At 39.4% G+C, this 72,089-nt stretch overlaps 1 protein-coding gene and 1 long non-coding RNA gene across 2 annotated transcripts; both read left to right on the top strand.

The window, feature by feature from the left end:
* Window positions 1-7,898: 7,898 nt before the first annotated feature.
* LOC145431711 (uncharacterized) lies at window positions 7,899-8,741 on the top strand. The gene is made up of 2 exons (XR_013911984.1): window positions 7,899-8,037; window positions 8,167-8,741. It is a non-coding gene; the product is annotated as an uncharacterized LOC145431711 (long non-coding RNA).
* An 11,044-nt stretch (window positions 8,742-19,785) lies between these two features.
* On the top strand, window positions 19,786-52,151 carry tsc22d3 (TSC22 domain family, member 3). The gene is made up of 3 exons (XM_026142935.2): window positions 19,786-20,605; window positions 49,880-49,931; window positions 50,507-52,151. The coding sequence occupies exons 1-3, from the start codon at window positions 20,265-20,267 to the stop codon at window positions 50,777-50,779; spliced, it is 666 nt and encodes a 221-aa protein (XP_025998720.2). The 5' UTR covers window positions 19,786-20,264; the 3' UTR covers window positions 50,780-52,151.
* Window positions 52,152-72,089: the final 19,938 nt, after the last annotated feature.

Below are 72,089 nucleotides of genomic sequence, written 5' to 3'. Positions count from 1 at the left end.
CCGTACAAGTTGCCATGTTAATTAGTTCCTCTGTGAAAAGCTCAGTATTCAATAGAGACAAGAAGGACAACTGATAGGTAGTCTTTGTTTCTCTGTACCTTTCACCCACAAAACGCAAAACTGGCACTGGCCCTCAGCCTGCTGGAGTACATGTGCTGTGTGCTTGTAAGACAGGTTTTAAAAGCAAAGGGGTGCACAGGACCCCTCACACCTTACACATATGCTTATGGATTAAGTTGATAAACTGTAACTCCAGGGCTCATTGGACTGAATATCAAAGCTTGCAGGTGGATATTTGAGCTGGCATGCAGGGCCTGTAAGACTGTTTGTTCTCTTGTGAACATGCTATTACTGTACAGACAGATTCCAGCTGAAAGTATGAGATGTATTAGTACACTGTGATAGACTTTAACATAGCTGTTGCACACATTTAAAACAGATTTAATTTTTCAAGAAATAACATTTTTATTGCCTTTCAGTGTCACCCAGTCTGCAAAGTGCCATTTTCCACATGAGTAAACCTGTCAAAGAAGTATGTTTATCAGTTTAACCTTCTCGAAATGAGGAATAGCTCATTTCAAAGTGAAATGTGGCAGACTTTCACATTTCACTTTGGTCTTTTATGATGAATGTTATCTGGCTCAAACAAATAAGTTTGCTATTTTCCTGTTCTAACATCCCACAGTCCCAAACACAGTCTTATTAGAACTTAGACTTTACACTGCAGTATTTGGCTCATTTTGTATTGTCACTAAAGGCAGGATTTAGAAGTGAAGAATGTCTGTCAATTTCTTCTCTTGCAAGGACTCATCTACTGTGTTAACAGCTTCATCCTACATAAAAAGCAAACTTACAATGACCCAAATCCTCCATTGATATGTTCAAAGCCACCATTTCTTTTGTGATACTAACAATGGGTGCACTGGAACTTATAAACCTACACCTGTGAGCACACAAAACAGATTTTAAAAGCCACCTTGTGGGGTTTGTGGTCATGGTTAGTATTGTTAGTATTATCTTTTTATAAGTGGACATCGTTTTTGTCTGAAATGTGCATGAAGATCAGAGGCAGACTGTGTGACACTACCATCACTGGTCAGAGGAACACAGAACCAATTCTGCAAAGTTAAAAAAAGAAAAACACTGAATGCAGACATCATCTTTGTTTAATGTCCGTGGATAAAATACACATGGCACATTTAGGCAGGGAAGCTTTGCTAAGTATGTCTGCGTGTAAGTACAGTATGTGAGAAAAGACCAACCAGTGCATTGTTTATGGAGAGCAGTACTAGGAATGCGAAAAAGCTCAGCTGAAGTAAAAAAAAACAAAACCTAAATGAAGCTTATTTTTCTTCCATCCATCCATCCATACATACATACATACATATATTTATCCATCCATCCATCCATCCATACATACATACATACATTTATCCATCCATCCATTTTCATTCACTGTTGTTATATTTCCAGGTTTAGTATTTACTGTTTCTGTTCTGTTTCACTTACTGCTTGCTGTGCTTTTGTTTATGTTTGTTAAACTTTTTTGGGTATGTTTTCAATATAATTTCTTAAAACCCAAGCAAATAACAAGGTCAACAACTTAGCTTTAGCAATAAGAGCTACATTAACTGAAATGGTCTGCTTTTATTTGATGAACACTGACATTTTCTTGATCATTTGCCACAGGAGTTAGAAAGAAATAATAAAATATACAACAAAAAAGGTAGAGAGATTCATTGGTGAATCTGGGCCTTCGTTAGAGCTTCACGGTTTGAAATGAAAAAGAAAAATTCTGTCAATACAACATCAGACCTCAGCAATTCTAAACTGTGGACGTCAATAAAAGTATTTAATAACACACTCAGCTGAAGAATTTTGCATTATCTCTAAAAAAATCTCCTCCCTTACAAAGAGATTAACCCAAAACATATTGTTAATCATTACAGGGATTATGAATAGTTAACTGAAAATGGGATAACTGAGGCTGGGGAAAAGTAATAATTAATGAGGCTGGGTACAGATGGGACAGTTTGGGATACTTAATTATGTTTTGACACTAAAAAATGACCCACTTTTCAATTTTTCTGGTCATGAGTTTTCTACACATGAGTTTAAAGGTATAGCAAGTAAGATTTCCATGTTTAAATGTTCCATAAAAATAGACAACGTTACCATTAAAATTTGAAACCCTTCTGACATCACGTCAAAGGCATCTGTGTGTTGTGTTGCAGGGATATCTATTGACGTGAGCATACTAACAGGATAACCTTGGCTCTGTCCTGTCTTGTTATACTGTCATATCTCAAGAGGTGAGAGTGAGTCATTGCAGGTGTCTAGTTTGCATTGTGTCAAATGTGAGAGGAGTAAGTAGTGCCTTGCAAGTAAAGATGGTGCTTTAGTACAAGTGTCATACAGACAATCAAGGGTTAGATGTATTTAATCTGCCATCAGGGGACACTGCTACAGAACAGGGATCATTCAACATCCACCCTGCATGGTGATCTATTAAGAGGATACATATTCACTAATCATGTAGAAGCCTATAGACCTGTGAGTACCAGATATAAAGGTTTCTATGTTGTATATTCATATTTTTATGTATTGTATCTTTAAAATCAACCATAAGAAATCAAATCATATGAAAGTCTCTACTCAAAGTCAGCTTTTGTTAGTTACAAACTAACAAAGAGGATTACAAAAAAAATAATTATGTTTCTATGATTTTTTTTTTTAAATGTGGGAAGTTGTAATTAATAGCTTGAAGTTTTTTTAAATACTAGCTGAAAATAAAACAAAATGAACTACATTATTTATAATTTCTAATCAGTATTGCATGCCCCGAGAAGAAAGTAACAAGAACTTCCAAGGACTGCATAATGCTTATACATTATGTAACTATGCCAGTGACTAAATCTTTGCTCTGCAGTAGTGCATGTAGTTAAAGTTTAAAAAACATTTCTTTCGTTGAGGAGCTCTGAGGATTTGGCTGTTTTGGTGTGTGACTGTGTGGGATTTTAAGGATCCATATAAATGTAAGTAGCTGCCAGCTGCTGTCTTTCAGCTCACTGACCCCTTGGTTCTCTCACACTGCGGCGCAGCCACAAATAAAATCCTGCAATCATAGTGGATTATGAGGGTCTAAACAGCAAGATGTCAGCTTGCAGGTGGTTGCAGGCGGAGCTTTCACTCTGCTAGGTCTGCTTGAGCCGTAATGATGTCTCAGCTGTGCTGAAGAAAAATGAAAAAAAAAATGAAAATGACAAATGCTTTGGTCATCAGTGCATCTCTAACTGTTTGATAAAAATCTGATAAAATGTGTATAAATACATTATTCAAATAAGAAATTCACCATGCTTAAAAATTAATGAAAAATAATACATATTTACATACCGTATAAGGTATTATAGTCATGTGATAACACTTGAAATAACTGTGCTTGGATATGCAGTGGAAAACCAGAGATTATGAAAAAAGAAACCATGGATAAAGTTTCAAAGAATGTCTTTGTTTATGGTTAAAAAACCCTTTAAAGAGCCCATAAAACCACAGATTGCCAGGAAGACAGTATTTTATATTTGTCCATTTTCATTTAAAATCTTGATAGGATTGTATGTTGCACAATGTGTTAACACAAACACTATGAACCCCCAACTAAAGATTTCTTTATCCAACTTGTTATGCTTTGGTTCAATCAATCAATCAATCAGCTATTTGCAATGAATAAATCCGTATCTCTCATGCATCAGAAGATGTTACAGTTGCAGAGTGCAGAAAGAATGTAGTAACAATGTTAACATTACGGGGAAAAACAGCCTTTCAAATGTTCAATGAAAACATGCATGCATAAACCACAAACTTCGCTCTAACAGCGCCAGCAAAAGCTATAATTCTAAATATGTTCTCAAAAACAAAGAAAGCTTCTTAATCCAAAGTCAGAACGTTCCGTGGCTAATATTCTGTTGCAGGATGGAAAAATGCTGCAGCTTTAATCAGCCCACCAGATGGCCTTGCTACTTTCTGAGTGCCCATGCAAGTGCAGGGATGGTTGAAAAACAGTGGAGACAGAGATCTGAGGCAGGATGCTAGTTTGCATTGATGCAATGTGAACGTGTGATGTTTCCAGAGAATACTCTTTGTTATCTTGAGGAAAATATCCTTTTAAAATTATATATTTGTTTATTAATGACAAAGATTAGCCGTGTCAATGATAATATCTGATCAGATTGAGTGATTCAAGGGGTGTACACATGGCAAGTGATGTGATGACCACAGACAATGCAATGTCAACTAAATTTAGTAATTTGTATTGATGATAGGTAAAGCTGTTAATGGTGTAAAGTGGACACAGAATAGAACCAGACAGAAACCTGCGGCAGTGGTCTCATGTCACAGCAGAGTTGAACAGAATATCCAAGCATCTGCTCCCGCCAGCCTAGGAAGCACTGATAGATTAGAAAACCTGGAGGGGTTTCTTATTATCGTGGGGCCTTGTCTATGACAGAATCCTGGTTGGCAGCAGCCCACAAGGTAGTTTTGCCATCCTGAAATTGAATTGGGAAGGATTTAATGGGTTTAAAGGCTTTTGCTCTCAGTGTGATGGAATCAGATAGCGGTGAAAATGCCAGAAAGTTGTGAAAGACAGAAGGTTTGACTGGAGAGAGTGATATGGAAAGAGAAATTGGGCATGGCTGAGGTAAGCTGATGGGAAAAAATACATTTCTTAATTAGCTAATGGTGATATTAGGTATGTATCATTGTGTTGTCTTTATCTAATCTCAAATAAAGATATTATTGCCCTAAAATTGTGCGATGGAGGAGAGGAAGGACAGGGTAAGTCTTTGATACACACATCAAGGTCAATACACAGCATAAGAATGGCTTCCTGTTCCCACTTGCGAACAGGTTCATCTCCCTGTTCTTCCCCAAACGCCGTCTGCTAGTGTGGCAGTAATGCTCAGGCTCACCTCTTACCATTCTTGTGCTGTGATTTGACCTTGATGTATATGCCAAAGACTTACTTCGTGAAAAGCGTGAAAAGTTCACTGTTTAGTTGAGTGTCATGGGAGACATTATGTTTCCTATCAAGCTGCACCCAGTTTGGAGTAGAATGCGTCACACGGCAAAATGGGTAAAGCATTAACACGGAAGCTCAGATCATTGAAATAATGAAATGGTTAGCCCAGAGTCATAAACTGAACCCAAGTCAGAATCACAGGAAAATCACTGGTGACAAAATTATAGCTAATAAACCCTTTACACACTTTGCTGAGCTATGGAAGAGACTGGAAGAGGAGTGGAGTAAATTTAAACTGCAGAATAGTGAGAATAGGTTCTCCTACTTCCTAGTAATTTCTCTGAAAACTGTAAACATAAAAAAAAAAATCTAATTTTGCTCGAAGAGATTGCTGTCTCTGTATTTTCCACAAAATAAAGGCTGCTGTTGAATGGCCATGGTTTTTGAGCACTATTTTGAACAATTAAGGTTCACCAACACTATAGGAAAAATAAATGGTTTATGATTTGTTCTTTATATTGTTATTCATGTGTATATGAATAGAATGAAAGAAAAGGGTGGAGAGTTAAGACATCTTATGTTTCTGCTTTCAGTCTAAAAGTGCATGTTCTTTTTATTTCCACTGAACGATACAGTAGTAGTTATAAGATGTTATTATGATATAATAATGTAATTAATATAATATCATAACATAATATCGAAGTAGTAAGATGCAGTGTGTGCTTATGACTCAAACCGTCACTGCTGCTGCAAATGTTATCTAAGCCAAATGTGTAATAGTCGTGATCAGTTGTTGTCACAGTTTCCAATCACTTTCCCAAACTGCTAGTCCTCTGCCTTTGGCCACAGATTCAGATGGCCTTGGTTATGACTGGAAGACGTGGCTCAGAGGGAGAAATGGAGGACAGAGGGAAGAGAAAATGAAAAGATGAAACATTTAGATATCCTTCATAAAAAGTAATGAAGAGAAGAACTGTAACCCTCTGTTTACATTAGCAAATAACACACTTGTTAAGGTGACATACTAAATTTCTGCCTTAAAAAATGCCTTTAATCTTTTGAAGGTTCATCAAAGGAAAGTTCAGGAAAGGAAATGAGCCATAGAAAAAAAGAGGCATTTGCACATCGAGGTAGATGTGAAGCTTCAGCGGATTACTCATCAGTTTTCAATAAATGAAGGGTGACTTAAATAAGCCTCCTTTCCAAGTGCCAGCACGTATCAAAAACAAAAAGAGCAGAAATTCATTTTTAGCTTCAGTTTGAGTATGATGGAAAATCAGACTGGTGCACTGAAATGTCTTTTGCCATGAAATCATAAGCGCTCCGACAGCTCACAGAAAAAGATCATGCTGTGTTGTTGGACAGACATCAAAGGCAAAGGCCTCAAATAGTTTCTCTGTCACACTGGGTCACCCAGCAGCACTTCTCTTCCTCCATATGTACACAGACAAGTTGATATCCATGAAAACGAGGCACACTCATATGCAAACGCTCTTGCACAAACGCGTGGTTTTTGCAGTCACTCTTCCTTATCCACTACCTGAACAGTCTGATGTCATCCTGCTTTCTAAGAACTCCTTTAGCTGGTTCCGTGGTCAGTTAACGTAGCGCACAGATGCATTATCCCAGTACCACAAGGAACGAGAATTTGTCACAATTGTCCTAACCTTTGATCTCTAAGCCTTTGAAACCTGCTCCCTCTCTCACACCATGAACCCCATTCAAAGCACGCGCGCCATCTGTGAAAAGAACACCAGTGCGTTTGTTTCTAAACTTAGTTTAGCATGGAGTACAAGTCAAGTCACACAAGAAGAAGTGTGAGAATTTTAGGCTTCTGTCTCACAGAACAGGCAGTGATCATCTGACAGTTCTATATCTGACAAATGGAAAAATATGTTTTCCCAGCTGGATGCAGGTGGTTACTAATAGTCGTTGTGAACTCAATCGCTAAAGTCCCATTTACACAGACAGCCAATGAGCACCTGTTAAACACTGGTTGCTCTTCTGCAACCAGTTTGTGAATTGTTGATGGAGTTTGCTGGCTGTCAATGGGTAAAATTGTTTGAAAAGAGGTATAAGGTGCTGCACTGAAAACATCCTTGAGTTTGCTTTGGATTTGGTGTTTCATGCAAACTACTGCTGATGACCAAAGCAATCATAAGGAGGTTTGGAAGGTTGGTGCAGCATCTTCTTTGCAACCAATTTCACCCAGTGATAGCCAACAACCTGCAGAAACCACTCACCAAGTGGTCAGGAAATCGATTATTCTCTTTAACTGGAGGTTGTCAGGGGCTTGCAGACTGTTGTGCTGTGTGACTGAGACCTGAATAACCTTTTAGGCTTACCTTTCAAATGGCATCTTATGTTGTGATAAACTGTTAATGTATTTTAATACAGCATATAGAAATGACAAAAAAGTCCAGTAGTAATCAAATAAATAAACAGCTGGACAGGATCATTTAAAACGACTGAGGTTGATAACAATATGATGTAGCTTAAGTACAGTGTTTAAAATGTCACCACTCGATATGAGTAGATTGCAGTCAATTGAATTGTTTTATTTCCCCTTATAATTCAAGTGTCACGGCTCAACGGCACGAGGGAACAGGGATGGACACAGGCGCAGAAACCAACCCGGAAGCGAGGTGACAGAAAACAAATGATTTATTTCCGCCCACAGGTAAAGGTGAAACACAAAGCGACGCCACCACACTAGTGGCGCGTAGGATTCGTCGGTGATAATGAGGGCGACCTAGACACCTCTAGGAGACGGCTGAACAGCGGGGACAGCGGGGAGGTAGAAACAGGACTAGGTAGGGGCCGGGGGCATTGGTTTCAGATGGAGGGGACAGGTGGAGCGGAAAACCCGGAAGCGGTCGAGGCGTGGGGAGGCAGGCAGGTGAGCGGTGGGCCGGCAGGCCACGTTGTGTAAGCAGCTGGCGGCCCAGGTCCAGGAGGACGGGAGCGAGGGGAACAAGATCTCCACTCCGGGTGCTATCGCTGAGGACAAGAAAAGACAGGTCAGTCATCACACGGCGTTAAGACAAGGTTTAGGATGCTCCACTGAACTAACATGGGAATAGCAGATACTCAGGCGATGAGTGGTTGAGAGCGCAGGTCTGATATACCGCTGGCACGATTGCTCACAGGTGGTCAGCCAGGGAGGGGCAACCGGACTCCGCCTAAAGGAGGAGGAGCCGCTGTCTGAGACCTGCAGGTGCCCAACCAGACCATGACATCAAGTGCATGATCCTGGCTATGGTGCCTGCTGTTCATCTGTAGTCTATGCATGTCTATTTACTTTCATTAAGGCTGTAAAACATTGTAAAAAGGGTTTGGAATAAGTTCATGAGCCAGCGACGCTCATTTCTGTCCAAGGTCAGGAATACTGTTGAGTTGTGAGGATATCCTGAACTTTTCTTTTGGTAAGCACTTCTGTTTTTGCCACTGTTAGCTGCTGTTAGCTGGCATTAGTGAAGCCTTCTTTGAAAGTGGATCTACCTTTGTTGGAAAAGAAAGTCTGATTTGTTTTTAGGATACTTGAGCTCAACATTAGCTGGAATTATGTTAGCTTATAACCAGCTGTTATTTAACTGCCCTGAAGGGTTGTTTGTCTAATCTGCAGAATGTACTTCACTGTAATGCCTAACACGAAAAACCTGCACTAAGATGCTCACAGTCACTTTGATCAAAAGCTTTAATAAATTAATTTCTATCTACTATACAGACTCTACTTTTCCCTCTGGATTTACTTACTGTTTTGTTAAAAGGATACAATTTTCAGTTAATATATTTCATTGCACGAGTCTTTCGAGTAGGTAATTACTTGTAAGCAACATGTGTCTGATGTGTCTTAAAAATTAAAACAAACAAATAAATAAGAAGAAAGTACGATGAAATTATATGATGTAACATTTTTATTCCAGATCCTTCACATTCTGCTGGATGAGAAGTCACCCACACAGTTCAGAATCATATTGTGATTAATGTTGTTCACCGATTACCGTTTAAAATGCAGCAAAATTATATGAAGCACTATTTCAAGCCGCAGGCAGGTTGCCGCTTCTCTTGGATGACCTGAGAATTCATAAGACAACAAAGCGCACGAGGAAAAAATAAGAAATAATCTGACTGTGAAGATTCCTGTGACTGTGCAAGTGGATAGATTTCAGGCCACCTGCAGCTGCCTGTGTGCTTTGTCTAATGATGTTTGTCCGGAAAAAAAGGACCTCTCAACGGAATAAGCAATGGGATTTAATTAGCAGTGAGTGACAGGGCCCAGTAGTTGTGATGCTACCCCCTCCTCTTTTAAAAAAAATCCTTTCATGGAAGATGCAACTCTGCTGCATACTGCAGATTGTTTTGTGGATGTGGGCTTATGGGAATTACTCAAGGCAGTCTTTGGTTTTCTTTAGTAAGTATGCTGATGGAAAACATGGCCTAGTATCAAGCACTGTTAAGTCAAGGAATGTGACCAAGCAGACATATCTGCTAACCTTGGATTATATGTGGTGATGAGTCAGTGGCACCAAATACTTTATGCTTTAATTACTCCTAAATGTTAATGTGTCACCAACATAATGATCTAAATAGTAACTGTGCATTAGCGCATGGATTGAGGGTTATTTCAGCCTTGGCGTGCCGCTGAGGGAACACATTTTTCTCCAAATGACCTAAAAAAAAAAGACTCACTGCAACAACTAACCTCGGGAACAAATGCACATGCATTCATCAGCAGTGTTAATCAGTCTGTGAACTGTCACAACACGGCAGCTTTCAGAGGAATGAACAGCCTTTACACCCCAGCCCAGATTTTTGTTTTTAAATCAATTATGACCCATATCTCCCTCTCACTCATGCAGAAAACAAATGAAAGTTGTAAATGAACAGATCTATTGTTCTAATGCCCTGGTGAGCTCTTTGCTGTAATTAACCAAGAGGTTGTGGACTTTAAAAGCCAGTCAAGGCCAATCAATACTGATTTGCAGGACAGTGAGCACAAACACAGGTCCCCCGAGGCACGTCCATCAAGGAGACAGCTCATGCCATTTCTCATTTCAATAAAGCCTAAGAAAAAAAGGTGGGAGTAGCTTAGAAGACACATTTGACAAATCATCAAAATATATATTTTTTCTGTAAATGGCTGCTTTTTATTTGGTTTCTAAGGGAACAAAGCTAAATAACCTGGATAGTTCACAACATAAAACTGGTCCCGACTCATAATCTTGTCTTTTTCCTCGCCCAAACAACACCCTTTGACTTCTAACCTCTTTGTCTGACTGACCAAAACGGTGTGTTTAATTTATGCTGTTGTCACATAATCCAGTTCAGAGGAAGGCACCATAACACATAAATAATTTATGTCCACATCTGTATTTCAAAAGACACCTTGAGAATGAATATTGAATATGTTCTATGTGCATTGTGTCTAATGATGTGTCCGTGCATGGATAAGCAGAAGATAATAAAGGACATTAAAAGTCTGGCCTCTAAACTGTGTGAGATCAGACAAATCTGAAATGTGGCAGATCTTCCAGTAAATGCTTTTATCTGCAGCTATTTAATTTATTTTACCTCCATTAAAGATAATCAATACTTTATTGATAGCTGTTAACATTTTTGGTCCATTTCAGTAATCCCACTTGCAGCTGTAACTGTCTGCACAGGCACGGCTCAGTGATGTTATATGCATATGTCAATAGAAATGTGGTAAAAATCATTTTCATATTTTTTAACGCTTCAGATTTTATTTTCAGAATTGCCTAAAGCCCTATAATCATGCTTTGCCTCTCCAGCTTTCCTATTCCTAACATGTCTTTCATCCTTGGAATTACATGCAGTTTTAAGCAACGGCGTTACTATAAAAGCGAGAGAAATGCTTGGAGTGTGTTCAGCACTAGCAACAGGATTAATAATGATGCACCAATAGCAAATTTGTTCTTTCCACACATGTTGCAGTTTGTGGAATCCTTATCTTTTTTTCCATCCTAAAAAAAGCATAAATTTGCTGAGGTGAAACTTTAAAAGTAAAAAGAAAAGCTAACATATTTTTCAGAGTCAAGTACATTACCAATTCTCATTACATAGGCAGTAACCTAAATTGATATTTAGTCATAATGTTTCCCAGGAGATAGCAAAACAATAAAAAAAAAAACCCTCATTGCACAGTGGTTTTGTTAGAATAGATATCTGAACTATGCAGTTGAAAGTACATTGCCTGCTAAGCACAAATCTGTCTGAACTTCAAATGAGCTGGAGACAAATGTAGTGGGAAGATCAAGCGTATAAATCTAAGTAGCAGCTCTTCAAACACTAGGGGCGAGTGACTCATGCAGGAGAACAGGGACATACTGATATATATTTCATATGTTTTTATATGGATTGCGTAAGCTTGCAATCATGGCTCATCCATAACAATCATTTAGCTACATTAGCAAGAGTGCGTTTTTCAATAACTTCTTATATGCTGCATCTAATTTAAATGCAAAACCTACTCATATGCTTAAAAGTCTCTTCAGTTTGTCAGTCAGCTACATATAGATGATTGTTTTTTCCTCATGTAGAACTGGTCAAAATGTGCCAGTTATTTTTCTGCTTTTGTCTGTTTAAACAAAAGCAAGTCTAATTATGTACTGGCACACAAAGCCGAACAACTTCTTTTAAAGCAGTTCCTCATTTTTAAAAACACGTCTAAATGAATTTTATCTCACGTGAGACAAAAGTGTTTTAGAAGCATTTAAAAGAAAGGAAACACTGTCAAATACTGACAGTCATTCAATGCAAGTTTATTTAACCAGAAAAAAGGATGAAGCAGAAATATTTCACAGAAAGAAAGTAAAAAACAAAAACATCAAATTAAAGCTGAATAGTGAAAGCATGAGACTGAGCTTTAACAGTTGAGAAGAAGAAAGTTCAGACTTCACTTTCCTGACAACAATAATTACTTCCCTATCCTAACTCATGGCCTGAATCCCCTTCACAGCCGGCTAATGCTCCCCAATTGCGTTAAGTTCTGTGTGTTCCTGTGATGAGATATTCCCTGCAAAGAGTTTGTGCTTTACTTCTCCACAGTCAAAGCCTAACCAGTGGGGCGCATTTCTTAAAGATGACTGGACAGCAAATTTAATCCTCAGAGGGTGAGAGAAGCTTAGGATTATGGTCGATATCTTACCAACCAATGAGGATTTGAGCCTGTCTGGTTCTGAATTCTTGGCCAATCACAGCCTGAGGTAGAACAGAACATCAAATACACACGGAAAAAGCAGCAGTAAAGAAGCGATGCATTATGATAGCAATTGTCTTAAGGAATGGGTCTTTACTATTAGTATTTTATTTAGTTAATTATTTTTTTTGCTACTTTTCCAAGTTGAGTTTTGTTGACTTTAATGAATGTAACTCATACATTTTAATAAAATAATTATATTTTATTGAGAGCCTTTTCTTTCTTCCCTTGTTTTCTTCTGGATTACTTGCCCAGCATGTGACGATCTGCCACAGGCATGAATCTGTAATGGATTTAAAAATATGCGATGCATGTTTATTAACTATGATCCCTGTTCCTACATGGATCTTATTTGCAATGCATTGCGACTCTTAAACTTAGCAGAAATTGTACTGAAGCTGGCGCAATACATTTAAAAAAAATATTGTAAATCTTTGCAGTTAGGGCAACTCTCACCCTTAAAGAAATTGACGTTTGTTGTCTTTGCTTTCACTGCCCTCTAGTGTCAATTAATCGGTAACTGTATAGTATTCATTGTGCATTATAGAGATTTTTCCTGTTAATATATGTATATTCATATATTTTTATGTGTATACGTCATACTTATTATTATGATCCCATTTCATATATCTTTTTATACGTATCACCTCAAATGCACCCTGAATGGTGCACTTTGACCTGCATAGCTGACTATCAGTTATTAAATGATAGCATGCATTAATGCTGTATCACAGGCATACCAAAGTATAACCTAGATAACTGTGCAATTATAATTACACTGAACCTGAAATAACAAAGATAATCAGATCAGTTGTTTGTAATCCCTGTGATAAGATAAGTAATGCAAACAAGCCAAAGTTAATTTCATCCAGAGTTTGAGGATAGTCTGTTTTGTACATCTGAACTGAGGTGAACTTTGTCCTCACGTGTTAGCCAGACCTTCCACAGAGTAAGCGGCAAGAAAAGTGTATATTTTTTGTAGAACATTATCTTTATCAGCAGAAAGTAAGACGTTTAAAGAATGTCCTCTGAAATGAAGTCTTGCCCAAAGATATCAGTATTATGCAATGAAAAGCAAAGCATCTCAAATCCAGTACAATTAGATCTTTTAATAGGTAAAGACATAATGGAAGAAATATATCTTTTAAAAAGACCCTTTGGTCATCTTCCAGATTTACCATCTCTGGTCCATCATATTATGTAAAGAGGATGAAAGCATGAAATGCAAACTGAGTATTTAATGCTGTGCTTACATTTGGTCGATACAACCACTGTTTTCGTCGGAAATGTCAGAATAATTCACATTTTGTTGTTTAGTTGTTTAGCTAACAGGCCCTCAGCAAATTATAAAGTCATATTTGATATTAATTTAATCTAATATTTTTCAAATATTTGTTCTGATGTTATGTAGCGGACATTTAAACACATCAAAACAAATTACCAATTGTATAGAGACTAGTGAAAAGTAGGACAAGGTATGAGATGACTGGCATTAGGCTAAGGATCAACAACTGAATGTACCCTGTAGTAGACAAGGCCAGTCTGAACCAGTTCGGTCTGGCCTTGGTGTTTTCTGAGGGACTCTGCTTGCATAAACTAGGACACAACTTTTTTTTTTCCTGTAAAAATGCTGTTGCAGTTTAGAACTCATTTGTCCCAGAGTGGTTAGAAAATAAAAGATGGTATCTTATTGTGTGCATATACAACATACATGAACACGAGTGAAAAGAATTTATTAAAGCATGCAGAGCCTTCCACCATGTTAACAGTTTGGGACTGGGGAAAAAAACCTGATTTGTTTTGATGTATCTTGGCAGGTTTTAAAAAAAATATTCCAGTAAACAAGCCATAACGAATCTCATTTCTCATAAGTTACTGGGCACTGGGAAATGAATCAAAGACAACACCGCTGCAGTGTGTGAGTTCTCTCCTCTAATGACACTTGGCATGTTTTATACCAACCACACCGACCATGGACCTGTGAGTCATTGCTCATAGTTCCTCAGATCAACCTCTTCTTTCCTCCAGATGCATTTTGGGTATTGGGACTTCCTTCAAGACAACACACAGACTCATTTTGGTATTACAGGTAGGAGGCAAAAGAGAGAAATGAGAAAAGCCCAGTGTCAAATTAGTGTTTTATAATTGATTAAAACACCACTTTGATCAATATTGAGATTCTATTAGCATTTCTGTCAATTTCACTGTAAAAACTTTCAAAATCCCCCAAAACACATTAACCAAAAAAACCAACCAGACAAACAAGCAGATAAGAAATCTTTTTAATGTTAGTGAAGATTAAAAACAACTTTAGTGTGTAAATCACAAATATCTGGTAGAAATTTACATGACAGTACTGCATGTAAATTTTTTTGGAACCCTAGAAGAGCAACAGATACAAATACTGTTGAACTAACTGCTGATAAAATATCTTTGTACATGCACATTGAACATTTAACCTCAGCTGATTGTACTCAAGTGGCTGCGGTGCAGACATAAAAGTTGGTAAAAACGTAATGTTTTTCGAAACTGCACTTACTGTCTCAATCTTTGGACTGCCACAGACTTAAATATCAGAAGAACAAGAAAGATGATGTACAATAAAAAGGTTTAAATGAAATACAGCTTCCTATATCGCCTTTAAAATGGCACAACTGACCTTTTAGACTTCTTAAAAAATTTGCTTGAAAGAAATCGCAATATTAAGATAAAAAATAATTTTGTTTATTATTGACTTTAATCATTGACCTTAAAACTTTTTTGCTATCTAACTACAGATGAGAACAAAATGTGGTCATGTGTCTGGTAAAGTTATTGTTGTTATTTACGTATATAAACAGATTACACAAATGTGCTACTGATAGCAAAAAATTTCCACACACCTGTTTCAATGACAGAGTGTGGGAGTGACTTTCTCTCACTTTAATATTTTATTGTTGGAGTTGGTTTAACGATTATGTATTTGCAAATGCAATTCTAATCTAATCTGAAAATGTAAACAGTAAGATGGCTCAACTTAACTTTTATGGCTTTTTAAAAAATTAAACAGAAAAGGACAGAGTTGAAATTATGTTGGCTACACACTTTCCTGTTACTCATTTTTTTTTTCTGTTTCAAGTGGACCAGCTAATGATCATACTTAAAAAATAATTGCATCCAGTTTCACTATGCTGGGTTGGAATTGATCAGACTCCCAGCACACTGGCTTTGTGCATATGTGGAAGCTGATAAGGTAAGACGATTCTCTCACAATTTATTTATGCTAACCTCAAAAGTCAGCCAACCTGTTAACTGAAAAAAAAATATATTATGGGTTGCTGGTCAGTTGTCTGACCCATAACCTTACTTAACACCAAGATTTGTTGAAACACAACACACAACATTTGAACATATAAACTTTAGAGCTGCAAGTATGTATTATTATTACCTATGAACAAGGCTAGGCTAACGGTTACCCAATTTCCATTTATGCTAAGCTAAACTAACAGAATTTTGGTTCTTGAAGGAAATATGTACTTTTCCTACATTTTATTTTAAATATGTTCATATATTTTCCTTTCTTGTTTCTAAATTCCCATTGTAGCTTTAATATGAAAAAACACCCAGCATGCCCCTGCGGGCGGTTTATCCTTCAAGCTCGGGTCCTCTACCAGAGGCCTGGGAGCTTGAGGGTCCTGCGCAGTATCTTAGCTGTTCCCAGGACGGCGCTCTTCTGGACAGAGATCTCCGATGTTGTTCCCGGGATCTGCTGGAGCCACTCGCCTAGCTTGGGAGTCACCGCACCTAGTGCTCCGATTACCACGGGGACCACCGTTACCTTCACCCTCCACATCCTCTCGAGCTCTTCTCTGAGCCCTTGGTATTTCTCCAGCTTCTCGTGTTCCTTCTTCCTGATATTGCTGTCATTCGGAACCGCTACATCGATCACTACGGCCGTCTTCTTCTGTTTGTCTACCACCACTATGTCCAGTTGGTTAGCCACCACCATTTTGTCCGTCTGTATCTGGAAGTCCCACAGGATCTTAGCTCGGTCATTCTCCACCACCCTTGGGGGCTTCTCCCATTTTGACCTCGGGACTTCCAGGTTATACTCGGCACAGATGTTCCTGTACACTATACCGGTCACTTGGTTATGGCGTTCCATGTATGCCTTGCCTGCTAGCATCTTGCACCCTGCTGTTATGTGCTGGATTGTCTCTGGGGCATCTTTACACAGCCTGCACCTGGGGTCTTGCCTGGTGTGATAGACCCCAGCTTCTATGGATCTTGTGCTCAGAGCTTGTTCTTGTGCTGCCATGATTAGTGCCTCTGTGCTGTCTTTCAGTCCAGCTTTGTCCAGCCACTGATAGGATTTCTGGATATCAGCCACCTCCTCTATCTGCCGGTGATACATACCGTGCAGGGGCCTGTCCTTCCATGATGGTTCCTCGTCTCCCTGCTCTTTCTTGGGTTTCTGCTGCCTGAGGTATTCACTGAGCACTCGGTCAGTTGGGGCCATCTTCCCAATGTATTCTTGGATGTTTGTTGTCTCATCCTGGACTGTGGTGCTGACACTCACCAGTCCCCGGCCCACTTCCTTCCACTTAGCGTTCAGCCTCAGGGTGCTGGACTTGGGGTGAAACCCTCCATGCATGGTAAGGAGCTTTCTTGTCTTTATGTCAGTGGCTTCTATCTCCTCCTTTGGCCAGCCTATTACCTCAGCAGGGTACCTGATCACGGGCAGGGTGTAGGTGTTGATAGTCCGGATCTTGTTCTTACCGTTCAGCTGACTCCTCAGGACTTGCCTGACCCTCTGCAGGTACTTGGTGGTTGCAGCTTTTCTAGCGGCCTCTTCATGGTTCCCATTCACCTGTGGGATCCCCAGGTACTTGTAACTGTCCTCTATGTCTGCAATGTTGCCTTCTGGTAGTTCAATCCCCTCAGTTCTGACTACCTTCCCTCTCTTTGTTACCATCCGACTACACTTCTCCAGTCCGAACGACATTCCAATGTCATTGCTGTATAGCCTGGTAGTGTGGATCAGTGAATCGATGTCTTGTTCACTCTTGGCATACAGCTTGATGTCATCCATGTACAGGAGGTGGCTGACAACTGCTCCATTCCGTAGTCGGTATCCGTAGCCAGTCTTGTTAATGATCTCACTGAGGGGGTCCAGGCCTATGCAGAACAGCAGTGGGGACAGAGCATCTCCTTGGTAGATCCCGCACTTGATGGTGACTTGTGCTATGGGCTTGGAGTTGGCCTCTAGTGTTGTACGCCACATACCCATTGAGTTCCTGATGAAGGCTCTTAGGGTCCCATTGATCTTGTACAATTCTAGGCATTCCAGTATCCAGCTGTGGGGCATTGAGTCATAGGCCTTCTTGTAATCAATCCAGGCAGTGCACAGGTTGGTCAGTCTGGTCTTGCAGTCTCGAGAATATATATATATATATATATATATATATATATATATATATATATATATATATATATATATATATATATATATATATATATATATATATATATATATTAGCACCTTGCTAATACTGGGTTGGACTCTTTTGCCTTCAGAGCTTAACTCTTCATGATATAGATTCAACAAGGTGCCTGAAACGTGTGGAGGCCAAGTTAATACAGTTTTACACTGTATTAACTGTTTTATTCAAGAAAATAATTTGAATTTTGTGACATAGTTCATAATCCTGCTTATACGCCCATCAGAACATGGGTACACTTTATCATGGGATGGACAGTATGGCCACTTTCCTCTGACCTCTCGCACCAGCGAGGCCTAGAGAAGTTCCACACGTTGGATAGTTTCTAAATCAGGAGTTTCTGAAATACGCAGAAAACCCATTTTGAACCAATAACCATGTCACATTATAACTGCCATATCACCTTGCTTTCTCATTCTGATGCTTGATTTAAACTTCAGCAGATCATGACCATGTCTATATACCTACCTGTTGCTGTTGCCATGTGATCAGCTGATTATTCCATTTTATTGAGCAGTAAAACTGGTCAATCGAACAAAGTGGACATGTGGACAATTAGTGTAGAAGATTAACATGAGAGTTTGATACCATGCCTATAAATGGATAATAAACTATGGCTGCAGCTGAAGTCATAAACTCAAAACCCAGGTTTAGTTTATATCATATAATCTAATGGTGTAATTCTGTAATTGTATCATGAATAGTATAATTTATAAAATTCTTCCAGAAAGGTATTCCAGTTAATGTCAGTTAAAATCATTGCCGACCAAAACAATCACTGACTATACTATAGATCTCCACTAGATGGGAGTCTCTACCCACATCAGTTTTCAAACCCGGCGTTTCCTCCACCCAAACAGTAGCAACCCCTCTGCCTGAGGACATCATTACACACTCAATAAAGCAATAGTCAGTCATTTTCTCTGCTTAATTGATCCCTCTGCTACCCAACAATAGGTGCTCTGACATTTTTTAGTGTAGCTGAAATGTCTGCATGCCTCAGAGTAAATGCATTTTTTATAATTATCTTTGTTGTTGTGCTCTTGTGTGACTAGCCATCTGTAGACAACATGCAGTGCACTTGTTGGTCAGCAGCTGAGGTCAGAGCCTCAGCAGTACCATCTTCCCAGAGCGTCTGTTTTGGTTGTAACGACATTGCCCTGGTATTTACCAGGACTTGTGAAACATTAATCACGTGGACGAACACAGCACACGCTTTCCCAATCCAAAGCTGTTTGGGAAACAGAACTGGAAAATGACAAAATGCTATTTAAACATCGGGAGGCCCGATAAGATAATGTTTTTGTTCACTTTGCAAGAAAAAACATGCATTTTGTATTTCATGTGATTTTTTTTTTAATTTTTTTTTTTTATAGTGCATTTATATTCTGGCCATTAGTTTTCACGCTGACCGATGTTGCATAAGGCAGTTCACACAGGGCAGAAGTGAGTCACATCCAAACAACACGTACAATGAATAACATATAGACAACATATACACATTTTGCAGTCACACTTTTACTGAGTAATTTGCAGTTTCTAATTTTTGCTCTGTCTTTATTTGGACTGTGTCCTCTCTGCCTTATTTTTGTGTGTTCTCCACAAGGAAGTCCTGAAATTAGTGAAACTGCTTGAGAAACCTAATTTACAGAGACTTGTATAGTGGATAAAAGCTAATAAACACAGCACAATCAATGACGCATGTATAACACAGTTTTAGCAATTCAATGTCAATGTCTTCTCACATGTTATCATTGCTCTGTGTGTCTTCCTGCAGCCTCTCTCACTCAGCCAGTCCTTCGGCTGTCATAATGGCAGGGTGGAGCCGGTGAAACTGCACATGTCTCAAGCATGCTCTGCGGTGTCACCCCTCTCTGTTTCCCTTTCTTACTGTTGGTGCACGCATGGCTAAACTGAACGAGAAAAGAGGAGGGCCCAATAAATCACCAGCAATGCTTTTTACCAATCACAGGCTTTTCCCCACCCTGTTTGCCTTCATCGCTCCCTCCCTTCCTCCATGCTCCCTCCCTTCCTTCTTACTCCCTCCCTCTGTCTCTAAGCACGCCAACCACAGAAAAAAAAGTCCAGAGAAAAAACTGATAAGCAGCTTCTGGGTTTTGCTTTCAAGCGGACTCCTGCTGAACTGGTGTGAGTGAGTGTGTATGTGTGTGTGGTGCGTTCAGTCTTTTTCCTGCCACAGTAGCAACACATTGCAGCAGCGTCGGCCCCGAACAAAAGGCTAAATGCAGCAGAGCCACAGGAGGGGAACTCAGAGATAGAAGCAGGCAGAGTGGCCCAGCGTGAGTGCACTTCTCAGGGAGCAGCTCAACCTGCCATTTAGCCCTCCTGGCCCTGCAGTGGAGACAGGACGGTACACTAGACTGACCCAGGCTACCTGCCAGTGTCTCTGTCAGAGCTAAGGAACACACCCCTGTTGTGTCTTTCACTTTGTCTACTATTTATAAAGCTCAGTCTCTGTCATTTTCTGCTGAAATTTCTGCACCTGCCCTGGGCGACTTCCCTCTTCATCCAGCTGCACTCCAAGATGTCAGATGACGACTGCCTCTCGCCCATCGGCCTGGACTGTTGCAGTTGCTGTCTGGACCTGGCCAATGGCTGTGATGAATCCATATCCAGCAGCCCAGCTCAGGGCCTTTCTACTACAGGAGGCCTGCCAGCAAGCCCCACAAGCCCCACTGTAAATCACTTCCGCCAGCTCCGCAACCAGCTGATGTACCAGAACCTGAACACGGACAAACTGAACAACATCATGAGACAGGACTCCCTGGAGTCGGTTGTGAGAGACCCCTGTTTCCTGCTCAATGAGGGGATCTGCAACAGCAACATTGACCAGACCATGCTGTCTATATTGCTCTTCTTTCACAGGTAAGCTTGGCTGTCAGACAGGTACATTCTTATCTGGTTACTTCAAAGATCTTTCCTTTGAACTTAAGAATATTTTCATTTCTTTACCTCACTTAAGGTGTATTCAATACAAAGTCGCGATTTCACCTGTTGATCTGCATATTAAATCAAGTGAATCAAATGGTAAATGTAGTGTAATTAGGTTTCTTGGGTCTTCTGCATGTTTACAGTAATAGATTACTTACTGGAACTGGGACAATAATATGTGCACGTCCTCTTCAGCTTTAACACAGTGATGTTAAGGACTGAGGACAATTATTATTTATAGGACATAACTCTTATAAAGAAGTCTTGCAAGATTCATCACAATGGAAAAAAAGCTTTCAACTTCAAAACAACTCAATACTGTGTGGAGGGGAAAAAAGCCAGAGAAAAAAGGTAAACAAAATGTAATCTAAAAAGAATGCCTCGCAAATACACAAGGTTATTCTAAAACAGCAGTTTGTTGTCATATTGATTCAATTAAAATGATCTTTTATTGCTAGAGGTCAATTAAAACTGGCCTCGCTCCTACACTGTCTCTGCCAAATAGTGTTTATAAAACAGCATTTGGCAGCTCACGCCGCACTGTTTGCAAGGAAGAGAATGTCCTGTTACAATGTTGCTGCCAGTTGGATGGTTTGTTTGGCAGCTACTGTCAAATGACTTCAGCCTCAAATTAACAGCTACCATCTTTCCAGTTAGCTACAGTTTTACTGTTGCGGAAATACTGAACCTGAGCCAGCCATATGCGATTAAATACGGTGTATCTGAGTGTCTGATACATAAAATGTGTAGATCTATGGGGATTACCAGTGAAAGCTACAAGAATATGAACGTGTTATCACTTTAAGAGGCACCATTGATGTTCACTAAGTTATGTGAGCTATGTGTTTGTGGCGTATATGTCAGAGACATACCGGTGCACAGATGGAATCTTGATAAAGGTTGGTTCCACTTGTGAGAGTTCCTGTACTTTCTTGAAGTCACTCTTGCAGACTTTTACTTTTTAAAAACTTGCGAAAATGCTTTCTTGTTTGTTTTTTTTTAAACAACAATTATATTAAAAAAACAAAAACAAAAACAAACAAAGTTCCATTAAAACTGGAATTTTTGCAATTTAATAGAAGAAAAGAAGACAGAAAATGTTGCAGCTTCAACTTTCAAACTAAATACGTGAGGTAGAACTTTAAATGAAAATAAACCAATTCGTTTCATTTAAATGGGAAACACAAAAACTGGCATTTTGACTATATATGTAATATGACGGTCCTAATTAAGGTTGGCTGGAGTGATCACATTCAAGGTAATTATTGTTACGTATGCGATTACTTGTAGGTTTTATCTTATCAATAAAGTGTTCTGGCCAAGAAGCATTATCAGTACTTTATCAAATTTATCCAGAAGCTGGACTGGCACACAGTATCGAAATAAGCCTGTCTTTTTTTTTTCTTTCTTGTATGCTGGAAGGCAGTTCTTGTCCAGTGATGATTACAGTACAGACTGGGAGTTCAAAAGAAGTTAAACCATTCACTGTACACTGCAGCTGATCTGATAGCAGTGACGATTAGACATTTACAAGAAATATACAGATTTTGCAGGTGTTGGCTCTAAAAAAATAGAAACGGTAAGGCTGTGTCATGTAATATGAAGTGATTATGCAGCAGAGCAGAAAGTCTTCAGTCACCCTCATTTCTTTGTATCTTGCTTCCAAGGTGCCAGGCTTTGTTATAATATTTTTAAACTGGTCTTGAGTAACAGTTCTCGAGGCTTTCTGAAGGTGTTTCAAAACGTTTCTCTTTTTCGCTTATTTTCAGTAAAGTCCTTATACGTGGCCATTTTAAGCGATTTTTTTCCCCATCTTGTTTGTTAAACCATTTAGCGCGAATCATGAGCTATGAATCATTCGGGCATAAAAAAAGGGATCTCAAGGGATGAATCAGTGTTGTGTCTGTACATAACAGACAACTTAGAAAAGGAACTATTTTTAAAATGTATCTTTAGGCACTTCGTTACAGTCGGCCTGTTGCAAGAACAGACAATTTGTGGCCTTTTTTTAAAGTGATGAAAAATATGGGATCATCTTTACAGAGAACAGAAAGCTTTGAATGGCCTTTAAAAGTATTCCTGAATATTACTTAAAGAAATTGAAGAATAAAAGTAGCCACACCAAATATTCAAGTTTGTTAGAATTGTGCAAACTGTGTCTGCCTTTTGGACTGAACTAGCATGTGTATCAAATATAAACTATTTTGCAAATGTCCACTACGTCCGCTTTGTTTTTAATAACCACTGTGTAAATGCTTATTAATTCTGACACCTTTTTAGGAGACTCTGCTCCTGCTCTCTTTCTGTGGGACTTCTTTATTTATGAGAGCGAGGGTGTGCCATAATGATAGATGGAGACACACTGGTTTAAAGAGTACAGCCACACATGACGGCATTTCTAAAGAAGTTTGTGTTTATTCTATATTATACTTTCAACATTGCCTTAGAATACACTGATAGGTCAGATGAATTATGATTTGAAGCATTCATTGTTTATGAATCACACCTGGAATAATGCCTGCTGGCAGAGGTTTGTTAAAGGTGTTACACACGAGTTTTTTCTGGCTTTGTGTGACAGACTGATACAAAAAGCAACACTTTCACAGTTATACAACTTATTAGAATAACATAACATAAGTGCTGTTATTTATATAGCATTGCAGTATTGAAATCTGCTTATCTGTTTAGTTGTCTACACTTCAGATAAAGATCAACGATTTCTTTTAAGAGAAGATGACTGAGTTACAGGCAGCACTGACTTTCCCTGGTGTGGGGTAAATGTAAGTGCCAACGTTTTTGACATATTTTGGCTGTGAGACAAACTGTTCACCTGTGCCATTTGCCAGAACGACCATATGTCTGCCTGTGCCAGCTGACTGTTTGTCTGACGAACCCTCTTTGGCCTGAACACTTTGTTCCCAAACCCTTCCCTTCTCAAGAGAGAACCACAGACATGGATCATGTGGCTTTCATAGACTTCCTCGCAGGATTAAAACAGTGATTTCAAACCTTTGCAGGTTTTTTCATTCAAAAGGAAATAAGCAGTGTGTCATTCGTACATGTACTTGCTGAGCTGAGGTTTGCAGAAGTTCATGGATTTTTCAAGTATTCGCTTTGGGAAGGACTGGTGTCTGATTAAAGCCTGGCTCGAGTTTAGACGGTGACCTCACACTGGGTGGTCATTCTGCCCAGCAGCTATCATTCTCATTTGTCACTTGTTAACAGAATAAAATGTTCAGCATGGCCCGTGGAAGCACGACAGGACATCTCTTGGAGGCGACAGAAGACGTGTTATGTAAATGATTTAAGGGTTACGGAAATGTCCCGAGAGGAGAATTTTAAGTCACAAGTCTTATTTGGTGTTTGAGGAAGAGCCAGAAAGCCCCAAGGGGGGTGAGGTGGATCTGTGATATCCACAGGATAAAATGAGAGGAAATGCGCTGATTTATTTTAAGGCTTAGTGGGCTACAGTTGGCTGGAACGAGAAAGGCACTGTCGCACACCTTCAGCACTGCCAGTCAGTCAGTATTTAGCAGCTATTAAAAACCACTTGCCAGGGTGAAGGGGGGTGAAGAGCCTGCAGTGATGATACAAACGTTTATCGTAGGACATCAGGTCTGTGACTAGTCAGCTGTTAAGCCGTCAAAACAAGAGGGGGAGGTGAAAAGGGAAAAAAATGTGTCCAGGGAAAAAAATAGCAGGACAAAAGACTCACAGAGTGTCAGATAGTTGATTGTGGCCAAAGTACGGGGCTGACGGGGGGCCGGATTTGAAGACACAGACTATGAAGTGCTTTTATTAGGTAGAGCAAAGTTAGGCTGACTTTCTCAAGCCTTTTAGCTTTAAGGAGCAAAAACTTCTTGGAATCAAGGAGGTGCATGACTGTGTAGGGATGGGACATTCTTCATCTTCTTGTTCATGCCTGTTGACTGAAAAAAAGAGAGGACTTTTCCAGTCTGGTTGGAAAACACTGTGATTGCTTTGTCAGGCTGAAATGACCATCAGTCTTTATGACAGAGTTGTAGGTGAGGTTCACAGATTTTATGCTTGTACATAAAAAGGCAGGAAGATAAGATTACAAGATAAGTTTTACTCTCTGTTCTCGCTTTTCTGTTTATCCTTGAGACATCCTGTTGACCTTGTTATAAGTTTCTGACTTTGGCCTAAGATGACACTGGCAGTTGGCTTAAGTCCAGTTGACTGCTGAACCTAACCTAGCCCTCCTACAATGTGGAGTGGAGACGGCATCCAGCTGTGTCTGACACCCTGCTGATCATGAAAGCTCCAGTCTGTGATTCACATACAAACCACAAAGTAGCTTTGCTACAAGAACTTTTTTCTTTTTGATTTCAGGCCTATATTTACTTCTAAGATTTAATAACCTCAAAACCAAGGCATGCCTGGAGAGGCTTCTGCAGCCAAATAAAGGGTCCCATCACAGTCTGTAAAATTGCTGTTTTTCTACACAACACTGGATCGATTCTTATACATTTCAGCAGAATATGAAAATACATTTTCATTCATTTTAACTCCAAAACTGCATTTCGTCTCAGTGGTTGTTTAGTCTTGCAAGGAAAACAATATGCACTGGGACCATGCTCTGTTTTTATTGTGCTTCTTTAAAGACACGATTGAAATGTGATGTTTATGTCAGATCCATGACATACACATACATGACACAATAACTGTATAGAAACAACATAGGGAGGTGGGAGGAGAGGATGAGGTGCTGAATAACATTTAAACATCAAGACAAGTCAAATTATTTAATACAATTTCATCTGCAGGCTTTACAATAAAAGGATACCTTCTTATTTTAAACCCTGTGTGTTTAATTTTTTTCTGTAGATAATATTGTGGTGATGTAGAACCACACAGCTGAGTTAGCAATGTTGAGGATGTAGAATGGGGTAAAGAAAAAAAGTGTTTCTTCTCTTTTCTCTGTGGTGGTGTAGATAGTGCCATTTACCAGTTCACTATTAAATGGGGGGAAATTTAGAACCTAGAACACATGTTTGTCTTATAAATACTTACAAGCTGTAACAGGCCTCATGATCAGAGTGGAACAAGCTGCTGTAACAGTATTTAAAATCTAATTCTACATTTCTTTCACTGCTACAGAGAAATTCCATGAAGGTGTAGTAGACAGATAGATATGAAGTGTGTAAGGATTCATTGCTCATTTGCTTGAGATAACTGTCCCTGTATTACCCGCATTAAAGATTTGGTAATGACATTTGAAAAAAATCTAAATCTAGAGGTTTTTTCTGTATTTTTGCAACAAACCAAATCAATCACCAATCAAATCTCGAGCGAATGCAGGCTACAGAAGTGATGGCAGGGAGAGCTAAAGGAAAAGAAAGAGTCTGAAGTAGGTTGTCAGACAGGGATCTGGGACTAAGACAAAACATGGTTAGCTAAGAATAGCAGTGCTGTTGACATTTAGTGGATATAAGATATAGGCAGAGTGCAGCTGTCGTAGGAGAGGTAACACTGTTTTTCTATAGCTACAGGAAGTTATTAATAATTGAATGAAGTATAGGGAACTTTAAAAAAAACATGAGCAGTCTTTGTTTTACTATCGTTTTATGGGTTTCCTCTATAACATAGACTTTGACCACTTGTGTCTTGGAAGCAAAAAAGCAATTCTGGGAACATAAGGTGGAGATAGAATATTGGAAACCAGCAGATTTTCTCACACACATTGGTATAGATTTGGCTTGTATAAACCTGTGATTTATTTACTGAGGGACCAGGTTAGAGAGAAATGGACAATAATGGCTTTATAATGTACTTCTCGACCTACTACCTTACTGTGTTGTTACTACATGAATAGGCTGCCTTGGGTACTCTGCCAGAGAACGTCTGGAACCATCACTGAATGGTTTGTTTGCAAGTGTTTGTGCGTGTCTGCCCATATAAAATACATGACAATGCTCTATTACTGGACTAATCTGTCTGTTGTATTAAAAACGATAATCAAATTGCTAATCCTTGTGAAGACTGCACACAGTGAAGTGTGCATGCAATTCCCAAAATAGGCAGGCATACACACACGCGCGCTATAAATTCCATCATTGCCAACACTTTCAGCAGACAGAGATCAGTGTTTGTTAACTCAGAAATCCACAGACAAACCCTGCACCACAGGTTGATGCAACCTCTGCTGCGCGGGCCTTTCTTTACCAACACTGCTGTGGTTTCATTCAGTTGTCCTTAGCAACAATACAAACATAGGATGTGCATCAGATGTTTGTTATGATATCTTTCTGTTCATTGACTTTTGCTTGCTGCAAAAGCTTCTCTTAATGCAAAGAACCTGGAGACTGATATTGGAATAAATAAAAGGCGTTTAGTTTTTGTGTGAATAAATATGCTTCCTGTCAGTGAGGGTTTCTGAAGACTTTTTAACATTTTGCAAACAGGTGTCCTGAGGCTGCTGTCTAACTGATTGCTTCAGATTTTCCAGAGAACTGAGACACAAGGCACTCTAACAACACAAACACACCCACACATAAGCACCCTGGCAATGGAGGGCGCAAAGGTGACCCATAGCATTATCCACGTGCAGAATGCAGCACACTGAGATGACCCATAGCATTATGCTGCTGGGTGACACATCACCACAGCAAAATCCAGCTAAGCTTCTTTGTCCTGTGTGTCACCGAGTGTAGATACAACATGTACCAGATATTGGATTAGAAATCTATAAGTAACGCCTACTGTCATCTGAGACAGATCAGATCAAGATCAGTGACTATACTGAGCAAGTTTCAAGTCTGTGTCAGGCTCTGAGCATTCTGATGTAACACAAATGAAAAGAATGAAAAAGCAATTTTAAAATGACAGCACAAGCTTCATTAGTTATGAAATGCCTGTCAGTGATGTAAGCTGTCACCAGATGTGATTTACTGCGTAAAACCACTGGAATTGTTCTTTGACTTGCTTAGATCATGATCGCAGTGATGTTGCAGTTATAAATCACCAACTATCCAATATCCAAGGACCAAATATATAGACAGTGTTTTGTTTTCATTTAAAAAAATATGTGTAATTAATGCCTGGAAGCTTAGCATCGCCACATTAATATGATTTAAAAACATATTCCTAGGTATTTTGGGGAAGACAGAGAGCAACCACAGGAATCGATGCCCTTTCATAGTGACTATTAACAGGAAGAATTTAAAAACAGTACCACCCATCCATTAAAGTTGTTTCTTCAATCATTCTTGAGTTTGTGCAGCTGTCTTTGTTGATGCCTGTTTTATTTGATGTGTCTCTTCCCTCTTTATTCTTGTTTATTCCCTTTGTCATTTTCTTCATTCTTTCATTCCTCATCTTAGTTACTCCAGATAGCAGTTATAGGAATTACATAAGTGTGCCGGAAGATGGGTGGGGTGTGTGTGGAGTGACCATGGCTTGCACTCCGTGCCTTATCTGCTTGGACCATGACTATGGCGCCTAATTAGATAATAAGGAAGCCTGTCAACACTTGCCATCACACACTCACACACACAAGGTTCTGCACTTAAGTGTGAGTCACAGTATCGCAGACAGTCAATATAATAATTATACAATTTAAGTAGACATTAAACTGTAATATAGCTTGTATAATGATCGATAGCCAGGGTGCACTGTGATTCAAAAACATCTTTTGGTACAGCGAGTTAGTAAAGGAACAGAATATAGATATTAGCAGTGTAATGTAGATAAAGGGAAGCTGAAATGAAGGCGTTGGTAGAGTTGTGCTCTCCACACCATTCAGGCTGAGCGAAACAAGCTGCTGGCTGGGGGGGGGGGGGTGGTAAAATTTTCATTCTGCCCTATTTTCATTAGCATGGGAATCCCAGTCTCTTTCTAATCTCTGCATGAAAAGTGAGACTGTGGGAACCCACCCTGCTTCTGAGGGCCAAGTTTGAAAGAAAGATCAGTAGAAACAAATGGTGTGTCTGAAATTCAAGGGGAACTTGCAGTTTTGCTGTCCTCTGTATTATATGTCTATGTGTGTGTGTGTGTAAAAGGCAAAAGAACATCTTTATGCATCCAAATTGAAAAAAAAAATTGGCCTTTGTAAGTTCTCGTGAAATTTCACATTTTTCACATTTTGGTCTGGAAAAGTTAGAAGGTGTGTAATACGCTGGCTTTAATTGGGATTCATTCAAATGTTACATCGATTGGTTTCTCCATGCATAGCTGTTCCATAATCTTACATGTTTGTATCTAACACTGACGCAGTGTGGGATACCACAACAGTTGGCTACACAATGCAGCCCAACAGTGCTTATCTTATTTTCTCTGGGTACTGTTCACATGCAGGTTGAGTACATGATGTTCCCTGACTGCTTTCACACACACACACACACACACACACACACACACACACACACACACACACACACACACACACACACACACACACACACACACATAGATACATATAGTCACAATTGCACAGGAAAAAGACTGAAAAGCAGTAAAATTAAGAATCACCTAAGACCTTACCTTTTCTGACCTTGAAGGAAACACAACTGTGTACAGCCTAACAAAAACACACATGCACACCCCTAGACACACACTTACACAAGCCTTTTAAAATGTCTTTAAGCCTGCAAGGCATGGAGGTAGCATCAAACAAAGTTAAACAAGGGTGTTGCCACAGCCCAATGCTGAGAACTGTTCTTAAAGACTCTAGGAAAACAGTTTCTTCTCTGAACCTCAGCAGGTCGTAAAGCCCTTCCTTCCAGGACGCAGGAAAGGTTAGAGCACCAAGACCAATCACATGTTCTATTTTTGAAGTAACTGGACATTGGGAGTTTGGCAACAGACGGTGTTTTCCTTTTCTGACTACACTTTGGTGCTCTCTAGTAAACATTTTGGAGTCCTCGGGGTGGAGGTGTAATTTAAAATCCCTGCATTTTCCCAGCATTTCTCCCCCTGTCATGCAAATGGTAAAACAGCAGCGTCTGTGTTATGAAGAAGCATGAAAGAAACTCATTTTGGTCAAAGAACTTACAGCAAACCGTTATGCAACACAAAGTTGAGTAATTATTATGTTGTTTTGCACATTAAAATTTTTTTTAATTGAATATATGTGTGAAATTGGTTTATATGAGCATCTCCAACATCTGCTACCCATCACACCTAAGTGGTGCTTTAACATTTAGTTTAATTAATGCTTTATAAAGTATTTCCCTAATTTTGAGTACATCACCACAACGGCTTTTACCTTATATGTTGGAGCTCATGTCTTACTGTAATTGCATCATTAATTTTAGTCCTGGGCAGCATGGCGGTTGGCACATCACCTCACACCAAGAAGGCCCTGGGTTTGATTACACTGGCTGGCTGGGGGCCTGAGTCAGTTTGGGTATTCTCCAGGTACTCTGGCTTTCTCCCACAGTCCAAACACATCCACATTAAGTTAACCAGTGACTCCAATTGGCTGTAGGTGTGTGAGTGGTTGGCTGTCTCTCTGTGTTAGCTGATATTAGCGCCAGCCCTCCATGACCCTGAATTTGATAAGGAGAAGAAAATAGAAAAATGGAAATTGAGTCTTTGCATGGCAATGAGATGATAACAAAAAAAGCCCTGGACACTTCATATAGCTGTCTACAGCTATCAAGATAGAAACTGAATGGAGAACATGGTGGGCAACATGCACCTGAAGTAGTGCAATACATTTTCTTCAACAAATAACATTCAAGTAATTCAATTCTATAAATGAACCAGAAACAAAAGCATACAGTGGCAGAAAATTCAATTTAATGTAACTGAAACTGATTAAAGTTTAAAGCATACATTCTTAAAACAATGCTGGTGAATTTACATGAAACATCAACTCTGACTGTAATATAATAAATATGGTTTCCTGTTTGTACTGGTGCCTCAAAATTCCCAAAGACTCTTTGACTTCAGGGCTTTTTACATAAGTGAACACGGGCTTTGTGAAAAAGGAAAATCGAGTGGGCAAAAGAAACAAGGAAGCCTGAAGTGAAAAATAGAATTAACCAAACTGGCAAAGAAAAATGATGCACTGGAAACTTTGTAAAGTACCATTTTTTTTTCCTGTGGTGACAGCACACAGGGACTCACAGCCTATGACAAAACAAAGCTGATGAAGTACAACCCAGCCGTGGCTTTTGAAATCTAGTCACTTCTCCTCACTAGAACTTTGACTGGGAAAAAAAGAAAGTTATACTGCACTGAGGATTAGTTTGGGCCTTCTGAAAGACAACATTGGTGGAATAAAAAGAAAAAAAAGTTGGACCTGTTCTGCCAAGCACTTTCTCTCTCTCTCATTGTGCCTTGCTGGCAGTCAAGAGGCTGTGAGTGAGCAAAGAGAAAAAATGAACGTATGTGCCAAGTTTCAGTAAGTCTGTGATTGTTGCTGGCTGCTCCCCAGCAGAGGGAGAAAGAGAAGGAAGCGAGAGAGAGAAAGACTGAGAGTGAGTCCCAAATGAGCTACAGTAACAAGATGCATCCTGTCCAAGACCTCTTTTCTTTTTCTTTGTGCCACGGTGTTTTAAATGAGGCAGTTGTAACATAAGAGCAGTTTAGACCGGTTGTATCTAACTTAGCCTTGTTCCTCCTTCCCCTGTCATATTACTGTGCCATCACAAGGGGCATTTAGCACCAGTGACATTAAATGAACTCCTTCTGCATTCCTTCCAGTATGGAGTCATGGAGACCAGTGAGTCACAGACTCATCATTATGTTTGCATGCTGTGTTGTTTACACAATCTGGGATTAGGCTAAACAGCACATGTTACATGTTTTCAGCTGTTTTCTGGAAAACATGTACTGTAGCTGTCTCGTAAGCAGAGCGATAGAACTGTGACTTAAGAAAAACAGTGTGGGACTGGAAGGAACGTTAATGAATGAAAGAGTTTGTCCTCTCTACCCTTTCTTCATCTCGCCCTTGCAATTATCTCTCATTTTCATGTGCTAGTGCACGCCACACACACTCAGATTCCATCCAGACTGCCATCCGTATCCCTGACGCAAGTCTTTCAGGGGCCTGCAGTGTGTACAAAGACTTATTTATTTCCATCCAGAATGCAAGGTGTCATGTCAGGGGAAGTGGAACCTGCACCGTATTTGATGGAGAGAGAAATACTTAAGGTCACGACCTTACTTGTGAGTCTACGGTGTGGAAGTTGGTGAGGGTCAGGAGGTTTTCTTGTGTGAAAATCAATGTTCTTTGCTGTGAAAATGCTTGAGCCAAACAGGAAAACTGACGGTTTGCTCAATCTTCCTTCTCACGTGTCAAGTCACAGCTGTGTGTTAAGCAAAGCAAGTCTAAAAGGGTCTACAAGTCTACAAGTCCAGTTGCATTTGCAGACGTGGATAACCAGAGGAACTGAAAGCAGCAGCAGCAAAACCCTTGTCTAAACCTTAGCAGGCATCAGTTACAACATGTATGCACTCATTAAGTGACGCATAGCATGAAATGCAGGGTTCCGAAATGGCACCAGGACTGTTCAGCAACTGTGCTCCAAAAAGGCACACAGACATCCCAGCAACCCTCTGATAACCTCTGATGAGGCTAAAGACTAAAGGATCTTGTGTATCCTTTGTTGTATTTTCCAACTGACTGCATAGAATAAACATCAGCTGACATTAAAATGAAGAAAATCAGCAATTTCAACTGAGCGTGACTCAGTGGCCTGCCTGAATAATTGTTATATATATATATATCTAATATATACTGCAGGAGTTGGTTAGAAATGATAGTGTCGTGTGTCTTTTTCCATCTCTCACTTCCACACGTTTGCTCATTCTGACCTTCATGTTTTTATTGATCCATCATCCTTGGCTTGCTTAGCATAGTCTAGCATTTACTTTGCTGCTCGGTACTCACATGCCAGTTCATAGCAGGGACACCATATACATACAAGAAGCTCTTACAAGTCTTTCATTTTTCCGTTGGATGTTTTTTTAGAACTCCTGGTTTAAGTATACCTTTAAAAATAGCTGTTAAATGGAAGCTGTGAGATTTAGTGTGAGCATATTACTATAATACAGCAAATATATTGTGTTGCCTGCAAAGTCCTCCTACATGATTAGTAGTTGAGCTACCAAACTGGCACAAAGGTCTCTTAGTCCCCTGGCAGTTCACATCTATATTATATATTATGATGCCATCATGTTGCCTTGCAATCACCTACCATTGAACTAAAATTGACAATTTGTAGCATTCATGCACCTGCAGCACCTACAAAAATATAATTTTAATTTAATAACAGTACCTTTGCTATGCATAATATATTATGATGTCATCATGTTACCTAGCAAAGTAAGATGCTGAACTGCAGACAGAAATTCTGCAATAAAAGAACAAACAACAGTGTGAAAATGTTGGCCAGCCCATGCATTTTCCATCAATTTGTCACAAGAATCATCAGTTTGTAATTGATCTATTTTTTCCAGATTCATTTAGTAGTTTTAGTGAGTGGTTTTGCTGTACTTCCAGGGGTTTTTTGTTCATGAACCAATGTGCTAGCCCTCTGAAGGGAAAGGATGTTATTGTAGCATGTATCACTGAGAAATTCAGAGAAACACCCTGATAAAACACAAAGCCCCTCACTGTTATTCTTTGACAGCCAGCAAGGGGAGAACATATATATAATAAAAACAAGAACACAACTGAAAGAAAAGAAAGATACTTCCACCTATTCATATTCAAATGTGCTCTGTAGGAGGAGATATCAGATTCAGCTCAGGCAGTGCTTGTCTCTCGAGTGTTTTGTTTTTCTTGCAATATTAAGAGGCAATAATATCTAGGCCGTCACACTGAAAAGTGCCTTAGTAAGCACCTCTCCCGGGGCATGTCTTTTATTTCCCTCTCAAGTTGGCATCTTAACAAGCATTTGCATTTCAGTGAAACAGTTGGGAACAAATCCATTGGTTCAAATTGGATGGTCAACAGGGAACAAGCAATTTGAATTCCTCCCAAGTTCATCTTTTGGGAATCCTCGTTTTAAAATTTGTGTAATAAAATAGCAAACCCCAGTGCCACCACTGAATTGATTTTGCAGTTCACTTAATTATATATTTCTCCACACTCGTCCTTTCAGTGTGAAAGCAAACTCTTACCGGTATTCATGCCAGTGGCTTAACATCTTAGTTTCATCACTTCTGTTTTCTTTTCATCGCTGCCACCGTTGAAGTCAGATTCATATTTTAAACAAGTCTCCACATTATCTGAGGCCACAGTGGTATTAACTAGATGGAAAATGGCTCTAAAAAGTGTTAGCCTGGAGTGATGGGTTAAACAGTCCATGTCACCTGTTTTCACAGACACATTGAGACGTGCAGTAGGACAGATTAAAGACTTAGATTGTTCTTATCGTCTTGATCCCGTGATAAGAGGCTAACAAGTTTTGCAAATGTATGCACTGTTACTCCTGCACATCCTACTGAATCATCATTTGTACACGGCCATACATGTCTTGTTTAGTATATCTACTTAATATTTGGTATTGACTATAATTTTGCACATTTACAATTTAAGGTTTACATTTGTGACAGTGTTTTCCTAGGTTGAACAACTGAGTTAAAAGTTTATTTTTTTATCTGCCTAGACGTCATTCCTTTGTCATTTTAACGCACTTTTTCACGACATCTCTTCCAAACAAAACTAGTGCGCTCCTCTCAAGGTAACCCTGTTATTTGACAGTTTACCTAAAGAACTGGGAGTACAGCCAAAGCCTCCTATCAGAGGAAACACTGCCTAACAGTTGTGAAAGCCCTTTCCCTCTTTCTCCTCCTTTCTTCCTCATTTTTACATTTTCCTGTTTTGGTGTCTGGTAGCTTTGTGCTTTGCCTATAATAGAAAGTAAAGTCCTGTCCCCAGACGGCAGAGTGCAGACAAATAATAACTGGTGCACTGCGCTCTGATGGAAGGTGATACCCTGAGTTCTTGTCATCAGACCAGTTCCTGTGTCTGTTATGCATTTGTTTTGAGCTGAAAGGGTATAAAATATTAAAGCAGCAGAACATATTACAGCTAAGATTCTGTAGCTTCAGTTTCCTTTTTGAGCAAATCCTGCAAATGTAAATCGGTCCTTCAATTATATTTTGGATTTTTGAAGTAAATTATGATACATGCTCATTCATGTATTTTTGTGTTTAATTTCTCGGGGGTTCTAGTCTAAAAAACATCTATAGGTTGCTGAATGCTTTCACCCTTTCGACAGATTTGCTTTATGTTTTTAACAACAGCGTGAAAGGACGTGACTGGGCAGCATCACTTGTGTTCACCTTTATTCAGGAACACAGGCCAGACATGGTACACTTGCAAAGTCAACACAAATAGCTAAGCTCACTGAGCACAGGGCGGATGCTCTTTCACCCTAACCCCTCCCATTGTTTGTCCATATGCAGGTCACAGTTACATATACTTTATGTAATGGGCTGTCTTATCCTCTCACGGCAACACCTGTGTCAAAAAAAGGTGACTGCGTACCAGACAACACGAATATGACTAGACAGGTCAGAGACAGGATAATTATCTCAAGACAGAGTCAGGGTTAGGCCGTCCCAAAGCATACCAGTCAGATAGGATTTACTGCTCTGAGACTGTATGAAAGGACAGGAATAACAATAGCTGTTAGAGGAGGTGTGCAGTGCAGGCAGAGAGGAAGAAAAGAGGAGGAGCGAGACAGACACAAAGAGCCTAAAGACACAGACGGCAGGACAAAGGACTGTGCACAAGGTGGCAGACAAGACACAAAAATTACACTACTAAATTAATCACATTCTGGCAAGTTGCTTTTACATGTACGTCTCTCTGAAATAACGTTTTTGGCTTGGTCAGGTGCTTTTGCATCGTAAAGGTGCGCAGATACCTTGCAGGCACCACGCCGTGCTCCCGCCTTTGTGTTCAGAATGTAATTAGAGTCTTCGTGAGAACACCACAGTCATTAAAGGAGTGTGAAGAAAACAATCAGTCACACAGGCTGGAAACCGGTGATAATGGTGTGACTGTGTGTGTGCACGTGTATGTAGGTCAGGAGTTATCATGGGAACCTGCGGAATACAGGATTTTGTTTCATTTCTGCAAATTCCTGAAACAGTTCCTCAAAAATATCATATTTGGTTTTTACTGACACTGGTTTTCTGTTTGTCTAAAGTGTGGATTTACTGTAAAGACAAAGAATGACAGGTGCTGAAAAAGGGAACACAACTCTTTACTTCTTTATGATTATTAAACCAATAACAAATGTCAGCCCGATCTGATTTTGCCATTTTGAATTTTAACTATATATTTTAAATATTACTCAGCATATTTAGATGGACGTACTGAATGTCTGTAGTCAATAAATATTGTGAGATACCTAGAGGTCTTTTGAAAAGATCTTAGGACATACCTGGCTTTGTGCGCTGTAATTGTTTGCAACAACAAAGCTGAACTCAGAGTTTGCATATCGTTCCAGCAGCATGCTTTTCAGTTGTTGCAGGACCGAGGCTAAAGACAGCCCTGGAACACTATGCTTTGCTGGAATGCGGTACCTGAGTGTTTGACCTCACTCACCTCTAGCAGTCTTCCCTATGATCTGCCTCAGTTCTTTCTGAATACCTTCTGCCGCACAGAGAAATGGCATTCCTAAATTACAATGCACATGCTTTATTCTGCTTTGTGTTTCCCCCAACCTTGCTGCATCTGCACAAAGTTGAGCCACTGCCGTTCTGGTGGGAAGCCTCGTACATCAGCGCTTGAACTCTGTGATGTGAGCTGTCAAGATAAGGTGACAGCTTCTACTGGCTCCCAAACATTGCTTATGTCTGCAAATCTGTCCATCTTCAAAACAATAAAGGACTCTTACGCACTTCTCCTTGTCGATAGGCCAGATCTGATTAAAGATTTTACGTCAGCGTCAGGGTTCATTGCAAAAGATCACAAGCATAGCAATCACTGTCTTACATGTTCAGTTGTTGTGCACTATTAAAATAGTTTTCTAAAGTCACTGATAGCAGTGAATAAAACCACAGATTAGACTGCCACTTTTCCTAGACCTGAACTTTGAGCATTTAAAATCCAATTGTTAATCACCCAACAACATTCAGTGAAAACCCTCAGTCTTATGAAAGGTTCCCAATTATTAAAGATCTTTTCTTTCTGGTGCCTTAAAAGTGAAAGAAGTTGTATGCCAAACTCTATAAATCTGCATGTTCAGACAGCGACAGAGTGTCTAGTACGCAGCTTTGTTGGCATTCGTTAGTGACCCTGTGTTTTTTATGCATGTGCACATTGATTTCTGCGTAGGTCTGCTTTTCTATCTTGATGTACTTTTGTCCTTCTTGCATACATACATATGTAGGGATCTTTTAGCGTTATTGGCATCCATGCTTGAATGCACACCTTCACATGCGCAGAAGTATGACCAGTGGCAGTACCTGTGTGGTGTGTGCGTGCAGAACAGAGTGTTCTCCAGTTTCATAAGTGAACTTTGGAACCCTTTGGTACACGCTGGAGGCGGGCCAGTTTGTCCTAGATTGTTTACCTGCGTCTTGATACAATGACTGGAATGGCAAATCATGTTTACGCTCTTGAATGCAGCTTGGAAACGGGGAAAATGACACTGCAGATAGACAATTTGTCTTGCATACTGTGACCGGCTTCAAGTTCAAGAGTCACTTAAGTGGACATATTTCCTGTTTTTTCTCTTTAAAGACATCGTGAACCTGCTGTAAGGTTATTTAAAAAGAATCTTTGTGTGGGTAAAAATCTAAGACGATGATTGATTGGTTTCAAGCTCTTTATGGCAACCATTTCCACATACAATAAAAAGATGACAACAAATAAAAGAAAACTGCTGTCAGAATGCAAACTGAGCAGTTACTAAGAGGGTTTTCTTTTAATAAGAACTGTAAAAAGACAAATTTCCTCATTTCCCACGCGGATGGAAAAACCCCTAAACTCTGTCAATGCAACATGTTGTAACACTGTAGATGTTTATGTTTTTCTGGTTCATATCATTTTGTTTTTAATGTGCGATAAGATATCACATCACGTTGCGTTTATTTTAATTAATCAATGTCACCACATATCCTGTCAAGTCAAGTTCTTATCTGTTTAGAAGACTTACATCTCTGTATAAGGGGCAGGCATTTTGGCTCTTTGAGGGCAGGATAGGCTGGGGTTCCTTTAAACTCACAAACAACATTTCAGCCAATCGCAGCACAGTGCCAGCATATCACTGTGTTCCCATTAAATCTGGATCACACAACAGAGTGGATGTAGATCCTTCCCCTGGCTGAGTCACATCCTGAAATAAGTGCTCTTGTGCTACAATATAAATTCTGCTGAACTGAGAAAAAAAAACAAGTGTTTGAGGTTGTCTCAGAATTTGATTTGCCTTCAAAATGTAAACAATAATTAAATGATGGGATGCTGACATCTATCAAAGGCCTATCTAACCTCCCTTTCACTGGTGCCACATTTGAAGATTTAGGCTTCAAATGCTGTACAAAACTTTAAGCACAAGTTCAACTGCAGTCTTAATGAGTGGTCCTAATGGCATCTCCATAGCTAAGGCAGACTTACACCATAAATATAATAAATACACCATGACAAACTATAAATACAATAAATACAGGGTGTGATGATTGGATATTCACGGAGCCTAGAATAACAAAAAAAAAAACTTATATGTTTTTTGCAAAGATGCCAACATGCTCAAAGCTATGATCCATTTTCAATACTTTTCATGTAAATATACATACAAATACATGCATGCTCACACCATCACTTACCAAAAAGATGCTTCCTTTTAGAATTGATACACTATCAGTAACACATCAACAGAGTGTTTTAACATGATAGTACCCCGTTACTCATCCATGTGTTAGTTTAAATACTTAGATTAGGATCTCTCTGTTGATTAAACAGACTTCCCATTAACTTTCATCAGGATATATATATATTTCAGCTTTTCTTCTGAAGAAGATAAGGCTTCTACTCAACTGCAAAATATTTTCTTTGAAGTACAACGGTGGCCAGCACATCTGGCCTTGTCCTCGTCTGTCTCAGGCCGTCCATGAGATTCTCACCATGCAGACAGGCTGAGGAAATATTGTGTACACAGTGTCCTCTCACCCTTCAGCGCTTCTCTCCCGCATTTGATCCACGCCATACCTCTGTGAGCCTGCACAGACTGAATACCCCTGTGGATTTCTTGGCTTCAACGTTAAATGGTTTGGTGATACTATTTGGAATGGGGGGGAATCAAATTAGGTGCTGAATATACATGAGTTCCCTTCACAGCTGCACTTGTATCAGCTTTCCCTTTGAGAAAAAAGTCAATGTGGCTTTCCTCAGTAAATGCCTTTAATGCAACTTTAAAGATTGGGTATATTTATGGACTTATTTACATATAAACAAGCCTAATTTCATGCAGCTGCTCCACCGATTCCAAGTCTGTAGCAATCAGTCAGAGTTTTCAATAGCATTGCCTCAAGCTATAACACAAATACCGGGTAAGATCCCTGGAGGGAACATTAAAGGCCTACATTCATTACAAATGAGAAGCGGTCCTCGCCCTGTTTCTGTTTGCGTTACTATTTCTGGTCGGAACACTTACAGTAGTGTGAAGTAGCCTGCATGTGTATGTGTAGGTGTTTGTTCCAGGAACAGTATGTGTGCTTAAGCAGTAGCTTTAATAATGATATATTCTTTTACACACTGAAAAAACTATTTTACCTTTAAGGTGATTTAAAGTCTTGGGTAAACTGCACATCTCACCCACAGCAGATATATTACACATTATTCTATCATCTTTGTTTTGATATACAGCGTTTTGTATGATCTGAGTCATTCATGTGGTCTTGTTAAAGGAGAATAATATAGGTCGTTGGGCTTGTAGAGATCGGTGAAGCAGGTTGCGATGGAACCTCCTCAGGCTAATGGTAGGAACTTAGGAGAAAGCACCCGTGTCTTAGCTTCAAAGTAATTTTACCAAGAAATGAGTGATGATTTATCTGATATTTTCTTTCAAAAAACAGCAAATGTCTGTATTTAGTAGTTTAAAAGAATCTAAAAAATGAATAATAGCTGAATAACAGATGTAAGAGACCCCTCAGAACATAAAGTAACTGAGGCAACATAAAAGGTTTAGAATTCTTTCGAGTTCTTTTGAAAGACTTACGACATATTTCTTTGGAAACTATTTTCCATTTTGTTGCAAGGCGGTTTGTTTGATGCTCGTTTGTGTTAAAGCTGCAAATGTGCTTTTCTGTCATAATGACCGGGAATGACTTGTTTCAAATTATCCGTGGGAACTTTGTCATTGCTCCATCGTCGTGTCGCAGGTGACAAAGGATTAGCTTTAATACTCAGCGGAGAAGCCTGCTGGAGTCTGTGGGAACGATTCAGTGTTTGGATGACACTGACAGTGAGAGTTAGCAGGGTGTCCATCATCCAGTTAAATCCAGATCATGCTGACAAGGTCATACGCGCGCGAGTATGCACGTATGCAAACGTGTGACCAACTGGATTCATCAGCATACACACAGGCAAGCAAAACACAAGCAAACACATAAACACACACCAGAGGATGGCTCAATGAGGCCTAAGCTCCCTCCAGTGTTGTCCCAGTTGTTGGTGACTCGGGTCACACAGCTGCAAGCTCAGCTAGCTCAGCCTCAGCTGGAAAGCGACGAAGATGGAAAAATGAAGAAATCACAAGAAAGAATATACATAAAATGAAAGGTCATAACATGAATATGAGGAATAGTTTGAAGAAGATGAAAAGAATAATGATACTATAAAACATGCATGTGAAAGTGAGCTAAAAAGAAAAAGATGTTCATCTTTTCCTTATTGTTAAAAAACTGCAGACTGCTCATTATTCTAGTCCATAAAGTATAAACAAATTTCCCACGTGTGGGACTAATAAAGGTTATCTTATCTTATCTTATAAAAAGAATAAAATATTTTTTGTAATTTTGCCTCTTTACACCATCACAGTAAATTTCAAACCAGTCAAAATGTGACTGAAGTGCATTTTCAGCTTTAACTCAAAGGGTAGAGCAAAAACATTCACGAATTACAGACAGTTTCATGGCCAGGTGAGGCCCCTTCCCTTGATATTTCATGACCACTAGTTACACTCAAGTACAGGAAAGCCAGAAGAACCTTTCCAGAAAACCTCTGAGAGTCTTCACAGGTCTGCAAAGAGGATGGACACATGAAACCAAAATGAACTTGTATCAGTTCAATGGGAATATAAAACAATGGAGAAGGAGAGAAACAAGCTCATGATGTGAAACATCAATGCATCATCTGTGTGGCATAGGCATGTATGGCTGGCAGTGGAACTGGATCACTAAGGCAGCAGGATGAATTCTGAAATGTATGGGCGTATTCTCTCTGCTCACATTCACTCAGTTGCTCTATAATTGATCAGACAGTGCACGACTCAAATCATACTGCAAAACCAGCCCGAGAGTTTCTCAAGGCAAAGAAATGTGATATTCTTCAGTGGCCAGGTCAGTCACCTGATCTCTGCCCATTAGATCATGCTTTTCAGTTATTAAAGTTAAAAGTGAAAACAGAAAGACAGACAAACAAGGAGTGGATGAAAGTGGTTTCTATTGAAGACCTGACAGAGCCCACGGGTTGTCTTTAACTACAATAATTTTGTTCTAAGTATTAAACACAGTACTTAAATTTAGCATGATTCTATTTTGGTCAACTAATTTTGAACATCTGGGAATTGGGGACTATTGATAGAAATTATTAGGAGTAATAAAGTGTTAATAAACTACTTTTTCACAAAACCTATGAATTAAATCTGAAAGTCTGCACTTCAGTCAGATCTTAGCTTTGATTTAAAATTCACTATGCTAGTGTACAGAGATATAATTAAAAAAGTGACATTAGCCAAACATTTATAGCTCTAACTGTATTTAGTTATACTGTATGCTTGCCAGTGACAGCCATGATTATGATGAACATCCTGTGCTAAAATCACATTTCTAATTGCTTACTAATGTTCTAGTTGCTGATAGGGTTGACAGTAAATCCAACCAACTCCTGACAAGTTAAACCTGATACTATCATTTAGTATCAACGGATGAATGTGTGTAACAGTCAACTTTGCTGCAGATCCACCAGACTGCAGTGGATTTCAGTGAAGCCTGTGCCCATATCTAGTCCGATGTCAGCATTCCATAGTTAGACAGATTAATGGCAGTGAACTCTGCAACCCTTTGTTCTGGGATGTGATCCAGCCATGCGAAGTGTCATCCACTAGATCCAGTCTTTAAATATATACATACTTTCACGTAAACACAGAATGTTTTTTTTTATCTGTCTTGGATACATATTTTTTATTTTAAATGTTTCCATTATCAACTGAACAGAATATAGTATTGGGTAGACCCATAGTTCCTTTCCAGTTTGCACCCCTGTAGCGTTTTGAGAGATCACTAAACTGCATCCATACTAGTCAGAGAGTTTGCCATCTTTCAGAGTGAACAATATGGTGTGTCTGCATGTGTGTGCGCGTGTTCTCCTCTGCCAATGTCAGTGTAAACGCAGTAAAACACAGATGGGAATCCTAAGGGCTACTGACTCGAACATACTGTTTGTGGGGGGAAGATTTGGGGCTGGGATATGAATGTTGCCTGACAGGGTTTCACCTGTGATATTCCCTTAACACAGTCCTCTGGGCCTCCGCTCTACTTCAGTATTTTCACAGTAAATTTAGCCAGAACATGTTGCTCGTTAGAATACAAGGTAAATCTTTACATTATGGCCTGAAGCTGTCTGACTTCTGCTGAGTTGCATTCTGGTGCCAGATGCTGCAAAGTCCCCACGCTTGTTAACTGCAATATACTGCACATCACCATTTCTACAATAGTGCCTGTTCTTCTATTAGTTACGGTGAAAGCTACTGTAAATGAACTGAATATAATTATGTATTGGCTAAAATGAAATATAATAACAATTTCTGGTAAGCAAACCATTCAAACGGACCTTTATGTTGCCGTGGGAAACTGCATTAAGCCGGTAGTCCTTGTCTTGTCTTTTTAATGATAATGAACACAGGTTAGCACCCAGACAGCTGTTATAAAGCAAAGGAGGTTCTCTATCAAGGGACTAATCAGATAGGTACAGTTCCCTACAGATGGCGAGGACTACACATGTTCACGAACGCACACACACACCTGTTTGTTGTAGCTTCTGATTTAGTGAGATTGGGCTTTTAAAAAACAAGCGAAGAAATGTTTCTTCTTTATACTATGAAGATCACAATTAAAGCCTTTAATGTAGATAAGTAATCCCCTCAAAGTTGGTATTTATTTTTTTGCCTGTAATTTAGTAAACCTGCTTAATACAGCAGCTGGTGGCTGATATTTATATCCCAGGTGTGTAATTTCTTCCTTTTTTCCTCTTTCTGTTTCACTGAAAATCAATCTAGGATTTACATCATCACTGCTCTTCTGAAATTATACGACAGCAAAAGTCATATTTACATTTTTTCCCCAAAGCTCATTCTTATTCTGTTCATTTCTTTTAAGAGTCGGGGAAACACAGTTATTCAAATTTCTTAAAGTTACTTAACACCACATGTTGTAACATGATCGACTGTCTGGTCGGTAGGAAGATTACTTTCTCGAGACATGTAATTACAGGGCACCTTTGGTGTGGCGGAAAAACAAAAGCAAGGGGCTCAAAAACTGGTTGGCACACTGTCATCTTCTTGCTTACTGCAGGCAAATTGAGAAATATGTCAGGGGGTTACATAAAAAGTAAACACTACATTAAGTGGGATACGTAATCCATACCTTAAAGGACAAAAATGCCCTGAGCTGCACAAATGTGACCTTGTAAAACTGTAGGAAAGCAGGTTTCCTTGCGTGACCTTGCAGAATACACAGTGATTAAATATTACAGATTTAACATGAACTGCTCCTGAACTGCTCTGTACAGCAAAGTAAGCAGATCTGGAGGAAAGCTGTCCAAGAAAAACAACCCTGAATGCTGATAGAGATCTGTGATTGTTTGACACTGTGAACTGAGTTAACCCGAAATTCCTCTGCTACAAGGAAATATAGATGGCAATTTGTTAATTTCCAAGCAGTGTGGTAAAATTAACCGACCAAATTATCAGTGCTGACTAAAAGCTTATTGCCTTTATATTTTATTTCCTTAAAATATGCCACAGACTCCCATTTCTGGATGAAGATGGATGAAGCTTTCTGTCTGATAGCCCTACATATGCACTGGAGATTTGCTTGAAGAACTGGTTTCACATACTGTCCTGTTGTGTAAAACCACACTCGTCTGTGTATCACAGTCTACAGACTATCAAATGTCTTGTCAACAGACTGGATTAAATGGAGACAGACATGCGAGACACTTACATGGAGCTGTCAAATTAAAAAGAAACTAGTTATGCAAAGCGTGGGTTCATTTTGGTGTTACACCTTTAACAACAGCAGTAGCTCTTCAAACATTTACACCCTTTGATTACAATGAAAGCATACTGCAGTTGACAAACCCAGCAATTAAAAGTACTTTGGGATTTTTTAACTCAAGTACATGATAAGGCATGTTGCATATGAGGCAGCTGAGCTAAGTTATATGCAAATTACAAGGAGTTGTGTAATGAGGTGTCCAAAAAACTTGTTTTGTGGTGTAAAGGTTCATTACATTAACAAGTTTGTTTCACATCATAGGAGAATGGCCCGATTATATTTTTATTGCACTTATTATGGCCGATTACATGAGGTAAGGAGACAGGCATGATGATTGTTCCCTTTAGGTGCAGTCAGAGAAATACCTTTTGCTTTGTTTGCCTCAAAGAGGCACTCCAGTGATTTAGAGATGAAACCGCTGGCGCCATTTCAGCAAACTGGCATTTTCATTGTAACTCTGAGGCCATTGTATTCAGCCAGATTGGAGACGCATCATACAAGTGTCAGCCTGAGCATGGCACTCACAGCTATGGCTGCATATCCAGAGGTTTCGCCAGACCTCAATTGTCTCTTTGTGCTCTGAGAAAACAGCTGCTGAGAGCAAACAACAGCAGAACAGTGAGCTAACACTAAGAGGGCTTTCGACTCTTGAACAGCCTCTTCATTTGGAAGCCAGAATGGGACAGTCTAAGACGCGTCCTGCTGAAGTTGCCCCTCTTGGGGCACGGCCACCCTCCCCTAGGTCGGTGTGCGCCCTCCGGCTGGCCGAACAATCCCAGAGATTCTGCTGTCACTACCAGCACTTCAACTTTCCTGAGAGACCTATGAGCTACTCACCCCCTTACTCACCGAGTCTGTTCAAGAGGCCAGATCGGCGGTAAGTGGGGGCGGCCGAGGACAGTAGGAGAATTTGTCTTGCTTGTGGTGTGGGGACATTTGCCAGGCTCGACAGTAACATGTGTCGGTGACAGATGCGCACGCCAAAGGCGGTTAAAGAGAAGACGAGCTCTGGAGGCTGGCAGCTTGTCAACATCTAAATGATATAGAGTTGTCATTGCAGTATTTTCAGCAGTTACAATCCTTAAATGAAACGATTGCCGTTACAGTTTTCATAATGTTCAATCTGCTCATGTGGTGAGAAACAGCACTAGAAGAAAATGCTGCAGCTTCAGGCTCATTATCAGATGTACTTATGGGGATTACTAGAGTAACACGTTCGTTTGGGGTGTTATTTTGGACTGTTGCTCGTGGTGACTTTGAAAAATGGATTTTTGTGCCCGCGGCACTGAAAGCGGGAAAAGTGATATCACTACCAGTCCTTGGATAGCAGTGTCAATCCTGTCATCACTCTCTGCCTGCACAATATATCACATAAAGAAATGTTACATTCAATACCAGGGCATGAATTTATTGAAACATCTCATGAGAGAGACCAAGGCCATGTGCCCTATTGTTATTCATGGCTCAAGAGTCTGAGGTGATGAGATAATAACGACTGCCTCTGGGTGTCCTAGTGTATGAATGAGTTCAGTGTGAATTCAGTATTCATTGTTTGTAGCTGTTCTTGTTGCCCACACTGCCAGCTTCCTCTGAGATAGCCTCTGGCTGCAACCTTTGGCATGCACGAGTATTGTCGGGCCACACTCTTATCCACGCTATGCATTCCTAATTGGCCCAAAAAGAATTTTTCTTCTGTATATATTTTCTCTGCAGTATTATGAATAGCTTCAATTTGACGGGGAAAAAGTACAACTCCTAAAATGCTGTTCATAACAAAAAGCTGGAAGGCTGGTATTATGTGACGGCCTTATTCTTTTGAAGCCATCAGTACAGATGAATCATGGTATTATATAATGGAGTTGGCTCTTGCGCAGGAGACATCTGATGGAAACTGTGGGCCATCGCCTAGCTCCAAAATGACTCACTGAATTGGGCACACGCCGAAATTGTTAGGCATTAGGTGTTCCACGGAAACACGAGGGTATTTATTTTTTGAAAAGGCAGGAAAAATCTGTATTCCTCTTGAAAGGAGGAATTTAATCAGTATTTTCCATCACTTAAATTTGTATCAGAGTGATTCTAAAGCTTCTGTAGTAGGAAAAGCAGGAGACTCAGTTTACACTGTGATCATCTTACCTAATGCGGTTCATTGGTTATACTGTGCTGGAAGGCTCCCCACTGTGTAGGTCCTATCTGTGCATCTCAGCTGAAGACATTCGCTGTGACTCCTTCCTCCAAAATGGGACTATCACTGCTGGGCAGGGTAATTCACCTGTCTCCCATTGCTCGAAGCGGGCTGGATATTAAACCTGGCAGCTGAACTGTCGCAGCACGAAATCTGAGACGACAGGCACGATGGGCCCTAATACCCAGTCACTGTGCTTTCTGCTAAGCCTTGTTAGTCCAACCAGAAGTCCAACCACTTTAATTGTTTTGTTATGTAACACAACTCCTTCTTCTCCTCTTTCAAAAAAACAGAAGGAAAAAAAAGGAATTTGGTTTTTAAAGTTATAAAAAGTTAGAGGTCTGGGATTATTTAATATTTTAAATGCAGGTCCACGGTCTTTAGGCATGTGTGATCATGCAAAAAATATCTTTGGACTCATAATTGAATTATTTTATTCAGATAACATCCTAATTTTTTTTTCTGTCCTTATTTAAATAGACCTAATATCCTTTTGAAAGATATGACTGAAAGGATGTGGATTATGAATGAGCAAAATTTAATAGAGTTGATCCCCTCAGCAGGGAATCTGCATAAAAGTTATCCATGGTTGAATATTCCACAAGTTGATGTGCCTGTAGAAGAATTGTTATGCAGAGACTCTTTAATAAAATTGTAATTGGCTTATTATCAGTATTGAATCAGATAATTGCAACAACAAAATGGAACATAATGTGACAGCTGAGAAGTGCCGGGAAATTACATTAAAGCTATTAAAACCTGCAGCGAAAACAAGGTCTATTACGCAATAATAGCAGTGGGTAATGTGATGGAAAAAATGGGATGACAGCAGGTGTTCTCTCTCTGTATCCTTTGTAGTTATCCTATGTGACAAATGACTTATTATTTTATGCTTTGTGTGGATGCATTTGAGCTTCATGTGGTAACATGCCCGTTCGAAAAGGTCTCGCTTAGAGAGCGTTGCAAATTGATGTACTCCGGTAAGAGGTTGTTGATGCTTAATGTAACTACGCAGGGGTGGTCAATTAACTTTCCCAAGGGGGCCACATGAGAAACTGGGACTGTTGTGGAGGGTAGTACTAATAAGCTGAACTCAATTTTGCTCAATATTAATTTTATCACTTTAAAAGCTTGTTGGTACAGCCCTCCACAACAATCCCAGTTTCCCAGTGAGCCCCTTGGGAAAATTAATTGCCCACCTCTGCTATAGAGGTACAGATCACCCATTAAATATCCTGCAGTATGTTGTTTATTGGCTGAGACAATGGACTGTAGTGTGATAAAAACTAAAAGGAACAAGAAATGATGTGGTAGGCATATACCATATGAACAAGTAGGAGCTAAGTCCTTAACTATAAATATAGAATGCCATTTGAGAATTTCCAGAACTGGAAAAACAACCTGGAAATGTACGGTGTACGGAAAATTCCCAAGGAAACACCAGGTTCCCTCTAATTAATTTTGTTGCCCAAGTGCACTGTAGTCTACATTTTCACCACTAGAGTCCGGTAGAGTTCAGACATAGACTGATTGGAAATTTACCTGTGGATAGGACGGAAAAGTACCTATACATGTGCATATGGTACGTGTGGATGGTGCAGGACATTCCGTTAGAGCATATACTGTGAAAAACTCCAGAGTATCATCAACCAGTCATGTGAACAAAATGCGAGGGTTTTTTTCTTTTACATGTCGGTAACACTGTCAGTACTGACATGTAAAGTAACTCGATAAAAAAAGAAATAAAAAAAAAAACAATCTTCCTAAGAAGTCACATTAAAAATCACTTGTTAAATAAGCCCGTTTAATAAATTAGCCATATGACAGTATAAGGAAAAACTTTTTGGCTTTATTTACATCAATCGAGGGTTTTAATTTGCTGCAAGAACGAGTAACAGTGCAGGCTAACGTGTTCAGATAGTTTGTTTTCTACTACTTGTTGCAGCTTTGCGGATTTCGGTCTGTGGGTTCGCAGAGACTCACGAGAAGTTCAGCAGCGGGGCAGAGCTGACGCTGCCTTCAAATGCTGACGTTTAAGCTCGGCATTTGGAGTAGTAACTGTTTACTAAAAGGGTAATGAAACCTAATTGTTTATCGTGACTGCTTTGCTTTAACTGGTGCACGGCTAAACTATCAAAAAGGTTTACTGATGAGAAGTGATTCAAGACCCACATCAAGCTTATATTTCTTTCATTTTAAAGGGTTATGATTGCTTATATAAGTGATAAGTATTATATACCTTATATATATAAGGTATATGCAATAATTATCATATAGCCATGTTAATGATCTGATAAAACAGATAAAAGGAAGGATGCAAAATTAATGCATCACTTTAGTATTTGGGATTTTTATTAGTTCTGAACGTCATTGCATCATGCTTATCCTGATTATACTGAACCTGCAGAGGAAAAAAAACATAAAAAGTAGTTAAATGAAGACCAAACACATAATCAATGCTACAGCCAATCTTATGATCAAGGTATTGAATGATCACTACGTGACCTATGGTTTAACTATTATGTCAAAAAAACAACAAAAATGCTGAGGTCGTGGCTGTTTATCAATCTCACACTGTTCTTGTTTTTTGCTCATGACACTGGAAGGCACCAAAAAGAAAAAAACTGCCCCCCTCCCTTCACCCCTCCTTCTCAGCTTATTTGACTAATTCATGCACGCGTCATGTGACGTCAGAACGGCAGTCGTTCAAATACTGGCCGGTGGCAGAAATAGCATCAGACAGTCGCTTGTAAAAATCCGCGAAGCTGACAAACCCGACACAGCACTGCGCTTAGCCCGAAGCGAGTTAGTGCATCGTTGCTAAAGACGAAACAAACCCGGATCCCTATTTAGCTGATCAACCAGCCGCAAACGTGGCGAGAAATATTATCCAAACGAGTCTGGTACTCAACATGAGCACGGAGATGTTCGCTAAAACACCAATGGAGGTTGCCGTCTACCAGTTGCATAACTTCTCCATCTCTTTCTTCTCCTCTTTACTCGGAGGAGACGTTGTTTCGGTCAAACTTGACAACAGGTAAATGGTCATCAAATACTTGAATACGGTTCTTTTTTATTTATGTGTGAGGTTTTACCAAACGTTCGTCTGTTTTGTTCTTTTTCTTTTATTTCCTCATTCTGCTTCAATACTGAATGCTTTGCTGGTGGTTCAAAACACATTTATGTGCTCGATTTCTGATGTTAAGAGTTCCCAAATGCTTTCTGCTGAGCTGTGTTTCTCTCTGCTGCCTTTGTGGACTTTGAACAGATATCTGTTCTGCCCTATTTGCCTTATCGCTAGCTGGCTGCCGCATACTCAGTAACAAGGTTACACTGAAACCTAAATAAAACCTTAATCTGACTCCAAAAGCAATTGACGTGTAGTTTATGTTTGGCAAAAGTAGCCAAGATACCAGCGGAGCAAACGGTTTTCATTTCCGTTTGGAATGCTTTCTGTTTCACCTTAGTAACCCTGGGAATTCCCAGAATTGGAGCGACATGTTTTCTTTGTTTTTCTTTTGTGGAATATGAGGTGACTTGAAGAGTTTTAAGTTGCAGAATGTTAATTAATGGGCTCTATTTCTTCTCTTTTGCAGTGCCTCTGGTGCTAGCGTTGTGGCCATCGACAACAAAATCGAGCAGGCCATGGTAAGCTAATAACACACCAGCCACTACACCGAGATGCATTACACATGCATGCAGTGTACAAGTAGCATAGCTGTTTCCTTCAAAGTGATAATAACCACAAAGTTAAAATGTTAATTCTGTATCACAGTAGATATTTTCCCTCCCAGACCTTAAAACTGTGAGATTTTGCTAGATTTCTTTACTAAAGGTTAATTCATACATCAGAACAGTTATAATCAACGACCGCCCAAAATACAGTTATGTAAAATCAGCTCTGTGAAGTGTCTAGGAAGTCCCTGCAATGTGACCGTAGCACAGGCTGCTGCACGCTTTATTGATGTGCAAAGTAGTAAACGTGCAGGAATGTGCACCTTTGAGTTAAGTAACATGTGAACTTTATTGTGCCTGCTAGATCACAAGAAGTACATGTGAGACTAGGAGTAAAATATAGTAGCAGATATCCTCTAATGGAAAAACTTGGCTGGCAAACCCAGTCCTTCTTTTAGACTGTGCAAGCAATCAAACCAGCCTTGCAGGCTGTAACAGTTGCTCTGTTTTATGTACCTAAACTAACCTCTCTTCTTTTGCTATGACAGGACCTTGTCAAGAACCACCTGATGTATGCAGTGCGTGAGGAGGTGGAGATCCTCAAGGAACAGATCAAGGAGCTGGCTGAGAAGAACAACCAGCTGGAGAGAGAGAACTACCTGCTGAAGAACCTAGCCAGTCCAGAGCAGCTGGAGAAGTTCCAGTCGCGCATCCCGACGGATGTGCTGTTACCCCTGGACAATCAGAACATCCAGGGCACTCCGGAACAGCAGCAGCAGCAGCAGCAGACCTGCAACCACAGCACTGGTTCTGCTGTATAAGTGGCTCTGCCTTGGGGCGGGCAGAGCCACTGTCTCTTTCCAATTATGGACCTCCATTTGAATGAAAGCGTCATTAAATCGCTGCCGCAGAGATCTCTTCAAAACAATGAAGGTGAAGCATCTGGGCTTTAAATGATCGATGGGACACAAACGAACTGTTGACACTGATAAGCACAGACCAGAACTGAAGACGCTCTGACCGGTGCCATGTCAGGCCCGTCCTCTGATACCGTCCAGCTTTTTGTCATGTTCCCTCTAATGTAGACGAAAGTGTTAAGAGTAGCGAGAAGGTTCTGACTAGACACAGTCGAGAACTTGCTGACAGAGGGCGGCTTTCCCTGCCTAGCCTAACCCTTCCAATAGGTGAGAAGGTGTTGATCGGGCTGGCCCTGCAGGTGCTTGACTTGGAAAAGTGTGGAGAGTTTGCTCTTCCATTACTCACAGGAAACCCATCTGAGACGGCCCTCCAGGTCTCAGTGAGAGGTGCCCCATTGCGTGGATTTGTCTCAAAAGCCTTGCAGCAGTACATTTCAGCCTCATAACAAAGACTTTACCTGTACCGACAATGTATTGCTGATGTGTTTGTGTACATCCGAGCATAACACCAATAATTAACAGAATAAGCTGGGCAACAGAGGTAGAGGTCAGTACAGATTAATGTTTTTAGAGCTGGTGAACCGATCAGTATACTGTTAATGATTCAAAAAGTGTAATTTTGTATTGCCTGCAGTTGGGGCTTGCTGCTTATGGGGGAAAATTAATCCTGCTCTGTTTTTGTTTTTGATTTTGGAACAAAAATCAGTCGTTTGTAAAGTAGGAACATTGTGTTTTTTCTTCAAACGTTTCTTATTTTGTAATATATGGTGCATATCTGTTTTCCTAACTCTTGACGGAATAACTACAATGTACATAGAGTTTAAAAGTCCTGAGATTAACATAGTATAGCTTGCTTGCAAGCAGACACCTGCATTTCTCGCTGCAGATGCACTCCTGACTGTAGCAGCGTCATCGAGCATCTGGCCTGTTTACCTGCTCAGATGCCAACTCGAAAACAATGGCATGACAACAGTGCCTGTAAAGAAAGAGAGGAACGCATTCTCACACTGTCCTCAGTTGCTGCTGTTGTTATTGTTGTTGTTTTCTAGCTACCAAAGACTCGTTATGTTTTCCACACAACAGCAGACGCTGAGCAAACCAGGACCATGTGCAAAACTTCACAGGGAGAAGTCTTCGTCGTAACTAGAGCTGACCTTTGTATTTGTTTTGTAAAAGATGACTGTATTGTTGCTGTAATGTATCCTCAAGAGTTGTTCACTAGATGTTTGGATACAACTGCACATTTGCAATAAACCTTGTTTACATTATAAAATAAGCTGACATTGTCGCTCTCTCTCTTTTTCTTTTTCTAAATTAAGTCTGCCCTTCGGTTCATACCGAAGTGTCTGTAGTTTTTAAGTAGGGCTGGTAGTGTTAGTACTAAGAATATCATCCCATCACTAAAATGTCATGTGGTACCATCACATGCTTTTGTTGCTGAATTTTAGTAATAAGAGTGGGATACATTCAAGAATGGCTATCTTTAAAATGGATTTCCTTAATGTACGTGATGTGAAGTTGCATACTCTGTAATGGAGAAATCTGAAACTGGGAGGAAAAACTCAGTAGCTGCAGCAGTAGACTTTATTTTCAGGGGCAAAAGTTGAACAGCTGTGAAATCTGTTCATCTGAGTTTCAGAGTAAACAACCCTTCAACTTCTGTTCAAACTAGCATGGCTTTCCTGGAAGTTGTAGCCTCTTCATCTCAGTATCTGAATACATTGATTTTCTATTGAATTCTGCGTGCCCTGTTTGTGTTTATGAAGTCTGACAAACAGCATGTGATTTGTGAAATTGTGAAATGCATGGATCTCTGGGGTACTGCAGCACAAGTTTGTGTTTGCTATTTATGGCTGCGCAGAGTTGGAGTTTTTTTACCCCTTGACAATTTGAGAAAGTAACTTATTACTCACTCTTTATTTTTCCAAAGTCAAAACCAGCACGACCGCTAATGACAGCGAAATAATAATAGTTAGGTTGCATGCAGATTGGAATCTGGCAGAGTGAAAAAACAGTTTGTCCAAGAAGCATTTTCCTTCAGACGGACTGGCAGCCAGTCACAGCAGCTTGTGTGCAGCTACACATGTTGTGGCTTCCCTGGTACGCAAACTAGACTTGCATAGTTGAAATGAGGAGACATGTCTCTGGCCCACAACCATCATCACGGATCAGATTTCACTGTTGTGAACACGGCATTGTTACCAGTGCTTCCTTATAAACAAGAGACTGTGGTCTTTCCAGGTGTTTTGTGTCACAACAACCGATTTTATGTGAGGTGGAGGGTCCTGATCAATATGTCTGACATGCATTCTTCATTTAATAGGTAACAGGAGGGAGGTGCAGTTTATTGACTCAGAGGGCATTTATACTATGTAAAAAGGAGTTTGGAGACAGGTGTCTATTGACTTCTTTTATACAAGAAAATTAGAGTCAGATCCATGCAAATATGAATCCCTGTGTATTTCAGCCAAAAGAGGCATCATGATGGATCCACTACAGCAGGAAGTGGTGCCATAATTTAACCACACTTGTGCTAATGGCTGGTGCTCTGTAGAGGAAAAATTATATTTGGCGGAGTCAGCATACCAAAGCGTGCAGGAGCTGAAAAAAGCCTGAAGTTGATTACACCTTTGGCTTCATTTACCATAAGGTTTAGAAACACTATGTTCTGGGAATAATGTGTTCATTTAGGAAAATTAGGGCAAATTAACCATGAAGATTTATGTATTCATACCTCACTGCATCAAATCCATAAAGACCTAACCCTTATAATAAATCATATTTTGTCATAAAAAAAATACTGTATGTCAAACATTAATCTCTTGAAGGTAATAATCTTACCAGTCTACTTGTAGAACATGTTCTGGTTCTTTTATTTATTGACCACATTTCAAAATCTTTTTTAGGCTTCCAACGGAATTTCTAACGAAAGGAAGAAAACTAGTCCAAATCAAAACATCAGTGATTCCACACTACTTCCCTTGGAGTTCATTTTAATATTAAAAGCCTGGGAATAACCTTAGGTGTGGAAGTAATCCTTAGACTGCTTGAACCCAGGCGGCCCAGAGACGAGCTTGTGTTGGATTACCAGTGTTATGCAATACAACAAAAAAAGAACATCTGTTCCAGATGGAAATTCGGGGGTGGCGTTGGGATATGTCAGATCTGCCTCAGTGTGGTCGGGGTTGCATGCAAGGGGATAATTTAGACGGACTGCTTTTCATGCGAACGTATACAACTTGTGCGTCTCCTGAATGTCAGCATATTTAGCACGACAACTTTAAAGTCAGAGTTTAATGAAAAATACGTCAGATTTGGAGTCCGTGTCATACTGCTATGCAGTCTCATGCCCTGCACATTTTTGTAATACAAACAAAGAGTCGCTCTGCTTTTTCCAGAAGAAGCAGTTCAGAAGAGTTGAAAATTGTTGACGACAGATGGTTATGTAAAAGAGAAAAAAAAAATGCTGTTTTGCTTCTGCACTTCTGAAAACTGTAGCGTGAAGGATGAAAGACTTTATTTATATCTCAGCTTTTTTTGTGTGTGTGTTTGATAGACCTTTGACCTTCTTAAAGCAGGTTTAACTGTTCATGTCTGAAGCAGGGTGGACAAAAACAATAATGTACAAGTTAATTTTGACATTTCTATTATTCAGTGTGTCTGCACAGTTATTATACCACTGCTTAGATTGATCCTTTCCCTGCTCTCTGATCATGACTTTGTGTCAGCATATGAAGTTCTCCCATACATTGGTAAATTGACACAGGAGACTGAACCACCTCAAATGTACAAAGTCCAACCATGCAGACAAACAAGCTGCGACAGCCCCTGCCTAACTACCAGTGTGTGGTGATGTGGCTAATAAGTCTCCCCTTGTGTTCCTGAAGGTACATAATAATGCTAGGCTGATATAATCATCTGATTTCGTGCACCTAGTCTGAGGATTCAAGAAGACTAAAACCAATCCAACTAAGCTCTCCTTCCTCACCCACATGCATCTGTATGTTCCTCTGTTGTTTTTTGGGGTTTTGTAATATATCCTCCACAACACCCTACATTTCACCATGTTTAAATGGCCACATTTACACATGCAGGTAATACTTCTGCTAAACATGTGCTATTTTTTTCTTTGCTTTATATTATCACGATTAAGGGTTAAATTTATCGTCCACCATTGCCCGTTTCTGTTTTGTCATGGCCTTGGATCCAGGTCATGACATAGGTATTTCAGATCAGAGACACCGGCTAGTGTTGGTTATGCTTTGAGTCATGTGAATGAATGTAGCTATGTTTGTTCTCTCTCACTTAATTTGTACTATTATACAGACATGAGACGTGTGTCTGGGTGGACTCAACAGAAATCTTCAATATTAAATTATCAATATTAAATATGTGGTCAGAGTGGACAATGGTGGGTCTTTGAAAATGTGATAAACATGTTATTTATTTATCAAATCCAAATTTGGATCACAAACCTCTGAAAAATTTCCTTTTTTTTTCTGGGAATTCCTTAATGAACGAGGATATTTCAATTTGCAGACCTGATTATGGGATTAAACGCTCACTAAAATTCTGTGATTCACTTGGTTTGTGTTCAAGTTTTTTATTTTCATCATTTTTTTTAAGTTTACATTTTTTCAATGTTTTTGTTATATAACAAAAGAAAATGAACACATTGTAAACATGCATTTCTGCTGTTTAGATCTTGACTGTGGAAGTGCTCTGGCAACTTCTTGTTTTTTTGCATGGGGGCATCAGCTGCTGTTCTACCTGATCAAAGCCACTTTAGGAATGCAGACAGGTCACGGCATCTTATTCATAAAGGTCCGAGGTCATGAACCATTCATCTGATTCATGGTCATACCCCAGTTCAGGGCACCACTGCACAGCAGGAGCCAGCACACGAAGCCCCAAAAAGTCATGCTTTAATATGTGACATGTGTCTGGTGGCAAAGAAAGAAAATGCTTGCATTATGTGATCAATACAGATAAGGTAGTCTGTAAAACTGACCAGGTCATGTGCTTTTATAATTATATGCACCAGTCATAAGATTTGTTAATTAGTGGCTAATCATAAAAAGCCTTAGCTGGAAATAAAATATTGATATAATAATCACTGATCTAAATGAATGAAATAAAACAGACAAGGAGAAATTCAGAACTTTTTTGTTTCTTTTCTTCTGAATACATTTTAAAACCAGTGGTTCTTAGTCCATTTTGTTAATGTCCACTGGATTTAGTGAATGTGAATCTGTGTACTGTGGTTTTTCACAGTGCAGCAGGTGGTAATCAAGTGCACTGACATGCACAGAGAAACAGATGAACATAGCGGCAAATGGGCTTTATGTGGAAATACAGTAGATGAAAATGTCTATGGTTGTTTTTCTTTGTTAAGTTTCATCAAGTCTTATTAGTATACACCACAAATATTGCTTGGTAAGTTCTTCAGAAGATTTTAAGATTTTGTATGTGTTGTAAACATCTGTCTTTCTCTGCTCAAGCTTTGGCCTATGGCAAGAGGGAGAGCCAGTGTGGAAAATCAACTCCAGACTGTACTGGAAATATGTAGATTTGTAGAATAAGGAGCTGGAAATAATATCCATAAATAATAAAAATACTGAATTATTAACCTCAAAAATGAGTGAATTATTTATATAGTCTTTGATTAGAACAGTTTAGTGTGTAGGTTTATTAGGGATCGCTTCCTACATCTCCGAGCCACTCAGCCTTGATATGAATACATAAACTTCAAAATATGTGTTTAGTGTACTGTGGGCTGGTGTTGGCTGGGTGGCCATGGTTACAAGTTATGTCAGCACACACACACACACACACACACACACACACACACACACACACACACACACACACACACACACACACACACACACACACACACACACACGGGACACAGTTCATAATAATAACCATTAAACTGAAACCCTTGTTCACGCATAGAAGAAATGGAAAACCTTTATTTTTTCTAAAAAAGAGAAAGAAGCACAATAACAAGCTGTTGTTGTTTTTTCACTAGTGAATTTGCAGTTAATTTCATTGCTTCAAGAGTTCCTTGGAGTTGCATGAGGAATATGTTGTAAAAACGTTTCAGCCAATACATTTTACATATATTTATACACTGCACAGAAAATGAAAGGAACACTAGAACAGTTTTTAATTAGAGTTTTGGTGTGATTTTAAATCCAGGCCTCAAGGGGCTCAGGATTTTGGTTTCTGATGAACAATGTTACGTTATTTCATTTACTGTATTTCAGTAAAGCTTTTCAAGTTGACTATTTAATTCTTCAAGATCTGATGTGAGATTTAAATGTTCTCTTAAGTTTTTTGAGCAGCAGGGATTATAACATTCCATACAAGGAAAAACATCATTGATTGTACCAAAATACCAGGATCAAAGCCAAAGCAGCCATAACTGAATTTGTAATTAACACAATCAAATATTATCTGTGTAAATACCTATTAATAAAACAATAGAAACATCTAACATTAGGTTGTATAAACCAAATTGTGACAGATTAGTGCTGAAATACAATATGTCTATTCAACAGTTTGGTACATACTGCGCCACAGTGGCTTGAACAATGTGTAACTTTGTGACACATTGTAACTTTGTATGCTCTGCTTGGATTAACAATCTGCTGCTTACAACAGAACTTAAAATGTTCTAAAAAAAATGAAAAGTATAAATAGGACACCGGGTCAGTGAGGTGCTTTTTCCTGACATGGCCGTCATGTGTTGCACTCAGTAATAACCTTTTGACATTTGAAATGGCAGGAAAAGCAGAGGTATGACAAATACAACTAATGTTAACGTCACTCCATTAACTGCACTTGGATTCGGTTCACATAAGTGATGTAAATACTTAAACATGTTTTTTAATCATACCAAGTGTCTCCTGTGGGATTTTCAGGCAAACAGAGAAGCAATTTTGAAATCTCTTAATGGCAGCTGTTTGTTAAATACAGTACAGTAAATTTTATAGTGTGCTGGGTAACAATAAATAGCTTCCTTGCAATTAAACCCCATTTTTTACCTCAAACCAGCGCAATTAAATGTGAATGTAGAAGTTACAGTTGTAGGAAAAAATGTAATTCTGTCTTGTGAATGATTACATGAAGTCTGGGAAAATGTTTGTGTTCTGGACAATAAACCTTGGTGCAATTTAAAAACCTTTACCGTTGTTACACTTTGTCACCGTCTCATATTTCCTCTGTTGGTCATAAAAACAATTTCATGATACAATAAAGGAATCAGTCGGGTAATGTGAGAAAAAATGGGGAATATCAGTGAACTCAAAAAAACTGCTTTAATACATCCTGTGTGTATCACAAAGCTCACATGAGATTTAGCTCAGAGCCCAGTTGTTTTTATGCTGTCCTGTCAGGTTATAAGACTGTGAGCACTTACAGTTTCCATCTGGTTTCTTAGAAATTCTCAAGGGAAATGTTGAAAGAAGAACCGGCTCACATAGATCAACATGTCTTTTTCAGATGTTTTAAAATTAATTCCTACAATAAAAATTGGGACCTGCCATTTTTTGTGTGAACACTATTATGTGAGACAGAGAAAGTGACCCAGCAGAATAACGTCAGACTGCGGGTAACCAGAAATAAAAGTTTTAACTTTACAGTTTTTAGCCAGGTGTGTCTGACAAGTTAGGTAATTTGCATAGTGATGCCAAAACCTTGCACAATGTTGGAGAGTAGTGGCATGAAAAAACAGCAACAAATCAGCTGAAAATTGCTATATAATTATTAGTGGTAATAGTATAATGATAGGTTGGGCGCTACATACACAATAGAGTATGCAATGTCTTAAAGATCACACTTGTCCTGTTCTGCTTCTGTACTGAGAGGGCACCTCTCTCGAGCTTCTGTTGGATTGCAGAACAGTGTGTTCTCTGATGGTTTATTACCTTCCTGTGGTTTTCTGGGGTTGTGAACTTTACGAGGATTAGTTTACAGCCATCTAACCTGTCCCCAGCTTTGGAGAGCTGCCGTGGATGAGAAAAGATTGTTAGTGTGCCAGATCTTTATGTTCTTCTATTGGCATCTGTAATACATAATTATGTTTTTTCTTAAATTACCAGTCAGCCCACCCTTTAGCTTGCTTTACTGCTGTACTGAATTCCAACAGCTAATCGCTACAGATGCTGCTTCTTCTCAGGCTCAACCTTAATTCAAGATTGTTATAAACAATCCAAATAAAAGGGTTCCTTGATTACAGGGAACAGGAGGCAGCCATGCTTGTTCTCCACAAAAAGGAAATAACAGCAGCCATGTAAAATATGCTGTAATCTATACTTAGAAATATACATTCATTCTCTCTCTTGCTTTCTCTCTCACACACACACAGTTCTGGTTCATAAACGGTCGTTAAAGCAGAATATTGCGACAGATGTTTGTGTTTGTGCAGATTATGACTGACAAGCTGTAAATGTATCATAATGCCTTTGAGCTACTTTTGGTGCCCACAGTTGGGGCAAGTGCACAACCACCTGTGGGGAGGTAAGAATGTTTATTGCATGACGTGTTGGTGAGTGATGCCTGAAGGTTGATGGCGGTCGTTGTGAAATTAGTTGCTAAAGACCCAGTCGCACAGGCCTAGAGACCATTGAGCCCCTGGTTAACCAGATCACTAAGGAAAAATGTTTATTGGCTAACCAGTTGGTGAGTGGTTGCTTGAGTCATTTGGTGAAACTGAACACCACCACCATCAAAAACCTCCTTATGATTGCTTTGTTTGGTAGCAGTTGCCCGTAGTTTGCAGGGCAGATGCCGACATGTCTTCACTCTCTCCGAGCAGTAGTGAAAACTGCAAAAAGTATAGCACAAGCCAGAAACAGATTTACCTTCAAAGTAAAGGTTGTGCCTTTTGAAACATGTTGGCTACATGAGGCCTGGTGACCAAAGGAATCACAGGGAGGCTTTTGGTACAGGACCCTCTTTGTCACTCATTTCACTGACTAGCTGCTAGCAACCTTTATGGATCACTTAACAACCAGTTGGGGAATACACATTTTCCCTTGCAGTCAGCAATGGCCAAATGGTGCCAACAAACTTCTAGTACTTTGTGATCGGGGCCTTGACTGAACTTACATTAATGATTTGTAAATAGGTGATCAAATAGAAGCCAACTCTGTAGATTAATAGGTTTTCATTTGTTGAGAGTGATGAATTGTCATAACATCACACATCTACAGCTGCACCCTTCTCTAGTAGTGATACACTACAGTTAGTTCATATAATGAAATACAGTGATTAAAGAATGACGATTAGTGTGTTTCCGTGTTCCCACTTTCAATTTGTAAAATGACGCTGTTATTACACAAAATGTTATGATGTCTGCTGCTCAGCCCCAAATGCACAGGTTTGTGCGAACAAATTTTATGCTTTATGTGGTGTTTCAAATGTTACTGCAGAGCAATGATGATTTTACTCACCGGTTGCTGGATGCCCTTATAAGCGAAATGAAAACGATAAACTATCATCTAATCAGGTGACCACACTGTGCTGCAGTATACCTAATACAAAATCAAAACATGCATTAGATAGTGCAGATGGTGCAATATTAAGCAAAGCCAAATGTCCAGGTGTAATGTTTTATATAACCTTTTTTTTCTTGTTCTTAGTACTTAAGTAAATAGACCTTGAACTGCTTTGGATGGGCTGTTTGGTAACTGCATGAGCAAAAGGACAAAATCATACTCACCTGTTTTTTCCTGTGGTCTCTCCAAGTTGGAGAAGAAACGTAGAACACTGTCATTTTTTATTAGCGTTTGCAAACAAGCAAACTGAATGAAGTTTTCTTCACTTTAGTTCTTAATTTGGCCTAATTATTCTGGCCTTTCCAGACAAATTCCAGGAACCAGTCAAAAAGAAAACCTTCTAGCATGAAAAATAAACTATAAGGGCTTTCTTGGGCATACATTTCCTCCAATCCAAATGTCCTTGAAAAGGCACCCAAACAAACACAGCCAGATGCACATGACTCTGCCTGTGGCACATTCTTGTTTTATGCATGGGCTTTTTTTATGCTGGAGCTGGAGGAGAAAAATATTTTAGTTGCAAACACAAAAAAGTCTGTTTGTAAATGCACAACCTGATTACTCTGACACACACATATTGAGGCTTTAGGGTTAATCAGTGGTTACATAATGTGTAAAACTGTCCAACACAGCAAATTCTTCACAGCCTTTGATAACATGAAGATACTATAATGACAAGGTAACTAGTTAACACAGTTTGCATCAAGGGGTATGTTTGTGGCTTCCTCCAAAAATCCACAGATATGCAGTTAGCGGGGTTAGGTTAACTGGTTATTCTAAATTGACTGTATTGATTGTATTTGAATGCAAATGATTGTTTGTCTCTTTGTGTTAGCCCTGCAACACACTGGTGACCTGTCCAGGTTGCACCCTACCTCTTGCCCTAAATTAGACATTGAATTACATAACTAGACGAAAACAGATGGAGGGTGTATGTTTCTAAACTTCATTCAAGACAACCTCTTTAGATTTGTTATCTCAAATAGCTGACTAATTTAAAACCTGCAATCTAGTGTCATTTTCTCTCATGGGGTGGCACTACATTTAGTTTGAAAGGATGGGTTTTGTGTTTCTCTAATCCTTATTCTCCATCTGTTTTGTCAAAAGACATTTTCAGTGTGTGGGGTTTATGCATTTCAGGAATCTTGCAAATACCTTCCTTTGTTATGTGCTTGCCATCAGGATGTTTTTGTGAGCATGCAGGTTTATGCTGGGACCTGCATGCTAAATCAAGTTTACGCTGTGTACTACTTGGATTATTTCCCAAATGGCTGTAAAAATACTCATTTAAATGATCGTTTTAGAGTTGCAATTGTGTTTCAGTGTTGTATTTTATTCATTAGAGATGTATGGAAATGCTAGTGAATTTGTAAAAACTACGAGTTTAGCTTTTGCTATTTTTCGTTGAATATGCACAGTTGTTGAAATTGCTAGCTGTGTGGGATTTATCATTTTCCGATAGAGTGACTCTAAAACTTGCCATGTCAGTTGTTGCCACAGTCTAAAGGTACATGACAAACAGTGGCAGGCCATACTTTGCCCTCTATATTTAGGTTGCACATTTCCATGTGAGACAAATGTGCAGTTAAGAGCAAACAAAACTTCTGACATACATCTGCACAGACAGTCAGGCGCATGCACACAAAAAAACAGACCCTGACATTTGATGTAATCGACTTTATGCCTTGTCCTTATGATAACACAGTGTAAGATATGTGTAAGTGTATTCCACTCCCTGTTTGTACCGAGCATGTTGGCTGCATAGATGCGTTGAGTGCAGCAGACATAGTACCAAAGTATCACCTCAGCATGCTGAATGATTAATAGGTTTGCAATATTTACTAATGTAATTATCATTTCCAGCAACACTTCCAACTGCCTCCCCTAAAATGTAAAACCTCACATGTCCAGTATAGTAGGTTATCCACTCAAAACTGCCAATTTAAAAATGCCACTGCTGTATAATTACAATTAAACATAAGAATACATATATCACAGCAAATATTAACACCACAGATATGCAGCTAAACTTCAAACACTCCACAGCTGTACGATTGCATTTATGACACCCGACTGACGTCAGGATATCCCAAGACAGACTTGTGACCAGAAAAGAAAAGAGAGGCAGATAAACAGCAGTCAGAGTGAAGTGATGAGACGACCCTATTCATTCTTGAGCACAGCAAATCAATAAATGATGCAATTTCTAAGAACACAAACAGCCTGTACAGAGCTGGCAACCAGCAAATTTCCAAATGGCTGGCATTGTATTTATTTAAAATAGTGCCTTACCTCCAGAACAGTGACACGATTCTTTGTTAATGATTATTACTGAGGATTTAAAGTGCAGACTTTCATAGAGCATGAATAAAGATGGGCCAGTGGGCCACCGCTGATCTTTCTTCTCTGTTTTTTCAAAGGTAACTATGTGCAAGCTGTATTAATTAATTAAAGACCGATGAAAGAATATGTCTCAGTGATCAACTGATACAGTTGCTGTTTGCTGTTGAAACACAAGAGAAACAACAATAATGTGATTCATGGTTAGCATGTAACCGCACGCATGCAGAAAGTGCAAGCTGGCATGAAACACTTCTTCACACGTTTCTGAATAGGAAACATAACAGATATAGGGAGAATGTGTCAGCACTTTGTGTAAAACTAGTCATTTGAAAGTGAGATGATATTCATTGCCATTAAGATAAGCCTTCTTTCCAATAGATAGTATTAGGCTTGCTTCTGTGCACTAAAACCATATCCTGCAAAACAGAATTAGAACAATAAGTTAACAAGTAAACCTGAAAAGGTCACTGGTCCAGTTCAGTCTGTGTCACAAAATATAACTTTCCAAGAGTATTAGTCTTGACTTTTCTCTCGTCAAATAAATTCAGGTTTAACTAGTGCAAACCTGTTCTTTTGTTGTTTATATGCCGTAATTGGAATGAGATTATATACAATTGATATCTTTGGTAAGGCTCCCTCCCATATTTGATTAAGCTGATGAAACAGAACCCAAGGGAGGCTGGAATTGTTGATTGAGCCTTTCCTTTCCTGTTTTCTTATTTCAGTTCACCCAGTTTCTTCCCTCCCAGAAAAGCTGATAAATACAGATGTGCTTAAGGTCTCCTCCTCCCATTTCCTGCTGCCAAAAAGTATGCCTTTAGAAGGGTATTTTTTTTCTACACCGTAGAAGCCCTACGTAGTCAGTTGAAGTCCAGACAGAAACAGTTTCGGGGGGAAGGGTATTCAAATCAGTAAGTTCTACGGAGCCAATGAAAAGCTAGCGTGTGGTAAGGCCAAGCCCATGTTGCATAACCCTTGTGCAGACAGACTGCAGAACAGAGACTGTCTAGCTCTACAGACTCAACAGTCTTCACACGCAACCCATCCCAGACCAACCAAGAAAGTTTATGTGTACATACACAATGTGTGTGTTTAGGTGTGTATAACTAGGTTTGCTTGCATGGATTTGTTTGCTTTTATTTCCTGACAGAACTGGGTCACAGCACATAAGTATAACTTTTTTGATGAGGCTGCCAGCTTAATATATACTTATTATAGATAATAATTATTTCTGAGTTCTGCAGGAGACTATTTTGACTGTGAGCATTCGTGTGAACAGGTCATATTTCTATATCATAAGTCAACGATCATCACTTGACCTTTAAATATTAACTTTTTAGACCTTTGATACTTTCCTAGAGAGTGCTGCATGAAATGCAATATAACACGTAGTGTAATGTAGTCCCTGCTCTGAAGATAAAGTTCCAAGAATAATCCTGGCCAACCATGTTCTGTTTCTTTAAGCTGAACACATGTTGCCACGACACATGTTGCAGCAACAAATACAACTAAAGTGATCTACAACAAATACACAGGATGTGGTGCACTCTACTGCTGGTGACGATACAGAGTCACTCACTCTGCACATTTCTAATATAATATTTGCTAAAACACTTTAGCAATATGCCCATGTTGAGACAAAATGCTGCTCCCTTTGTAAGTAAAAAACTGAATTCCTACATGGGGTGAAAGCCATGTTATTAGAGACATGTTGCACCACTTATCCCCAAATAAGAAATCTATTCATTTATTTATTTCACTGACATTTCCAAGGCTGGTGTCAGTGAGTATGAAATTGCTGGACAACTGCTAAACAGAATACAGACTTGACTATAGTTGACCATGCTCCAAGTTTTTCTGGTCTCTCACTGTCTGAGCTGAGCGTCACATAAGAAAAAAAAAAAAGAACTGAGGAAAGTGGAGCTCACAGTGTTTGTTAAAAAACAGGCATTAAAAACAGAGGGAGGAAGTGTTTGGCTGTGTACCCAAAAACAACATATGGGAAAATACAATGAACAATTACCGAGCAACAAGGTTTACATAGCCGAAGTCAAACAAGGTCAAGGAAATGTTAGGTCCCCCAGTTTGGTTTTTCCCTGAGTGGACCACACTGGTTTAGGTTGATGTTTTTGGATGGATTTGGATGGTTTATACAGTGGAGGATGGAATAACAGCAGCAACCTTTTTACCAAGAGGGAAAAGAAAGAATGATTTGAGAGATTTTGCAAAGATCAAAGAGTTGATGCTAGTTGCTTAATTAGCAGGCTTGTTGCAGTTTGAATAAACAGTCTGATGTGGTGTTTTACATGATGTTTCATTTTTTTGCCATTATTCTCTGCAGTGTTTATTAAAACCATGACTGAGGGCTCACGGATGATCAAGTTTCAGTTGCTCTATACTTTTGTTGTTCCATGCTCTCTGAGCTGTCTATTAACAATAGGGTCTCTGGGTGTCACAGATACTAAAATAAACTGAGGAAAGACTTGAAATCCTTCGACCTTTTTCCTGCTGCTGCTTCAGCTGCAGTGTGGGATTCACAAAGTGCTATTCAGGTCTGACTTTGCGTTTTTCAAGGAGTTTCCTGAGGGAAAGCTGTTCTGGCTCACTGACAGGACAAACATGCTCTCCCTCTCTCTTCTGTGGCCACAGGGACTTGTGGGTCTGTATTTTGGATTGGAAGGATCACCAGCCTGCTTCGCAATCATTTCCTCTCAGCTGTCGCAGCACCGGTCACCCACTGAAAAGTGGGTTGAATCCCTTATAATATGAAGGTAGAGCTGCACAGGATTTAAAGCCAGCTGTTTCTCATATTTGAAGATCAGATCACTGCTTCTAACAATTCTAAGACAATATGAGGAATCACAAAATACACAAGTTTATATATATTTAGATAGATAGATAGATAGATAGATAGATAGATAGATAGATAGATAGATAGATAGATAGATAGATAGATAGATAGATAGATAGATAGATAGATAGATAGATAGATAGATAGATAGATAGATAGATGATAGATACTTTATTGTAATTATAAAACAACACATGCTTTATTACTTGAATACATATGGTAGTCTTCCATATCTTTTTACCACTTAGTAAATTACTATTAGCATATCTGAAATCAACACAACAGTTTCATAAACATTAATACTAGTGTGCACTTTGAAATGAAACTGTTTGCTGAAAATTGAAACTCAAAAAAAAGTAAAGCTTTTTTTATGCTCTCTGTTTGCTGGAACCACACTTCTGACAAAACTGTGATCAGGCAGTTAAAGTACCTATGACAAAAAATATAAAAAATGACTTTTTTAAATCAAAATCAGCATTTAAAACAAGAATGTCTTGTAAATACAACTAAATGGATGCTTCTTTCAGCTACTCCCTTATTTTGAAAGGCCTGCCACAGCAGATGGATGCACATATTTGATTTGGCACAGTTTTACCCCAGATTGCCATCCTGACACAGCCCTCCCAGCTATTTGTGTCTCCTCCTGGTCCCAAAGCAGGGATCTTTTGCGTGTTAGACTAATATGTTAACCACTACACTATGGAACCACTAATAGCTTTGTAAAATTGGTTATTTTAATTCCATAAGAAAATAAAGCATTCTGCCTGCTTCATGGGATGTTAAGCAGCTGATAGGGATTTGAACTTCACTGCCTCTGGGGACCAGTAATTGCAAAGCTGGTACGTAAGAGCCTATTTTGTGCTTTTGTGGATAATCTGATCCCAAACTTCCAAGTGGATCAGAGCAAAGTTTACCTCTATTAAACCCAGCATAAGGCGCTCAAACATTCTTAACACTGAAAATAAATTCATTTGTAAATAACTGTGACACTTTCCCATGACACTTAAAGACCAGACCTGTCCAAACCAGACTATAGCTCACAACACTGAAACACCTCGAAACATCACAGCAGTGACCCTGTAAACATTTCTGTTTGTTTAAATCAAAATAAATAAAAAAGACCGTTTTAAAGTTTTAATTGACTGGTTCACCTGTGTTATATGCAAAGCATATGTCACTATAAACATGATTTAATTTGGCATTAGATGCATGAGGTGTTTTATACCTCCTATTAAATGCTTTAATTGGTTTTTCAGGAATAAAACAACAGATGTTTAAAGTCGACACAAAGATTCTTTTTGGATTTAACCCAAATAACCTTCAAGTCCTTCTTGCACTGGCATGCTTCCTATTTATATACCTATAAAGCTAGTCAATAGAAACAGCTGCTGAACTCACAGAAAACTTTTTTAATGAGTCTTGGATCCAATATGTGCACGTTGAGGGCTTTGTGTACAAAAGTCTAAGTAGTTGAAGATGTAATTTGTCATTAGAGTTACCACATTTTTTATTAGTCACTGTAAAAAACACAAAAACAGTTAAATCTAAATTAAGATGCAGTATCTAACACTCTCAGAATGATGTGGGGGAAGGAAAACACCCATGAAAGCCACCGCTCTCTGAGAACTACCACGTGGATTCTGAAATCTGATGCAAAACTGCCATGCAACAGAACAAATGTGTTCCCAGTGTGCCCAGACAGACAATATCATCCTTGTTGAAAATGGCATTGCATTTTATTGGACTCTGACCACGTAGTGATGCTTTCACAGTACAACAGTGGAGGCTCTTGTTCACACTGGCTAGGACTGCATCATCAGTAGGCACTGATAATGTCAAATGCTGGTTAGGATGAATCACTGTCTATGTGTGAACTCCTGCTTTGTTTTTTACAAACAACTAAACAAATAAAAAGGCAACGAACTAAACAAGCACATGTATGGATGTAACATTTACAATTATTTAACGTCGTGGTCAGAGAAAGTCAGAGACAAACAAGCCACATTCCACAACCTGAACAGTGAGTTCAGGTATACCGTTGGTTATTGGTGATAATATGACAAGTTCACATCTTTCGGTCTTTATAATTTCTTTTGCTGTAGCATGAAACAAATCGAATAAAAACAGAAAGAAATATAAAGTAATGGTTAAGCTACTGCAATGTGGCTCGGTATAAACTTGCTCAATTACTTAATAGTCTCTCTTTTACAGCTTAAGCTGTTGGGATTAGTAAAATGAGCAAATCTTTTGGAATGGTTTCTGTAATAGTGGAGTGTTTGTCAGTGCCTGGTGGTGTAGCCGTTTTAGTGTTTATCCGCTGGTTCACACCTATTAAAGGTATGACTGTCATCATTGCCAGCTATGGCTAAGCTTAACTTCCTTGGCACAGTTTACCTTTACCTTGACTTGGTAAGTCAAAGAAAGCATCACTTTTTAGTTTACTTTGCAATAGTCGATTTACAAAAAGAAGTCAAACTCATTACCTGCAAAAAAAGCATATCATCATGTAACTGTGTGCTTTGCTTATTCACTCCCAGACCAGAATCTCTGCAACCAGAGTATAAACAAACCTTAGGTAACACTTCAGCTTGGAGTTGCATGCAGAGCTCCAAGCTTCAGAGATTTCCTTGAGCTAATATTACTTAAACCCAAATAAACACAACGTACGATGCAAAGGTCTTGCTGTTCTCTTTATTATTTCCCATCGGGTGGTTTAAGGAATCAGATTGGGAAGAAAATATAAATCACGATAAAAAAGAAAGAAGACACTGCTGCGCTTTTCAGACAGCCACAGCAGTGGGACGCGGTACTGTGTTTGGTTCATATTATCTAAAACAGTCTTGTCAAAACAATATTTATTGTGCTGTGTGCTCAGGCGACACATCTGGTTGCCCAGTACTGAGGGAAGTCCTATCATTTAGAGCAGAGGAGCAGTTCCTCCGGAGCTTTGATCTGTTGAACTTGCATGGATTAATGCTGTCTTGAAAAGGCAATAATCTGCAATTTAATTAAAAACCCCACAAGTATTTTGTGTGTTGGTGGCCCAAAACAAAAGTTACAGTTTGATTATTTGAAATTTCAGGTTTTAACAAATCGCTCACCCCTTCTGTCTTCTCCCTCTAAATCATGTACCGGGGCAGTAAATTACACACTCAGTTATACCACCCTGCCAGTCTTTGATCATCATATACACAACCACCATGCAATGCTGCTCTATCCATAACTTTGTGTCCGCCTTACACATGTAACACCTTTGTTTATACAAAATATGAAAATCCAGCATCTTAATTAGATGTTTTCTATGATAAACAAGATCTTCATAGCAGAATATTGTTGAAATCAATTCAGTCAGTGCACAGATTCTTATAAGTATTCATAAGAACAAAATTGTGCAATTTTAGATTAAAAAAATGCATTTGAGTGCCTTTTCCCACGTAGCCTGCAGCTTTGCAGATTCCCCAAGTGGCAAACAGAGGGACACTGTCGTCTCGCACTGCTTCAAGGGCTCACTGACTATTTGAACAGCTGCGGACATCATGCTAAACCTAACTACATTCAAGGGTTATATCAGATCAAATAAATCCACTGCTTTTGCAGAACCTATTGCATAACTGGTACGTGATTAGAGCTACACTTTTAACTGAGATTTATTTATCATGAGTCCATTGCAGTAGTGGAGATAATCCATCTGCTTGTTTCAATGAGTCTAAGTGGAATTAATGCTTCTGGCTGGTTGCACAGGCCTTACTGACACACTTTGGACAATAGCCACCAGGCACTGGGTGATATCAGCTTTGTCCAGCTTTCCTACTGAAAGAAGCTGTGCCAGGACTCTTGGCGACAAACATCTGTGATGAGGTGGATTTCCACAGTTGGTCAGGGTGTGACCCACTTCCCCATCTTTTTATATCCCTTTTGCAGAAGGCCTGGGAAAAAGTGTTTCATCGAATCATGCTTAGTTAGCACTGTTACATGTGACACACCTCACAGCTCCACTTGCTCCCTCTCCACTCTGTGATTCAGGACATGAGAAAACAAACCAAGCCTTAAGGCTTGACAACTCCTATTTTGGGATTCTGTTGGTCCGCTGTCATAAGCAGCAGAGGAATCTCTTAGTCAGATTTTGTCTTGCGATCATGGGTTTCCCTCTCCCATCATTTCCATGGAGATAAAGACAAGCTCAGACACAGCTGGCGACAGTCAGATGTGAGAAATGAAAGGAAATGAAGAGTCATCCCCATTTGAGCCAGTAGTCTTAAAATAACCGGTTGCAAAGAATGCAGCATGTTTTGATGCCACACACTGAATCTAGGTGTGGATGAAGGAAAGAAACACTGGGATATGCTTCTTTTTTTTTCTCCCGATGTGTTTTATCAACAACGGGGTCTATTTTGGTCCACCTCTTTTCCTCGTAAGTGCAGACAGATATATATAAGTGATACAAGTGCTACAGATAAGAAGCTTCCGATTACCCAACAGGAAGAGCGATGATGCTCATTTCCGAACCAAAGGCTTCAATTATATATAGTGCTGTTTGGAGGATGACTCCAAGCGGTGCTGCCTCTCAGCAGCACCTCATAAACTCTGAATGTTGCTTCGCTCCCCACTCCCCAATTTTTAAAATAAAGGGAGACACTCCAAAAGTTACTTTACATTCTGATTATTGGACGTGGTGCAGTCAAACTAGCAAATAAACAGGCAAACATGACTTGGCAGAGGTATTAAAGAAGACAATTGTATCATTGAATCAACATTTTTGCATTATCTATCTCTTTATCTCTTTTATCTCTTCTTTTATCAAGTAACCCCCATGTTGCCAGGAGCTAGTCTGTGTTTGGCCTTGAAAGGGATTAGCCAGTCATTATAGACAACTGTAATTTGCTTTTATATTGTTGCATAACTTGTTACATTACCTGACATTAGTATTGTGTGAACAGATGAGGAAGAACAGCACTAAATAATGATCCACTTAGATGAGCATGAATATGTGTGCTAAAGCTGCCGCTAGTTATGCAACAGACAGTGTTTTCAAAGTACACGTCCTTGAGTCAGTCTTTGCCTGTGTGTGGTGTGTCTGACTGCAGACAGATGGGAATGTAAACACACACGGATAAAATCTGGCACTAAACACACAACAGGATAACCTGGCTTCAGAAAAATATAGGGTTTGTAGTCTTTTTAGTTTTGCAGCAGTGGCTGGGTAATTAGGTAACCGGGGAACCAATGTAAGGCCAGACATATTTATTCCAGTGCTATAATGACCAAAAAAACCCCAGCATGCAAGTCATAATGACCCAGAAAGAGAGTTTCAAAATTAAAGCTGAATATGACTTTTAAATTCAAATATACATAAAGAGCAGATGCAACAGTCCTGGCAAGTGAATATTGGAAGATAATCACAGAAACCGTTTCCTTCTTTGGTCTCCAAGATGAAATTAAAAAATACAAAAACAACAAAAAAAGCATCCCTTTCACGGTTTGTTGAACAAGATGACCTGTGATTTTGATTTATTTATTTATTTATCACCTAGCAACAGCTTATGTAAGCTAGAACATTGCCCCACATTGTGGCTGACCGTAGTCTACAAACACTCCACTGAGCTTCCTTGAAGCGGAACAGCGTAAGGGATAACAGGGACATGAACTTAAGCCCCAAGAGGCTAGCTCACTAGTGTTATGGTTGTGATACTTGTTTGGCCTCAGCTTCAACATGATGCACGGTGACACTCCGACATATCCTCAGGAAACACATTCAGAACAGCATCTTGGTGAAAAAGTGGACCCATCCTGGCAGAGCTAACAGTGTGTCAAAGTGTTTTGGATAAAGCTTTGCAGCAGTACTAATGCAATGCGACAAGCTGACCTATGTGTTTAAGAGCTTGTTTCCCAGTAATGTTTCATTCCATTTAAAGTGTTCTCTATGCTTGTTGCTGCCACTGAAGATAGTGCCATCTGGCACTGTTTACTCTGTTCAACACAACCGGATGCCGGTTATTGTGTTATATTTTGTTGAGTGTATATTCCTGTGTAATTGTTAAGGTTACTGCCACAAATCACTCAGTGCGCTGTCAGTAATTCCCCACTAGACTAAAGCAAATGTCTCCATTGCATAATGAAATCTTAGAATTGTTAAGCAAGTCTTCAGGCATCATAGTTCAGTGAGCGCGGGAAAATTTACATACACAGTCACGAATTACAGCGGTTACTAGGTAACGATGGCTGTGGTGTCATCGCAGAAACTGTGATGTGAGGACTAATGCTGTATAAGGAGGGACATATCATGTCATCTCTGCCTTCTATTGACATTCTGTGGGCAGGAAGGAGTGTGTGTGGAGGGGGGGTTACTTTCTAAATGAGTCACGGGGCTTGTCTTGCTTGCGCACTCCTTGTCTGGTTGCTAACACTAACAACAACAGAACCATACCACACCATGGCAACTACGTGTGCCCAGGGT

Source organism: Astatotilapia calliptera, chromosome 2 (genome assembly GCF_964374335.1).
Source record: "Astatotilapia calliptera chromosome 2, fAstCal68.1, whole genome shotgun sequence".
NCBI lineage: Eukaryota > Metazoa > Chordata > Actinopteri > Cichliformes > Cichlidae > Astatotilapia > Astatotilapia calliptera.
Note: the sequence above shows the minus strand (reverse complement) of the source record. Positions and strands in the feature narration are given on the sequence as shown.

Coding starts and splice junctions, on each gene's coding strand:
- tsc22d3 (XM_026142935.2), top strand. CDS start 20,265: ATGTCAGATGACGACTGCCTCTCGCCCATCGGCCTGGACTGTTGCAGT. Junction 20,606..49,879: donor ATATTGCTCTTCTTTCACAG/GTAAGCTTGGCT, acceptor TCTCTTTTGCAG/TGCCTCTGGTGCTAGCGTTG. Junction 49,932..50,506: donor ACAAAATCGAGCAGGCCATG/GTAAGCTAATAA, acceptor TTGCTATGACAG/GACCTTGTCAAGAACCACCT.